Here is a 61,220-nt window from a genome sequence, read left to right as displayed (position 1 = left end):
ATGTATTTTTTTACTGCTACATGGAGAAAGGAGAAAGAGAGACCGAGAGAAAAGAGAGACATAGAAATAGAGAGGCAGAGAACGGACAAGGAGAGAGAGATCGAGAGATCAAAAACTACAGTTTGCAATCAAGAATGAAAAGATGTCTCTCACTTCCTATCAGATTTCTTCAACTAACTGTCCGCTAATTTCTTTCCCCAGAATAAGAAGAAGTAAGGAAGATGAAGCGTCAAGAACGAAGAGGAGTCTACCCGCCCATTACGACATGCTTCTGATGGGTACCTATTCTTTTTCTGTCAAAAATTTTCCCAAATTTAGAAGAAAGATTTGACCTTTTATCTATTTTCAAAGTTACGTTTTGGTTCTTGATTAAAACTTAGAAATTAACAAGAGTTCCCTTTGATTTTTGATTAACAATTCCTCCAACAAGTTCCTATTCTTTCTCTGACTTTTTTTTCCCCCACAAATTTAAAGTTAAATTAGTTTTGTTATATGTTTTCCACTTATACAATTGCAATGAGATTTTGTTTCTTGAAATTAGGGTTAAGGAAATCAGAATTATGATATTTGACTATTTTTATTAAATATCTTCGGTAATGGTTTGTTTGAATTCTTCTTTTCTGGATTTAAATCATTCAATTTCTTTCTCTGCAAATCTAGAGTCTCTAATTTAATCAAAGCAAAGGTATTAATTTCTTTTCCTTATATTCTCTTTGATTATGGTTTGCTGTCAATTTAGGAATTTGGATTCATAACCCTTTTCCTCTCTATTTGTTAAAATCAAGGAAAACACTCACAATATGAAAATCCTACCTGAGTTTTATTGGCCTCTTATCTGTACAGTTTTTTTAAGGGGAGTGAAATTGTGGGATTTTGAAATCTAATAGAAAAACTTTCTCTGTATATTTTTAAAAAGAAACTTTTAAGTCTTGATTTTGTTATTTTTGATGTTGGATTTTAATGGGTTTAAATTGTGAAATCTAAAAGAATAATAAGGAAATGCATCAAGTTCTAATTTTTTTTTGGTCTCAAATTTCAATTACATGTGTTAGTATACTTTTCTAATTGTGGATTACTTCTGGTATTTAAACAACATGAAATTTCAGTAAGTTGTGAAGACAAGTAGATCATCTGTCATGTAGCCAGAACCACTACAAGTAAAGGTTTTTGTTTATTCGTTTTCAAATTATGCCATAACTTGATTTTATGTTTAGTCATTTGGTTGGATAGGTTTGGATTTATGTATTTCAGTTAGATTTGGATTTGGCTACTGTGGGGCGTAAAAGGACCCAAGTGGGCATTTGGGCCCTTGGGCTCTAGCAAGGAGGGCCAATCTGTTCTTGGGCTAAGAACTTGTTAGTACTGCGGATCGGCCCATATGCTGAGGGTCCGAGGACACATCCGAGGGTGAGTTTCTCCTCGGACACATCCGAGGGTGAGTTTCTCCTCAGACAGACCCAAGAAAACTCGTAAATTCAGTACGAAGGCCAAGGCAGAATTCTGGAAAGACTGTTGGTTAAAAGGGGGAAACCCTGAACCTTCTAGATACACCGGTGTTTGAGAAACACCAAGAGCAAAGGCTGCCACCTCCACATTAAAGACTCTGCACCTACCTCCCTGGCCGCATTAATGGGGAAGTGACCCCTGAACAGTAAGACTGAAACTTTTGGTCACTATTCAAATGCAGTAAGGGAAGAAATATCTCGGGGGGAGGGGGTTTGAGCAAACACGTGGATAAAACATCAGAAAATGAAGTATTTAAGGGGGGGGGTGTCTGTAACTAGGAAAAGAGGATTGTAACCTTTGAAAAAAAAAAAAATAAATAATACAGAAGTAGTCCTCGGCTCACGTCCGAGGAGGTCTATTTGCAATTATCATTTGTTATTTACAAGTGTTTGCACATTTTAGCCTGTTATTAAGTTCTCAGTACTTCTAATCTAGATTTCAAGCCCACACTCTACAAATTTCATTGTTTAAGGCTTATTGGGCCTGAGCCCGTGATTGTCTTTGGGTCCAGGTGCACTTGTGCACTTACAGCTACAGTAATTGGGTTAGAATTTTTTTTTTCCCCGTAATGAGAATTTTTAAATTCGTGCCTTTGGTTTTTTGTTAAATTCCTGATTCAAAATCTTGGTTTCTCTATTTGTGTTTGCCTTTTGTTGGAGCCCCTGGATTGTGTGGAATTATAACGGTGTGGACATTAGTTATTTTTAATTGGCATAGAACTATTAATGTTCCTCAAGTTTTTTTTTTGATACCTCATCAATTCTTTCTTTGTTTTAGAGTTATGATTGAATTTTAACCTATGGTGTCTATTGTTTCTGTTTGTGTTATTTATATTTCAATCTATGTAGAGAGTAAAGAGTACGGAGGCAATGAGACATGAGAGAATCAGAAGTGTTACCAATAAAGGATGCAATTTCAACATGATTAGTAGACCCAATCTTCTTTGCAGGATAGCCTTTATTGTCTACAACAATCTGTCATTAACACAAGTTTTAGACTTTTAATTCTTTTCCACCTTTCTTATACGGCACACTTTGTACTTCTTTCTATTTGTTTATAGGACTTCTATTATTTCTATTAATTGTTTGCGAGTGGTTAACACATGCTTATCTGTTGTGGTTATAAGGATTCTACTTCCCGGAGCTAACCAATCACATTTTCCAAGCAAATTTTCTATTTGCTTCCATTCATCCACATCATCAAGAACTAAAAGAACTCTTTTATGGCGAAGGTTTTCCATTATCACAGTGATTTCTCTAGATATGTTGCCCACCTTTAAATTCCCATCCCTTAAGAGCTTAGAAAGAAGTACCTCCTGTAGTTGTATTATGCCATCATTTGTCCTAGACCTTTCTTTAACATTCTCTAGAAACGAGCTTCCTTCAAAGCCATCAGCAATTTTGTTATATATAGCTTTTGTGATTGTAGTCTTACCTATTCCCGCTAGACTATGGATCGCCACCATTCGAATATCATTTAACTCAATATTTAAAAGCTTTTCTATTTTTGTTGCACGAGAATCTACTCCAATTGGGTATTAAGCAACAAATAATCGTGTGCAGTTTAATGTTGTACTTGATATTCGTTTGATAAGTTCCTGGATAAATTTAGATTCAAGACAACTGCCAAACACATAGCATAAAAAGCATGTTAGGAAATGGATAAGCTGGAAAATGTAAGTATGAAGATAAGCAAAATTCTAGATATATAGTTTTTTGCAATATTTTTTTTTTTACCCTTTTGCTACATGAATAAGGGGTGAGGGGGAGAATGGGTTTGTGCGTTACAATTAACAAGCAAATATTATTATTATTACATGAATAAGGGGTGAGGGGGAGAATGGGTTTGTGCATTACAATTGTAATTGTAATTGTAATTGTTATTGTAATAGGAATTGTAATAGTGTAATTGTAATATTGTTAATGTAATTGTAATAGTAATAGTAATATTAATATTGTAATTGAAATTGCAATAGTCATAGTAATTGTAATTGTAATCGTAATATTGTTATTGTAATTGTAATTGTTGTTGTTATTGTTATTGTTATTGTAATTGTAATTGTTGTTGTTATTGTTATTGTTATTGTTATTGTTATTGTAATCATGAACCTTAACTAAGGATTTACAATAAGAAAGGTATAGTGTCTTTACATTTGGGGCACACAACTCAGGTAATTCTTAAATGGATTCACAGTGTCGAAGATTAAAGTATTTAAGACATTTGAACTTAAGTCTTTTGGGAAGAGCTTTAAGTTTTTGGCAACCAGAAAGATTCAAATATTTAAGCTTATCAAGAAATCCAACAGGCTCATGAATCTCAACTAAATTTGTACAATCAGAAAGGTCTAATATCTCTAAATTTGGAGCCCGTAACTCAGGTAGTTTCTGGATGGATTCACAATCTGTGAGATTGATTTCTTTCAAATTTTCAAAAGGCAAAAACTGTAGAAGGAAACAACATTTATCTTCAACAAGCTTTAAAATAAACTGCAAAAATAAATCATAATTAAGAAAACTAATAATCATACCTGCTTGAATAACTTATGTATTCTAATGTTACTATGTGGCATGTTGAAGTGGACTAGCTGTTGAGGACAAAAATTGGATGGCAAGGAAAAGGAACAATTAGGCCAATCCAGTAATACTAAACTGTTAGGGAGATATTCCAGACATCCATCAATATAACATTATCAACTATAAGAAACTTGATATTTTTCATCATTCTAAAAGCTTGAGCATGAAGTTCCAATGTTACAGGTTTAGGTGGGCACAACAATGTGCCTCGAATTTTATTCGTTCCTTGGTTGGACAAAGCATTAAGTGAACAACACCACGCAATTGAATTTTCCAAAAATATATAAAAAAAATTAAACAAAAAAAATGTTTATAAGCTTGTATTGCTTCAACATTAATAAAAATTAAATAAAGTAATTAATTTCTTCTAAATTGATCAAAAGAGGGAAAGAAGTGAAGAAAAAGACTTATACCATATTTGCACTTAGTATAGTACAAGCATCAACATAATCTTGTAGTCTAGTATGTTTTGCAAGTGCTTGTGGTGATTCTTGTTGAACAATTTCCTCTCCCATTTGTTGTAGCAAGTTATGCATTGATAAATAGCCCCACCAATCAATAGTTATCAAACACTTGTCAATAAGTTTTGGAATACCATAATTTGGAAATAAATGACATGCCTCCAATATATTTACAACATAATCTTTCTTTTTCACTCGGAAGAAAAATGCAATATCAAGGAAAATATTCTTTTCACTCTGGTCCAATCCTTCATAACTAATTTTGAGTATTTTTAGAACTTCCTTGTTGGGAATATTTTTATACTTCTCTAATGCACTTTCCCATTCACATAAACTTTTTCTACGCAAATCAGAACCTATTATTTTTAAAGCTAGTGGAAGGCCATCAGTATAATTGATAAACTGCTTTGAAAGTTGCAAGTAAGCTTCCTTGTTCATCATTTTGGAAGGCATACAAACTAAAAAGTTCACAAGCTTCATATTAGTCCATTTCATCAACCTTATAGATTAGAGTATCTTGTTCAAGAGTGGTTAACACATGCTTATCTGTTGTGGCTATAAGGATTCTACTTCCCGGAGCTAACCAATAACATTTTCCAAGCAAATTTTCTATTTGCTTCCATTCATCCACATCATCGAGAACTAAAAGAACTCTTTTATGGCGAAGTTTTTCCATTATCACAGTGATTCCTCTAGATATGTTGTCCACCTTTAAATTTCCATCCCCTAAGAGCTTAGAAAGAAGTACCTCCTGTAGTTGTATTATGCCATCATTTGTCCTAGACCTTTCTTTAACATTCTCTAGAAACGAGCTTCCTTCAAAGCCATCAGCAATTTTGTTATATATAGCTTTTGCGATTGTAGTCTTACCTATTACCGTAAGGCCATGGATCGCCACCATTCAAATATCATTTAACTCAATATTTAAAAGCTTTTCTATTTTTGTTGCACGAGAATCTACTCTAATTGGGTATTTAGCAACAAATAATCGTGTGCGGTTTAATGTTGTAATTTTTATTGTAATTGTAATATTGTAATTGTAATGGCTATTGGTATTGTTATTGTTATTGTTATTGTTATTGTAATTGTAATTGTTATTGTTATTGTTATTGTAATTTTAATTGTAATTGTAATTGTAATTGTAATTGTTATTGTAATTGTAATTTTAATTGTTATTGTAATTGTAATAGTAATTGTAATATTGTAATTGTAATTTTAATTGTAATTGTAATAGTAATTGTAATATTGTAATTGTAATTGTTATTGTTATTGTTATTTAGCGGTTTGGTTTTCCTGAGTCATCATATCGTGGTGTTCTTTATATTTCTGTTGCTTTGCATGATATGATTGTTTTTTTTTAACTTAGATCTGAATAATAAATCTAAGTATTCACTTGCTTAATTAATAAGGTTAAACAATCTAGTTTATAGGGATCTAAAACCTAACAAAAGTAAGTGGCAAGTACATAATTCATAAACTTGGGAACCAAACTATATTTAAATTTAATAGTTTGTCTTTTTGGAGGGGATATCAGTTTTATTCTTCTATCAAGTAGTTGCTTTGAAACTCCGCATAGGTGAGTAACCAAACTAATTGGAAACCCACATATGACTCCTGATTGAAACGATTAAGAGATTTTTCTTAAATCTTTTCTCAAAAAATACATGGAAGAAACTCTACATGGTAAGATTAAAATTTTCTTTGTAACCTACCTTGCGACTACCTTCATAGTTAAAGATACTATCAAAATAGAACAATTTCATATAGCGGTGATGACAAACCATTAAAATTATAAAAAATAAAAAAAACCCATGAAAGCATGAGACTAATCATGAGATACATACTCATTATCGTAATGGAATCCAGCCATTTTTTTTTTCTATGGAACTCGAGTACCATGGAAAACTCGAGTTCCCCAAACTTGAGTACTTAAAAAGTGGTAGATCCCTATAAATTTCTGAAACAATGGTAGATTGATATATATTTCGATAAATAGTGCTATTGTGCCATTTTGGCTAGGCAACAACAGCCAAATGCAAAACCAGCAAAACAACCAGCAACTGGACACAAAAAACTAGCCAGCATGCTAGAACAAAAGCCAAGAAACCTAGCTAGGAGATAAAACATTCAAAAGTAACCACATTTAAGATAGAGGGAGGAAGCTCCTCAAGTGCAAGTAAACCTAGCCTAGAGCTGGACTTTCCCCACTTTGCTAACAAATGAGCGGCTTTGTTACATTGTCTTGGTATCCACTCAAAGAAGAAATAAGTCTGGGGACTTTGAACAAAATTTTTCTTCAAACTAGTTTAGAAAGAACCTCTTCAAACTTCTTATATATATATATTGAGCGTGAATTTGAAAATCTGACCGTTGAATTGCATGTTTTTATTATATCTTTCATGCTTGCAAAATTGCAAGAAAATCAAAAATCAATTGCTATATTATCAATCAAATGTTAAAATTTCAAAATTTTGTAATCTAAAATAGTGTATAGAAAATAAGTTTATTGATTGACTAGTAAATAACATTCGAGGGGTAGAAAATGGCCGATGAAGGAGCAAAAAACTCACGAGGTAGCCAACTAAGGCTTGAGCGTACCGTAGCAAACAATGCCAATCATGCCAAGAGAGAAGCTTCAAGAACATACAAAACTTTCTCTTCTCCTAGTAACTATACATATGATGTTTGGGGAAATTTGACATTTAACTTTATTTTTGGAACAATTTAGTTAGGTGTCATGTTTGCAAAGCTATTTTGCAAACTAGTATCCTGAAGCTTTGAAACTCGAGTTCAATGAAGGAACTTGAGTCTCTACGCCTCGAGACTTGAGTACCAAGTGGTGGCAATCTGACTTGGAAGAAAAAGTTCACGTGGAACTCAAGCCTCTAAGACTTGAGTTCCTATCGTCCTACCGTTGGATATGGGTTTCTTCTTCTTCTTCTTTTTCTTCTTCTTCTTCTTCTTTCTTTACATCAGCTTGGAACTCGAGTCTCTAAGATTCGAGTTTCTTCACTGAACACGAGTCTCTAAGGTTCGAGATGCTAGTTTACTAAAATGTTTCAAAAACATGCCAACTAACTAAATCATGGTTGTCAAAATTGCGATCCGGATCGTAAAATCACACGATTTTACGATCCCATCTCACCAAAAAGTTTAAAATCGTAGCAGGATCGCAAAAATGTTAGGATCGTATAGGATCGTAGGATCGTATGGGATCCTACCGATCCTATCATTTGACATGAATTTTTTTTTTTTTTTTTTTTTTTTTTTTTTTTTTTTTAAAGTGGGATTCATTTGGGTAAACCTAAACCTACAAGCCCAACAGGTTTTAGAAGCCCAATAATGAATTGAAGTCCCAAACATATGTCAACATGAAATCTCAAAAAAACCTATAGTATAAGTTTAACGTTTTCAAAAACAAAACCTAAACTATTTAGAAACACAAAGCTCCAGCACGCACCTCTGTCCCGCACCTCCTCAGCCCTCTATCAAAAACCCAGCACCTCTCAACCCTGTTAATGGTGAGCCATCATTGCCTTTAAGCTTTCTTAACTTAAGTTTAACGTTTTAAAAAAAAAAAAAAAAAAACCTAGTAAAAAACCCAGCACCTCAGTCCTACGCCTCCTCACTCCTCTGTCAAAAACCTACACCTCTCGGCCCTCTCAATGATGTTGCCACGAGCCATCGCTGCCTTTAAGCTTTCTAGTAATTTGTTTTGGTAGTTAGTACTTAGTAGTTTATCATTTATTTGTACTTTGATAGCTTGATTCCATATTGTTGTGTTGTGGATATGATTTTGACAAAACTTTTAAGGTTTTTATTTTTCTATTTTGTTAACTAAATTAAGTAAAATTTGAAAAATTATGAAACAGGATCTTCATTGTTTAATTAGCTAGTTTACCTTAGATTGAGAATTCTCTTTTGGATTACATATTGTAAATTTGTAGTTAGCTAGTTTTTATATGTTAACTAACCTAACTTATTTTGGATTTGGAATTTAGAATTTGGAAAACATTTTCCATATGTATAGATAATATTTTGGTACTTAGTTGCCAATTAAACATGTACTGAACTTTTTGGATACATTATGTCAAAAGTTAAATATATTTTGCTTCGTTAGAATGACATAAGAACGATGTAGTGCGTGCAAATTACATTTTATGATGCAATTTTTTTTAATGGATGAATTCATATTTTAAGTGATTATATAACATACAAAGTCACTATCAATAGGTTTTTTGCTTAAAATTTGAAAATAAGTAGAATCTTACGATTCACGATCCGATCCTACAATCTCCGATCCTACCTACCTCCCACGATCCTACGTAGGATCCCGATTTTGACAACCTTGAACTAAATAGTTGCTAAAATCATGTTAAATGACAAATTTCCTCCTAATGTTTGAGGTAGGTTGTGCTAAATGTCAATAGTTAGAGTGCATCCACTATTTTATGCCAAATGCTATTTTAACACACCAAAATCTACACTATCTATTTTAACACACCACTTTACAATACATCAGATCTTCTATTTTAAGATTCAACACATTAAAATAATATATCTTATACATTAAAAATTATTTATTTTGTTGTCTCTCTCTGTCTCTCTTCTCCCTGCATTTGAACTAAGGATGGCAATGGGGAGGGGCGAGGTTGAAGGATGGGATCTTCACCATCGCCTCGCCCCGTATGATGGCGAAAACTTCGTTGCCCTGCCCCACCCCAAAAAATTATACTTCGTATTAATTTTCCCTACAATTATTACAATATTTTTTTAATAAAACCTATTTCATTAATATAAATATACTTGAAATTACAATTAAATGAATTTGATCAAGTCAAACTAATTTTTAGCGAGATCTGAATAATAATATCCAAGTGTTTTAACAAGAAAATATCACAACAAAAAGAAGAATCTTAATATCCATGCATTTAAGTAAAGCTAGTGATGATGCAAAGAAAATCAATACGCTGAATGTGTCGGGCTTCAAAGGGCTAATGGTTGATTGGAAGGCCTAAAAAAGAACACACGATCAAAAAAGAACACACGATCAAAGGTGACTGGGGTAGACCGGCCAAGAACCCTCCGATGCCAAAGTTAGTTTATTTATTATATTCTAAAATTCCCACTTTTCAAGATTTATCAAAAACTTACCTACCTTCATTCAATGTGGATGGGTCCTTATATAGTAAGTCTCGGGGCGGTTATTTGTCTTGTAACTTCCCCAGTATTTATGGAAGATTAACTCCTGTTAACTACTGTAGGAGTTAGGATATTTATAATTGCCACAAGTAGTAAGTAGGAAGTCAGAGAAATGAACAAAGATCTTACTAATGCTACAAGATAGTTCCATGTGGTCCAATTTATAAGATTTGGTGAAGAAATCCATAAATTTCTTAAGGGTCAGGGGGTCATCTAGGGACTTTTTGGACGGACGACCCTTGCCCCCATGGACGACCGTCTAAGAGGGGATGACCACCTAATGTTGGGATGATTATTTTGCTATGGATGACTTCTATGGACAAATTGGACTTAACTATTTTTGCTTATTATCAGCTAGTATTGATTTGTTTGTTTAAGTAATAGAGATTTAGGAGATTTAGGGTATGAAAAATTTACAATTATAGTTATTATCACGGCGGGGGTAAAATATCTAAACTTATCCCGTCTTGTCTCGTGGTGGGGGATTAAATCTCACCCCATCCCCACTCCACCACCTATGTGGGGTGGGAAAAGCACACTTGGGGAGAAGCATGGAGGAGTGAGTCAAAATTGTCATCTGCAGTCTGTACCCATAAACAAAACAAAAAAAATTTTAACAACCAAAATCCGCCCATAATCGCCGGCCTTCATGACCCAACTCAAATCCAACCAAATTTGCAAAAAATTATCCTAAAGATCAATCAAAATTACACCCCCAAAAAAAAAAAAAAACCAAAATTCACCAAAATCCACCATCTTTCAAAAAAACCACTACCTGAACATCGCCGCCTCCTTGACCACAACCACAGGCGGAGCCAAGGGGGTCCAGGGGGCCCCCCTAATATTTTTGACAAAAATATATACTACAATTCCAATCCTAAAAACTAAAGTAACTACCTCGCAGCTCGAACCTTTTCTCCCCTAGAAACCCCCAAGCACTTTGTACATGGGGAGGTACCAATTCAGCTACAACACTTTTGGCGTACTTAAATGAAATTTATTATAATTTGATAATAGTAATTTGTTAGTTATTTGTTTAATTGATATTAGTGGCTTGGATTTAAATGATCATTTTTTGACCGAAAGAGGTAGGAATTAAATTATCATTATAAACTTGTTAATTCTCCCAATTGAGGTTAAAAATTTAATATTTAAGATTTTATAATCAATCAATATATATATAAAAGCAGAGACCTCATGCAAAAGTGCATGAGGTTCTGCCATGTAGCGCTTTGTATGAGTACTTTTTCATTTAGCCTTTCACCTCTCATCTTCTTATCAATGATTAGTTTAAGCCATAAATGCATAAAATTAAAAGGCTTGGTTCTACTCTATTTCCCAACTTCTTGAACTCTTCCACTTTTAATTTCATTAATTTAAAAAATGAAAAGTTATCTTCATTCAAAGTTAGTTTTCATGTTCTTTTATATATTCTAGTTTCACAAAATATCAAAAGGCCAAAAGAAAAGTAGGAATGGAGATATAGAGAGACAAAGAGTGAGAAAATTAGTGTAAAAAAGAGTATGAAATTGGCTTTGGTTTCAGGTGCTAATGATCTATGCTTCTTAATAATACTATCAAATCTTGATACAATACTTTAACAACATATGAAGTTTCTAAAAGGTATGTGTTTTTTGTCTTTATTTATATTTTTGGAAAGTATTCAACCTGAAGAATGAAATAGTATAAGTTTATATTTCTCAGTTCAATTATTGTTTTATTTTTAATGTCTTAGCGTGTATATTTAGTTTTGCGAATTAGAAATTATAAACCTTAAATCTTAGATATTTAGCCTTCAAAAGTTCACATGTTTTCTTTTTAAAAAAATACTTCTAAAAAAAAGGAAATAATAAAAAATTTTATATTGGATACATCAAATGTAAGAACTAAATATACATGTACACCTTTTTTTTTTTGATAAACACACACACACACATATATATAGGAGAATGAGGATGAGATAAAGGAATACATTTATATGCTAACATTAAAACTGCATGCGGCAGTTAGTGTCTCGAAGCAAGTGATAAATTTCTTCTCAATATTACATCTTATCAATGTGAGATGACTCGATAACACTGAGTATCTTTTTTTATTTAATAAACACACACACACACACACATATATACACCTGATCAAACAAAAAAGGGCATCCAATGACAATTTTAGAGTCTAATTAATTATGGTTACTTATGGATATATTGTTTTATAATTTTTTTTATTCATTATTTTAGTGGCGTATAATACATAATCGAAATTAAATTTCTAAACATTATAACACATAGGAGTATTATAAAATAAGTAATAGCGAACACGCACATCGCGTGGTACATCCACTAGTTTGTAATAACTTATGGGGGAAAGATTTACAATTGATGCAAAAATGACATCTCATGTTAATTGCACCAATTTAGTTTAGCATCAATTATGAGAAATGATATGTCCACAACATTTTTACAACAAATCCTAAGTGGCAAGTTGTTACTGGTTGTTATTGTTGGGACAAAAAAGTAATCTTAGTGTTAGATTCAAATTTGAACCTATAACAACTAACTACCTATGATTTGTTGTAAAAATATTGTGGACGTAGCACCTCTCATCAATTATAAGTGATTTTAGTGCCATTAAATAGATTAAAGGCATCTTTTTTTTAAGTTAAAGTTAATTTGTAAAATTAAGATTTATTTTAGTCATTATTTTATACAAAAGAATTTTATTGTGTTCCCTTGGCCCCCTGCAAAATATTTCCCGGCTCCGCCACTGACCGCCACCCAAATCCACCGTGACCACCACCCAACCACAAGCTGATAGAAAAAACCCAGCAAACCACAAGCTACAACACAACCCACCACCCATAACCCAGCCCAAAACCACTGCCACCCACCACCGGCCAAAACCACCAAAAAAATATTAAAAGAAATAGAAAAGGAAAGTGGAGAAGAGAAAGAGATAGATGGAGCTTTGGCCATGGAGGAGTAGAGGAGAGAGGAGAGAGGAGCCAAGAGAGAGAGAGAGGCCGATTTCGGGGCTGGAGCTTTGGCCATGGTTGCTGAAAGCTCAGAGAGTTAGAGAGAGGAGATAATGAAAGGAGAGAGTGGCTCTGTGGAGACTCTGTGACCATCCTCAAGAGACACTCTCTCGAGGTTGGCTGCGCTAAATGTCAATAGCTATGCTGTTTCCACGAAATTTCCACCAACTTCAGTAGAGAAAATGACATAGCAAATTACTCTTAGCTTTGTTTACTTTTCTGACAATGCAGAATACCAATATTATTTATGGAGGTAAAATTAGATTCTAGGTTCAAAAGACTTTTCAAAACTAACTTATTTGGTTTCTAAAACTAAGTAAGTTTCTAAATATTGTTGAGAAAAACAACTAACTGGCCTAACAGTATTTAGAAACTAAGTTGAATTTAAGGACCGAATTAATTAGTTTTGAAAAAAATCTTAACTCTAGTTGGCATTAGCCCAAATCTCATGATATGTTAATGAAATTTACAATATTTATAGCTATTGACATCTTTATATTTGTGTGTTTGAGACTAATTTATAAGCTAATTTTTTGCTTTTTTAGCTCTGACGTAGAGTTTTCTCTTTTGAGAAGTGTTACTGGCCTAACATCTTTACACTCTGGGGGTGTTTTGATTTAACTTGACATAAACAAGTGTAAGCATTTAATGCTGTGGATGGAATCCTCTGCAGCTACTTGCATATTTGTAAGTTCGGTTGATTTGGTAACAGTTTCTCTCCTCTTTACTTTGGAGTACAGGTGCCCAATTTTTGTTTTTTTGTTTTTGTTTTTCATGTTTTATTTGATGTCATGAATTCTTTGTTTGCTCAGGCATTAGTACATTACTAGATATATCACAGAGGGGGGGATATACATTGACAGGCAGTTTGCACAAGTGACAGGCAAAGTTTTAAATGAATTTCAGGTGGGTGTGGGTTCCTTATTATAATAACTCAAACAACTCTCTCACTCTCTCAGGTCTCACCTTCTCATTCTCACTGCCACTGCACTAGACACAGACAGGTAATGTCTCTCTCTCTCTCTCTCAGAGCCTTGCCTATGTCACGGTAGGGACTCAACTGTGCTCTCTGGGATGTTGATGGTGGAAGAGGGGTGTTCTTTTGTAAAGATTTTCAATCTTTACTTCTTTAATTGTTTCTAAATTGAAGTGTTTTGGTGGAGAAAATTTAGCTTCCCAAGCCCATGGCATATGCTTCTATAGTTTGTAAAAGTTTTGTTTCTTTTGGTGTCAAAGGTGGAGCAATTTTTGTTGGCTTTTGGGGATGATTCGACCAATGGCTCCTATTAATTTACAGTTTTTACCTTGTTATTGTATTAGTCCACTTGTGTCTGTAAACTTGGAGCTCTGACTTTAAGTTTTATCACCTTAATCTTTAAGTTTCCTCTCAACTATTCTTCGATCTTGTTTGAATATAGAGTTGCCAATCAGCTTTATCTTAAATGGCACTTCCTCTTCCCACATTAATGGAATGGAGGGTGAGAAATAAAGTTTTGAATCTGGAGTTATCTATCAGATGAAATGACTTAATTAGAGAGGATAGTATAACACTCAAGACCATGCTGATGTTATGTGCACTAGTGCAGTTAGCTAGAAGTTTCATATGGAATTAGAAACTTTTGTTTTTGTGTTAGGCTAAAGGCAACAGGACCTTCATGATAGATTATTTCAATGAGTTAATGCACTTCAATCCCACTCTTTTTATTTCTTTGGACCATGAACATTTTCTTCGAAAACATTAATTGATGTCACAAACGTTTTCTTCAACCCTAGTAAGAGAACCTATCATGAGGAGATGATACAGAGGGATTTCTACAATTGATGTTATGAATTACATTCCTGGGTTTACAACTGGCTATTGACTGAAAACAGTACATAAGGGTTCTCTCTCATTTATTCTGATCTGAAATGATTCTCCACTTTTCTCTTATCTATATTAGTTTATTTCCCAGTAGTGGAAGAATCTAGCATTCCTGTTTGGTTTGTGCCTGTATCAGCTGTAAAGTCCATTCAGTTGCCAAATATGTGAGTGCTATGCCTTTTGGGTGTATGTATGTACATTCAAAATCCGTTCATCTTAGGTTGAAGGCTAAAGCTTGGGGATTTTTGAGAAAGTGGTCATTTCCAAGTTTCGAGTTCTGCTCTGCCACCTCATTTTGTGTGGCACATTGTCAGGACATATTTTAGCAAAACTTTTAGGATATGGATTAATTTATGCTGCCACTACTCTTTTTACTCAAACATAAAAAAACACATCGTCTTCTTTATTAGTAAGTTTCACACACTTCTAATGGGTCTTGAACCCACTACCTCACCATCCACATTACGATTACAAGGTAAGGAGATGGCATTTGAGACTGACCTTATTGGCCAAACTGATAAGAAGACATGCTACTCATGATCTTGCACTTTATTCACATTTTTTAAGCCTCCAACTGATATGGATGTATTCTGCCGGTAAGTCTGGCTTTACCTAATGAAGATGAACTTATTGCCTTGGGAATTGCTTCATCTTGTGCAAATGGGTTTCCTCTGATTGAGAGGGAAAATAAAAATTCGACACAATCATTATTGCAAAAACTAAAACCAGCAACTGGCTTTTGCTAGAAAAGGGTATCAGAATAGTTGTTTTGACCCTTGGTTCAGCTTCAGATGGAGTGTTCTTATGCACTAAAGGGGGATCCAGCTTCATGAGAATTGGATTGGAGAGAATCAAACCGTGTGGCCCTTGTGGGAAATTTTATAAGATTGTGACATCAAGCTCTCATCCACATTGGTTTGGTACTACAGATTTGGAAAGAGATTCTCATCTTTTTTTTGTGCATTTCCCCAGCATCAGTTGTGACTGTGAGGCTCACAGGGGCTCGTAATTGCTTGGTTGGTGGGAAGGTTGCTTCTATTTGTGCAGGTTTAAATTTTATGTAGAGTGTGGCATTTGGAATTGCAGCAGCCAGAGCTGCTGTCGAGGCAGAGATGTGCCTACTGCATTTAGTTTGGCCACAATTATAGGTATGTGTTCACATATTGCATTTAAAATAATCTCTCTTATGACGTTTGAATGTTTGTTTTGTATGAGGTCGACAATGAAATTGGATTCTACTTTGCAGGTTATTGGTATCCTCACTGAAACATATTTAGCCTTGTTGATAAACTGGGTATCAAGCCCTTCACGAACTGGACAACATCTGCACAGAATTCCTGGGAGGGATTATCACCAGCATTCTTTTATCTTCTTGTTTGATGGAGATTTGATATGCAAATTTTTCCCCAAAGTTCCAATTCTATTGATTTGTTAATCTCAGTTCATAGTTAAGATGTTTTCTCTATGAGCCTTTTTGGTAGTAGAATTGTGTAGAAATCTCATAATATATTATTGCTCATCAAGAATCACATCGAGTTCAAGGAAAATGGCTTTTAAATTGTTTTAACAAAACCAAAGCCATCCTTCGGGTTGAATTTCATTACTTGTTATTTTCTTTCCTTTTCAAGTGTTGTTAGACTTATTTTAAGCTATATGCAAACTATGCTATTGAGAAAGATGTCCAGGCAATGAAAACTGTGGTTGGAGAAGATGCACTTTCCTGTGAGGATTTGGTCTCTTAACTCTTCCCTTTCTCATAAAGATTGTTTTGTTTCATTAATGAGTAAAACTATGTCATTATAAGGAACAAAAGGAACTAATGAGACTTTTTTTTGGTCTTTATAAAACAGCTGTATTTGGAATTCTTGGATAAATTAGAGAGGAAATTTGTGATCCAAGGAGCTTACAACACCCGCAATATCACTCAGTCGCAAGATTTGGCATGGACACTCGTATTTTCCTGCGTGAGCTTCTCAACTTAACTGAATTGCACTATATCACCCCCATTACGGTACAGACATCACTGGGAGCTTCTTTGGGGAAACATCAACAAAGACAATGTATGTGAAACTGGTGATGCACTCCACCCCAATGACCCCATGACCCCAGACATTGGCCAAGGTGGTTGATTAGTTTTATAGCCGTGATGCAAACAACTGATAGATGGAGGAACCTTAGCTCATGTCTCCTTTACTCGTGCTTAATCAGCATTGCATGATAGTTGCAATTTGTTTATTTCATTTGCTTTTACTTCCTAAATTGTGCATCTCTCTCTATATATCGATAAAGATGATGGTCATTTTGAAGTCCCTCATGCGAAAGCTCTTTGGCTAGTCAAAGTGATGAGTATTCTTTAAGTGAAGGCTTTTAGATCTTGTAATTTTTTTTTTTGTTTTTGGGTTACCTTTATATTATTTTGTGTTGGATTTCCTTCCACCCTCCCAAAATTTGAGGAATTATTTGGCATTTAGGAATGATGAAGCCTTGTTAGATATGCTTGTTATATATATATATATATATATATATATATATATATATATATATATATATATCTTGCATAAGATTAGTGAGAACAACCCTTGTCAAAACTCACTAATCCCCATGTGAAAATTAGGAATCCCAAAATATCATTAATAATAACCTTAAACAGTGTTTGCTAACACAACATGATAATAATAGTGCATCATTCCACCAATACAAACAATATTGCATTATGCAACAACATTTCATCAAGGCAAATATGTACTAACTCCTGCAAAAGGATTCTACCATAACATTTCACTATTAGTAAATTTAGAAGATCAAAGGCACTTCTAGCAATATAAATACCACTGTAGTTGACAATGTTATATATACATAAGGGAAAATACTAATGCACATAAGTTGTTGCATATATATATACACACACACACACACACACATTAGCCTTATCACACACGCTTTGCGCGTGAGATGTGACTTTTTTTTTTATCTAGTGTCATTTTTTTTATTAAATTTTCTTGGATAAGTTTGTTTTGAAAATATATATTAGTAGGAGAATGTCTTATTTTGTAGGCATTTTAAGTGGAGTTGGAGATATATTTTTACTGAGTTGTCCTCAAGTTTTTTCCCAACCTAAGGTTTATGGTTATTTTTTAATCACATAAAAGTATAATCCAAAAAGGGAAATCCTCTTATAAATAGTAAAGATATTAAAGCAGGACAAGGACGCTCAAGGTTTTATGGAGTTGAATATTGCAGATTTGTTTCGACTGAAAAATATCCCATGGATTGCAAACTAGAAATCTTGGATGCCCTGTTGCTGTAAGTTTCTACCTCTCTTCAAAATTCTAAGAGGCTACATCTTATCAAAGAGTTAACCCATGGCCTTCTAAATGTAACACTCACAGGGATGCTAGATTTTATACATCAAAGCAGAAGAAACCGAACTTTGATTGAAGGGACCTTCCTACTGAGGTACGTTTTCTGTTTCATCTTGCTAGGCATAAATTTTATTGATGACATTGTCAAATATTCCTAACTAATACAATATATATATATATATATATATATATATATATATATATAGACACATGCATATAGGCTGTTACTAGTAGTAACAGTTTGAATGTTTTTTGTGTGTTTAATGTGAATGAAATGGTTGTGAGATGGTAATTTGGCTAATTATTGTGTTAAAAATTTTGATGGTTTGTTAACTGTAACAATACTGAGGTATGGAACCTTTGGGATAGAGGCATAGAGCTCATTGGTAAAAGAGCTTTTTGTTCAAATTTAGTAGGAATCACCTAGACAAGAATAAACAAGTGGGCAGAATTGGAAATCTGGATTTGATTTGGGCCAAAAGGGGAAAGGGGGGATTCGAACTAATGGCCTTTAAATTCAAGGTGTTGCAATAATGTTGCTTGATAATTATAAAATAATGGGATAGCATGAATTTGAAAATGCTCTAAGAATTATAACCATATGATGTGCTCTTTCTGTTTCATTTTAAGTGTTTTTATTTTGAACAAAGACAATGATATATATGAGCTGGGCATGTTTTGTTCACAGAATACACACACCATTTGATTTGGTTTCATTTTTTTCCTTAGTTGATTTTTTTTTATATAGAACACGCACATAGTCAAGTTTGCATAATATGCACATAAAGTATTATATGAAGCACATGTAAGTCAAATGGATACAAAATGCTCAAGACACAATAATAAACAAAATATAATAGGCAAATAAAAGACTAATCTTATAATAGCTAATGGACCCAAGAAAATGGACAATGGATTAATAGGCATTGTTTGCCTTTGGCTTAGATGCGCCCTTATCATTTTTGCACTATGTTTGATGTGGTTATTTAATTGGTATGATTAGTTGATTGATGTTGCTTTCTTTTTTGAAAATTTAATTTAGCAACATGTTTCTAGTGTAAACTATGGTAAATATAGTACATTTATAATTTATTTCTTATTAGATTAGAACTAACCATGTAGTAGTATCAATGCAGTCAACTATTGACACCTTATAGTGATTTGATTTTGAGACTCTTGTGGTAATCACAAACTTATTACCACCATTGACAAATTGAATTAAATTGGAACATTAATTTTCGATGCTATTAGTTCTTTGTTGATCATTGTATGATATGTTTGAGTTTTCCTTCTTTTTTTCCTTGCATTAGATTTTGCAGTACCTTTTTTTAATAATGTTTTTTGTCAACAGGAAATAGATTAGAGTTCTTGCTTATGCAAGGGTTGCTATTTTCAGAATGGCTATTGTATTCATGTGAGACAAAGGCTAAGGTTCTCCTGATTGGGATTGTGTAATTATATAGATCTAGGATAATTTTGTGACCCTTTTAGAGTAATATTTTAGGGACTTGAGGACTTGGAAAGAAAAGGAAAGGGCTACCCTTCCTTTTGTAATTTTTTTTTTTAATTTTCTTGTTCCTTGAACTATTGAAGTTTAATCAATGAAAAAAAAAGAAAAAAGAAGAAAAGAAAAGAGGAAAATGACTTGAACTTTCTGGTTTATATAGAATAATTTTTTATATTAATATCCAAGATGAAGCTTAAAATTGGGATTATGTTGAGTTGTCTATTTGTATTTTTTTTTTCATGGGAACAGGTTTTTAAACCATTAGGTGATACAAGCCTTCATTGAAATGTACTGGATATATACTCTCTTTATATAGACGTTTGTTAATATGTTTGCATGGTTTGAGCATTATGTATTGCATGTCAAGGCCCTAGTACATATATTTCTAAGTCCAAAATCTGTCTGTACTTCTGTATACATTTACTGTTTTATAGTGAGATGTTTCACAATTGAATGTATGAACTCCATTTCCCTCTGCAGCATAGACAGTGGCAAACTGAACATACTAGGTCCATCATCTCCTACACTTATTATTAGTTTCTCTTCCACCTCTCTCATACATACAGATCAACCATACATGCATAGTGGTCTATTTCATGCAACACATTAAACTCTTCTCTCATGGAATGGAAAATTTTCTTGCCCTGCTTTTACTAATCCAGAGTGACAACATGCTGGTTTGGTACTCATTCAGTACTTTTCAATTTTGTATTATTGACCCTCGAGGTTTAAGAATTGTTCAAGTTGACCATTATGCCAAAATTCCGTTAATCTTTGAATTGAAAATCAAGTTTTGAAGATCTTGACCTTGCTGCTGCTACCATGTATGGTGCGTCCACCACCAACAACATCTATGTCGATTTGCCGGCCTCCTTTATGCTCCCCATTCAGCTCTCCAAACTTTAATTTACCATGAAGTTTTGTTTATGGTGGTTTGTTATAGGGAAAAATGGAAAAAATATCCCATGGGGTTTAGGTCAGTTGCAAATTGACATATATGGTATTAATTTTGCGAATCCTAAAGTTTAAAATTTTTCCAAATGGACCTATTCATCTCAATTCCGTAAACTATAATTTACAAAAAATTGTCATGTGTCGTGCACGTATTATTTTTTAAATACATCTTTTTTTTTTAATAGTGAAATGGTCATGGCCTGGAATATCACGTGACAAATTTTGTTAGTTAAAGTTAATAAATTTAAGATGTAGGGGTCAATTGGAACAATTGTTAAAGCTCAAGGGTTAATAATACAAAATTGATAGTACTAACCCAAACCCCATGCCGTCTTTTTGCATTTTGGCATTATATATATATATATATATATATATATATATATATATATATATATATATTCAATTAACGTCCCAAAACATTAATCTCCTTGCACTCTCACCTCCATCCATTCATTTTCGTTATATTTATCACATGAATGTCAAAGCCATCTCATTAAGGATGAAATGTCTTTACCTCACTCCACCACTTGTCTTGCTTCCATCCCACAGATTTTTCTAACTTGAAGATGGAACATGACAAGAATGAGATACGAGCTATTTTAGGACCACAATTTTTACCACACCATTTTTCATAATTTTCTTATGTGGCAAATTATTATTAGTTATCTGTTATTTTTACATGCATCTATCACTTTTTCTCTATTAATAATAGTTTGCTACTTCAAAATTGTGGTACAAAAGTTATGTTCTTAAATTTTATCACCGAATATCAATGATATCCCACCATGTCCCATCCCATTGCCATCACTACTTACTTGTTTCATTTGTATTTGTTTTCCATTCTTGGTCAAACGTTATCTTATTCTTCGCCACACATGATTCACGGCAGAAGATTTCAAACAATCCAAAAGACTCTTAGATCCAAAAGGTTGCTTCACAATGCATCCAAAATCCTTTCATTCATCACAATGCCAATTCCAATCCTGCCCCACTCTTTATGAAAAAAAAAAGTGAGTAAAGTATCATGGAAGTAGATGAAGATATCGTGATTGTGGGTGCTGGAATTGCTGGTCTCACAACATCCTTAGGACTTCACAAGTACCTAATCCTCTCTCTCTCTCTCTCTCTCTCTCTCTCTCTCTCATTTTGTGTGTTTGTAAAGCATGTGTCTTTGCAGTTTGGACTTTGCACTATTAACATGATCATAAAAATGATGGGAATGTTTTAAAGGTTGGGAATCCGAAGCCTAGTATTGGAATCCTCAGATGAGTTGAGGACTGCAGGGTATGCCTTGACACTATGGACCAATGCATGGAAGGCCTTAGATGCTGTTGGCATTGGCGATTCCCTCCGTCTTCAACATGAACTCCTTGATGGGTAACTATAAATCATTCTCTCTACATCATAGTAGTTGACAAGTGGCTTCTGTAAATATTTAATTATACTAGTATATAGCCAGCCAATATATGTCCTATCCTGTTCAAGGACATATAAAAAAGCTTTTAACTTTAAAAGCTAGAAGCTCTTTCATTTGACCCAAACAAAAAAATTGTTTGTTAACCAGTTAAAAAACCTTACAATTCACCATATTTTTATTTGAGGGATACAATTTACCATTAATGCTTTATAAATCTAAAATTTTAAAGCACGTAGTTTGCCAAACACTCAAAACATTAAAGAACTTTTTAGTTATGAGAGCTATACTATTACAATTTCACAATTGAATTGATGTCACAAATTACAACACATTCATTGTCAAATTGGTTTGTAAATGTGGTAGTAGTTATATCATTTTTCAATAAAATAATTTTATGTGTTTCATGTGACATCAATTGTATTTGTTCACCTTAATTTGTAAGCATTTTGATCAATGAATTACATAATTAAATTTGATTTTATTTGACAAAATAACACATTTTATGCTGCATTGCATACACATGGCTAAATTCTAGCTTTGGCACTATGTAGGCAGGGATTGAATCAATGTAGTGAATGTCATACCATACTAGCAACCCCCTAAATCATAAAAGAATTTTTTTTCAGCTGATTCAGTCTGTTTTGGCTAGTAAACATCTGGTTCCATTTTTCATACTAGTTGAGTGGGCAAACAATTATCAAATTATTTGTTAGATTTATTTATTTGTCTCTAATCTTTCACTTTTCACCTTATCTTCATCTTCTCTTCTGGGACCGTTGCTGCTACTTGTTCTTTTCTTTTGTCATTTTATTTCTTTCTTCGTTTTGTCCGTTTCAGGTTTCAAACTTCCAACGAGTAACATTCCAAACTACATTTTGCTTCTTTTTGTTTTATCATTTTTCGTGTACATAATAAGATGAGTGTCAAATGAGTAGGACACTACTACTTACTAGGTGTTAGTGCTTGTGTACAATTTCACTGTTTTATTTACCTCTTCCTCACTTGGTGTTTAGAATTGACATGTATAATCTCAAAAGGTTGGCTCGGTGGTTTCTAAGATTTCATGATATTTATGAGATCTTGAGTTTGAAATCTCTTGCTAACACCTTGAGGCCACCCCTAATGGATTCTTCCCTGTAATAATTCGGTATGTGTGAAATGGGAAGACTGCACATATCTAAGAGAATTGTTAGATACTCGAAGAGGTTTAAATACCATTGATTATTCCAAAAAAAAAAAAAAAAACAAAAAAAGTATTGACGTGTATAATATTTAGTTCTACATGTGTTTTTTGAAAAACTCCATGGATACTTTTTTTTTTGAAAGATTTCCATGTATACTTATTATTAATTGGATCAATATATACACCACCGCACACCTTTGGTTCGATGGTCACTCCATAGGTATAAGTACTTATAGAGTGTGGGGGGCAAGGGTCGGAGTTCAAGTTTCCAGGAAAGAACTTCACACACATATACACTTAGATTAAGCTAGAGTAGAAATTCTATCTTGTATCAAAAAATTGGATCAATATATACATTTGGTTAAATTGATTGGTAAGGTGTGAACCTATAATTAGGCAAGAATATTGGGATGTGGATGTGGGTATTGGTTTACATTAATTTTTTAAAACTCTTAATAATTTATATTATAAACTTCTAATTAAATGCAAATGCTCATGAATATATATATATATATATATATATATATATATATATATATATATATATATATATATATATATATATATAGTGATAATCTCAAAATAAAACCAGTATTAATCGGTATCAATATATTTCATACCCCATACCAAATCAGGTCTCAAGCACGGTATTGACTCTCTTGAATCAAACTCCTAGTAATTGTGAGCAATATTATTTAGCTATTAAAAATGCACAACTTCGAAAAACAGAGAAATATTTTGACATTTGATTTTGTTTTATTAACAATTTGTTAATTCAATGATAATTCTAACTGCAGGGATTTGACTGTAGGAATGTGTCCGCCTCTACTCTTTCGGGACTTGAAACTTCAAACACATCATTTAAGGTCAAAGGAAATAGGTAAGTTAGATCACCAATAATAGTAATAGTTTTTCCATAATTTATTTGTGTCTGTCATTCTCATATTCCAACGCACAATATATATATATATATATATATATATATATATATATATATATATATATATATATATATATATATATATATTATTTACTGCTCAAACCAACATCATATAAGTACTCATCGGGTGCAAAAAAAAACCTCATTTAACATCTTTAAAAAGTCACTTTATCTATTTTAGCATACTATTTTACAATTCACCCTACATGGTTACATCCAATCTCTCTCTCTCTCTCTTTTTTTTTTTTTTCATTCAACCAATTGCAATAATATAAATTAGCCAAGAGAGAGAAGAGAGAAATGATTAAAAAATAAGAGAGAAATTATTTTTGAAAAGTTGCACTTGCAAAATTTTTGTAAATAGTACAAAAAATGCAAGCCTCTTTGGGGTGCTAAAATAACATTTTTGGTGATTTAGCATAGCCAATGTGAATGCTACATGTTTTCTTGTATTCATGTTTTGCAACTTGCAAAACCAAGAAGTTCCTAACTCGTTAAAAAGTATTGCGCGACTTTGTTCTTGTTAGAACACAAGCCCAATGGGACCTAAGCCCATTATACTTACATGTAGTATGTAATTATTCAATATTTTGGGAGCATGCTCAATGTATACATCATCTTCTCATAGGACAGTGTGTGTCGCTAATTAGAGTCATTGTAAGAGTGAGAGAGAACTCATTTAGCGTGCACCTAGAGCATTGAGTAATTACACACTTATACACCACTCATTATATGTATATGTATATTTAAAAAGTCACTTGTATAGCTTTACGCATAATTTGATAGATAGAGAATTCATTCTCAATCCAAACATGGTATAAGAGCCATAAGTCTGAACTCCTCGTGTCTTAAGTACAATGGGCTTAAGGTCCATTGGGTTTGTCTTTTAACACTTTATAGAAACCATTTTACTATTTCTTTTGCGCAAAATGAAATCATGGTATAGTTTTGATTAAAAATAATAATAATAATTTAGATGTTTGAACTAACTTGAATAATTGTTGTGTGATGTGCAGTGGAGACCATGAAGTCCGTCGTGTCAAAAGGAATCTGTTGTTGGAAGCCATTGCAAAGGAGCTTCCTAGTGCCAATATTAGGTACTCTTCCAAAGTGGTTTCCATAGAGGAGGCAGGCTTCTATAAGCTTGTGCATCTTGCTGATGGAACCACTTATAAAACCAAGGTAAATTCATTTGCATTTTCTTAATGAGAAAGGAGCCACATCTTGCTACATTTTTTTTGTACAGAAAACCCAATTATTTAGAAGGTTTAAAAAAAGAAGGTAGATGGGTTTATAGCCAAAAAATTTGTGAAACTCAATACTTAGCTCATGCATTTCTCACCTTCGTTATCTCTCTCACAATATGTAGACTCCAAAATTGTAAGATTCACATATTATGAGAAGGGGAATAGATCATTTGATACTTAGGATACCTTGTAAATTTATATTAAAAAAAGTAATTATAAGTGCACCATGGATTGTTGGATGGGTTTATACCAAAGAGTCATAATATATCTACTTTACTTTTAAAATAGAATTTATATACTTTTTAATGATTCCATTAGTTCTACCTAACATATAAGATGGAAGATGAGGTCAGAGATTCATGACTTACTAGATGCATTTATAGTATACTAATAAAATAAATTACTTTTGAATTGAGTAACAAGTAGATAACAACTATACCCAAATGTTTGTCATTCCAATTGCAAAGGCCTTATTGGAGTAAAAAAATGTTTTGATCAAAGGTGTTGATTGGGTGTGATGGAGTAAACTCAGTGGTGGCAAGGTGGTTGGGCTTCAAGAAACCAGCTTCCACAGGGAGAAGGTCTATAAGGGGCTCTGTGAATTTCAATTACAGTCATGGGTTTGAGCCCAAGTCCAGGCAATTTTTTGGGAATGGTGTTCGATTTGGTCTTGTTCCTTGCGATGATAACTCTATTTATTGGTTTTTCACTTGGACTCCATCTAGCCAAGGTGAGCTCTTCACCCAAATTTACATAGTTGTTTGTTTCTTCGTTTACTAAAATAAAATAAAGTTCGGAGGCACATAGCACCAATGCAAAAAACAAACAATGCCGAAAGTTACTTGGAACATGGTTTTTTTTGGGAAGCTGCCTTCTAAAATTTCTTTGCAAGCAGCCTGTATAAGTTGTGTTATTTGTTTCTGTCCAAGTATTTCATGATGCTACAACGCAATTTAAGAACACCACCCCAAAAAAAAAAAAAAAATACAATAAATTTTTCTATAATAATGATGTTAATGGCGAACTCATATAAAGATGTCACTCCAATAAAAGTAATTTTTCATCTTTAATAAGTTGCGAACAATATTATAAAAAAATTTGTGTAAATTTTTTAGCTATTATCTTTTTTTTTTTTTTTCTAAATAAAATAATAATTGTAATGCATAAGTTTGGTTAGTATATAGAATTGTAATGCATATTGTTTACTAGAATGAACATGTGGCCTTATCAAAATAGTTGTTCATTTTCTTTTCTTTGTAGAGAAAGAGAGAGAGGATAGCCCGGCTAAAATGAAGCATTTTGTGTTAAGCAAGCTTGGAAAAGTGCCTGATCGAATAAGGGCTGTCATAGAAAACACAGAACTGGATAATTTTATACCATACCCAATAAGGTACAGATATCCTTGGGAACTTCTTTGGAGAAACATAAGCAAAGACAATGTTTGTGTAACTGGTGATGCACTCCACCCCATGACCCCAGACATTGGCCAAGGTGGTTGTGCTGCTTTAGAAGATAGTGTTGTTTTAGCAAGGTGTCTTGCTAAGGCATTATTTGATGAAACAAGTAAGGAATCAAAAGACAAAGATGAAAGAGAATTGGATGAATATAAGAGGATTGAAATGGGGTTGAACAAGTATGCCAAAGAGAGGAAGTGGAGAAGCATTGAACTCATTAGTACAGCTTACATTATTGGTTTTATCCAGCAAAGTAATGGCAAAATAATTACCTTCTTAAGGGATAAAATTTTGGCTACATTCCTGTCTGGCTTACAGCTAAAGAAGGCTGATTTTGATTGTGGGAAGCTTAGGATTTCTTGAATTCAATCATACATACAAAAGCTTTGTAGTACTGTTGTTATTAAGATACATATGTAGCCAGATATTTCTTCTTTAGAGAAATTAATAAGTTATATTTGTTTTTTAAATCAAAATGATAAACATACCCTTCTTTTGTAGTAAAAGGTGTGAAGGCTGGTTGCCCATATGTTATAAGGCACTATAATGGAAGTATTAAATCAAATACATGCATTTTAAATGAATTCATTTCATGGTTCTAATTAAATATTATAAATTTAAATGTGTATCTAATGAATAGTATCATGTTATTTAAATTTTTAAATGAAGTGACACTATGTATACTATTTAGTATAAGAAATATAGACTAGAGAGGATCTTAGTCTATATTAGAGGTTTTTGTGAAAAGATTGAAATGACCATTTTCAATCACCAATAAGAAGATAGAGGTTTTCTATGGCATATATTTGTTGTTTGCAATTCCCAAAAATATGAACTGAGTAACAGAGTAGGCAACTTGGGGTATCAATTGTTTATTTCCAATATATTTCTAGTGGCTTTTCTTCTACTATAATTATTCAAGTAGTGGAGATAACCTCACCAATTAACTTTATAGTTCAAATGGTATTCATCGGTATTTCAAAAAAATACGTCGGATTTGAATCCAACCTTCCCAGGTAAAATGAAAAAAAATGCCATAAAGGGAGTTTTGATTTGTTTTTTTTGTTCATGTTTTCGTTTTGAGATTAAATTCTATAAGATGTGGTGCAAAGCTCATGTTTTACCCCTTCAATCTTAACATACCACATCATTTTATTACATATTTAAGAATAAATACAACCACACCTAATCAATTTTAATACCCATATATATAAATCCAACCAAATTGAGAGTTTATTAAGATGTTATTAGGAGTGGTATGATGTATTGAATTTTAAGTAAAATGCTGATGTGACAATCTCTTATTGGATGGTGTAAAACATGAGTTTTACACTCTATCCTTACCAAATTTGGACTCTTTCTATTTTTGTTTTGTTTTGTTTGTTTGTTTTTTTTAAGGGGACATAAGGGAACTAATTTATACACCACTTGTTACATGATTTGCGGGTAGATTAATAACAATAATGATTTATTAACATCCCAATTATTGTTAGTTCTTGGGGTCGAGACAAATTATCCCATTAAATAAAGATCAATGTACACCACTAGCTACATGATTTGCATTTGAGATAGATTAATTATAATGGAGTAATAATGAATTATTAACATACTATCATTATTAATTACTGGGGCCCAGAAAAATGGATCCTCAGAGGAATCAATCTTATCTCAAAAAAAAAAATCTTATCATACCAAAGAGTTCTTTGTGTTTCTTGGCTTAAGCGACATCTATTGAGCTCTCCACGTCGGTGGTTTGGGTTGAAAGTGAGGTGATGGGTTTGAATTTTGAACAAGTCTAATCTGTGGGCTAAGTCGATACAATATATCCTGTAAAATAAATAAAAAGATTTGTCCATTTCTATTATTGTATCAATAATGTAACAAACACAATTAATTCCACAATATTTGAAATGAGTGATTATGATTAGTGTAATATTTTTTTGTACTTTAGACTTTAATTATGTCATGCATGATACGTGAATGAAACTTTCATATTGCCTGTCATTGTCAACTTGTCCTTGTTGTTAGCACCATTGTCATAGTTATAATAAACTTAATGTTGCTCTCATTATTTATTTATAGATCCACTACTAGTACCTTTAGATCCATTCTACTTCTTTGTGTCCTACTATTTTCCCATCTTGGGGAAAAAGAAATCCCTTTACCAAATTCCCCTTCCCCTAAGAAAAAGAGCCAAAATAACATGGAAAAAGTAGAAGACATTGTGATTGTGGGAGCTAGAATTGCTGGCCTTACAACTTCCTTAGGACTTCATAAGTACTCTATCTCTTTCTTTTATATATATATATATATATATATATATATGCATGTACTGCATTTTTTTAATCTTTGGTTTGATGTTTTAAAAATGTTATTCAGCTTATATATGTACAGTTTTTTAAGTCCTTTTTTTTCCTAAGTAACACATTAGAGGGATTAAAATTCTTGTCTCCTAACAATGCAAATATTTTGAAGGTTGGGTATTCGAAGCTTGGTATTAGAATCCTCACATAGTCTAAGGATCACTGGATTTGCCTTTATAGCATGGAGAAATGCTTGGAGGGCATTAGATGCTGTTGGCCTTGGTGACTCCCTCCGACAACAACATAAACAGTTTTATTCGTAAGTAGACTTCTTTCTTCGTTAGTGCCTTTTTTTTTTTTTTTTGTGGTAATATATAAGTGAAGAATTCATTGAGAAGTAGCAAAAACAAGCTGAGTTCAAATACTGTGAAATTTTTTTACTATAAAAGTGCAATAATACAATCATATATATGGACTATCAAAAACCAGAAACTGTTGGGTGCTTTCCAATTTTGTAAGAGCTTTAGCATATGAGTTAGTTTAATGATCAATCTAAGGCACTAGCCACCAACACTTTCACATACTCATGGGTCCATATATCGTGACGACTCCATAAGATACCACAAATAAATAAAAAAATTATGATTTATTTTATATTTTATCAATTGCAACTAATTTGCAAACATAATATTTTTTTTTATTAATTATTATCAAGTAACCAAGGTTTTAAATTGAAAAAAATTATACTTTATGTTCCAATTGGTGGAATATAAAAAACACTACGAATGAGATGGAAAAAGATTTATATTCAGATACGACTTCACCCACTTCTTGTAGTTGAGTGAGTGATAGATAATTACATATTTCCATCGCCATTTGAAGGCTACGCAACAGGAGGGAAAAACATTTGAAGGCAAAACCTTTTCTGTAGCTAAGATAACCTAGAAAAATTGACATTAATTTCCCATATAAATTACAAAGCTTGGAAAATATATAAAATTTTAACTTGCGGAATTGTTTTACGTACCATTGTTTCATTGACAATACAATGATTAGTTGTTGGTCCAATGATTAATTGATGGTTCATATTAATGATTAGCTATGAGATGTTCTAGTATTAATCACTAAAGGATGCTGTCTCATTTTTTATATTAGAAAATGGAACTGACCTCCCAGCACAGCACAAATACAAATGAAACTGACCAGCAGATGATTGTATGCAGGAATGTGGCCACCTCTACAATTACAGGACATCAAACCACAGCCATGTCATTTAAAGCGAAAGGAAAACTGTAAGTCAAAGCTCTACTTATGGTTATAGTGCCCATATATCATGCAAGTTAAAACCTGTTGTCTCTCTCTCTCTCTCTCATTGATAGGGATGACAACATTTTCCTACCCTACCCAACTCGGGGTTTTCCTTACCCATCCTAAATGTGTGTATATATAAATTAAAATTATTTATATAAATTTTTTTATTGATAATATATAATTACAAATTTTCGAAATAATCATCTCTATTATTAATTTCACCGCCAACCCTTCTCTTCTCTCTCATCTCACTTTCCCACATTGCACTAACTTTCTCAACCTGAAAGAGGAGACTAGAGATAGGGCATTCATAATCCTACCTCATCTTGTCTCATTGCCAACCCTACCCATTGTAAGGTATAATAATAAAGGATTTTTGGTTGTCTAGTGCAATCCCTCTTAGAACACCACCTAAGTAATATTAAAATTGAGTGCCATCTCTATTCTTTTGATATTATAATTCATAATTGAGACGTTTTATAAGCAAGCTCGAATAATTATTGTATGATGTGCAGTGGAGACCATGAAGTTCGTTGTGTGAATAGAAAGTTGTTGTTGGAAGCCCTTGCAAATGAGCTCCCAAGTGGCACCATTAGGTTCTCTTCCAAGGTAGTTTCTATAGAGGAATCAGGCTTCTATAAGCTTGTGCATCTTGCTGATGGAACTATTTTCAAGACCAAGGTAAAATCACCTGAAGTATTATTATTAACTATTTTATTTTTATTCTACTGGGACCATAATTTGGTGCAATAAATTAATAAAGAATATTGAGAGTTGATGGATTCATAAGAGCATGATCATTGGCTCGTGCGTTAGGTTTATCCAAATGCAATTTAGATAATACTGTAGCAAAAAAAAAAAGCACTAAAAACAAACCTCCAAAGTCCAACCCATTATGCATCACTGTAGAAAACATTAGATGTTGCTACTATATTCTCTAAAATATAAAGGATACTGTAGCTCACATGCATTTCTTTTTAAGCATTTTCTATATTTGATTTTGTCAATATCCTCTGGTCTCTAGCGCAGGTAAGCTTTCCCTTTCTCATCTCTTCTCTCTAAAACTATAGATTATCTTATTATGCGGTGTAAACTAAAGAATGTGAGGTAGGATGTGTTAGTGGTAAAGTGAAATAAATAGAGTTTTTTTAATGATGTGTATTTTTTTTTTATATAAGCCAACGGGAATGCCATAAGACCCTGTCTAAATTACCTAATCTTACAATCCATTTAAATAGCACTGGTGCTGATAAAGTGACCAGTGACCCATATTTTATATTTGAATTTTTGTCTTGTAGGTGTAAGCCAAGAGAGCAATCTGCTTTTTTTTCATACTTAAATCTATGCGTTGGGGGGTGGTGGTGGGGGAGTTGTAGTGAAACTTTCATGGGCAAGTAGATGAATAATTTGGCCAAAAGATGGGGTACTAATTTCATATAATAATAATAATAATAATAATAATAATAATAATAATAATAATAATAAGGTGGCGAGTTGTAATTACATCAACATCATTTTCATATTGACATACCATTGACAATATTTTAATTATACACTAATCACAACATGTTACACTAACAGTTGTAAAATATTATTTGTCTCTAAATTTATTAATATCCTAAATAACAAAACAAGATAATATTAGTTTTTTTTTTAATCTATATATAAAAATGTTTTCACAAGGTATCCCCACCTAGAAAATTGTACTCAAACTTCAAAAGGTGATAAGGTAATAATGAACACTTAGAATGTGTTTGGATAGTGCGTCCATGTCCACGTCCAGCGTCTGGGCTCCCTTTTTTTTTTTTATTTTTTTTTCCTTTCCAGCCGCAGTTGTTGACCAAGTCTTCCGTGAACAGTGCATTCGTGCACTGTACACAGACCCACAAATTTCACTTTTCAGCCACTTTTTCATTAAAAATGGGTCCCGCGGTACTATTCACACATTTTAAAATTATTTTGCTACAGTGTTTTCAGTTTTCAGCAATAAGTTCTATCCAAACAGACCTTTATTATAATTTACACTTACTTCCACTCCTTTGCGATTGTCTAAGCACATTGGAAAGAACAGAGTTTGGTTTCAAATATGTTTAGAGTTATATTTTCCAACTCATTACGTGTTGATTTATAGGACTATTATGTATATTATTCAAACAAATCACATAACTCATTAAAAAATAGATATATGATCTTTTTAATTGCCACATAATAGGTTTACGTAAAATAACTTTAAACATGTTTAGAGTCAAACTTTCTTCGATAGTAAAAAGCTTAAATGTGTTTGATGTTTTTGAATGAAAGGCATTGATTGGAAGTGATGGAGTGAACTCAGTGGTGGCAAAGTGGTTGGGCTTCAAGGCACCGGCTTTCACAGGGAGAGCTGCTGTCAGGGGCTGGATAAATTTCAAGTCCAATCATGGGCTTGAGCCTAAGCTCTTGCAATTCATGGGGATAGGCTTCCGATCTGGTTTTCTTCCTAATGATGATACTGGGTTTTTTGGTTTCTCACATCCCATGAAGGTGAGCCCCAAATCCATGTTTGTTTGATTGCACTTTACTGAACTATATATTGAGTTTGTGGGTTCCAATTAGCTCAACTGGTAAAGTCTCTAATGGTTGAATAAGAGATCTGGGGCACTGTTTTTAGAACTGGACCGGACCGGGAGGTCGGACCGTGAAAATCGGGAACTGGAATGAAAATCGGTTTTTTAAGCATAAAGAACCGTATTTTTAGTTAATTCTGTAAACCCCTAAAACCGGGGTTGGGCCGCACGAACTGGTGTCAAGAATCGTGCGGTCCAACCCCTTATCAATTTTTTTATTATTTATTATTTTTTTTATAAAAACAACTTAACGCAATTTTATTCTACTTAATTAAATTATCCATCTCTTACAATGAATAAAAAAAAATTTATAATAAAAATCCTTCAAAGATATTCAACTTTACTTCAAAAATTAATCATAAATTTTAATGTTTTCATGGTTATTATTTTATTTTATTAACTTTCTTATTTTATTATTAAATATATGCTTGAAAATCATTAAATTTTCCTCACATATATAGATATTTTAGTCAATTTTGCTATTTTTATAAATTTAATATCTATATTTTGGCTTTAATTAATTATTAAATTAATTATGACATCATCACCGTTCGACCCCGGTTCAACCTCGGTTCGACCTCAAAAACCTTGAACCTCTCCCTTTTACGGTTCAATGAACAGTCTGGGTTTCAAAACCTTGATCTGGGGCTCAATCCTCACCTACACCAAAAATTGATTAGTGTCTTAGTTTGATGATAAAGAGCATTATCAGTAGTGGACGCCATAGGTTAAAACTCTCTAAAAAAAATTATATATAGGGTAAATTACAAATTACACCTCTAAAGTTTGTGAGTGTTTAAATTTTATATTCTGAAGTTTCAGAATTTAGATTTTTACCCCCTTGAAGTTTAGGGGTGTTTAGATTTTGCACTCTAAAATTTCATAGTTTGGATTTTACACCCTAAATTTTAGGGGTGTTTGGATTTTACTCCCTAAAATTTGGGGGTTTTTGGATTTTATTCCCTAAAATTTCAGAATTTGGAGATGTAAAATTCAAACACTACTAAACTTTATGGGATAAAATTCAAATTCTAAAATGTTAGGGTAAAAAATCTAGATACTCCAAACTTCAAAGGGTAAAATCCAAATTATATATTTGTTGAGAAGTATAATAGGAAAAGATAAAGACAAATTTTTTGTTTTCTATTTTTTCTACTGTTGAGGTAATAGGTTGTAAATAGTTAAAAATAAACTAATGTTAGTGTTGGACCTAAATGAGAATTAATAAAAATTTAACAACTCAATAATCATTAAATATTTTGTGAAAAATATTGTTTATATAACATGACTCTTAAAATTTGGTGCATGTTTATTGGAAAATGTTTTCTAGTAATTTGAGCAAACATCCAGGTTTCGTATTTTGTAATGTGTAATGTATGTTTTTGCGCACAGAGGATGGAGCTATGCATCCTTAGTGTAGGACCGTTTTGAAATCAAGTGTCATAAGGATTATTGCGTCGTGCAATAAGGGCTGAGGTTGAAAGTTTAAAAATTAACTTTAATCTCAATCCTTGGATCACAATTTTTATTTTTTAAAATTAAAATTTTTTTTTTAATGTGTTTAACTTTTCTCTCTCACATGTCAAAGGCAATTGCACAGTGGATCTCAATCCATATTGGATCCATTTCAAGACGATTGGATCCATGGGTACCATTTCCCATGTAAACTTTTTTTTTTTTTGGGGCTAAAACAGTTTCCCAAATTACAATTTGTCCACTAGGATCATAGTCCATTGTTGTAGCATGATCACAATTTTTGTTCTTATTATATCTTGTAGAGAAAGAAATAGAAGATGACCCAGCTAAAATGAAGCAATTTGTGTTAAGCAAGTTAGCAAATGCACCTGATGAAATAAAGGCCATTGTTGAAAACACTGAATTGGATTATATTATGTTATCCCCATTAAGGTATAGACATCCCTGGGACCTTATTTGGGGAAACATCAGCAAAGGCAATGTTTGTGTGCTTGGTGATGCATTCCACCCCATGACCCCAGACATTGGACAAGGTGCTTGTTCTGCCTTAGAAGATGGAATTGTTTTGGCAAGGTGCCTTGCTAGGGCTTTACTCACGAAAGAACAAAGTGGGGAATCAAAAGAGAAAGTTGATTGTGAAAGCGAGCAATATATGAAAATTGAGATGGGGTTGAAGAACTATGCCAAAGAGAGGAGATGGAGAAGCATTGTGCTCATAACTACAGCTTATGTGGTTGGTTTTTTCCAGCAGGGTGATGGGAAATTAATCACCTTCTTAAGAGACAAATTATTGGCTGCATTCTTGTCTGGGTTGCTTTTGAAGAGGGCTGATTTTGATTGTGGGAAGCTTAGCATTTCTTGAATGCAGTCATATGCATATGCTTTGTATTATTGTTGGTATTTTTCACTTTAATAATTTTCAGTTAGTATAAGCTGAGAAACCTTCGCAGTGTTCATGCTTGTTTGGCAGTCATTTAAAAAAAAATGTTTTATGTATTTAAGTATTAAGGGTGTTGTGGGATGTTGTGTGATAATTGAGTGATGAATGGAAGAATAAAAGAGAGAGCACATACAAAAATTTACGTTGCTTGATCTAATGGCCTACATCCAAATGAGAAAACTATTGATGGCTACATATTATATGAAGCATTTGTATTGCAATGAACCCAATGTAGGATTTATATACTAGAAAATATTTGACTAACTTTAGGCTAACTATAGACAAAACTAAGGTTAATATACATGTTATACAAGTACTTAAGCTTATTGTAATTGGTATGGGCCACTTAGGCCATAATATGTCTAACACCCTCCTTTAAACATAAGGTGAAAGTTTAAAATTTTGGGAGATTGATAAGTTCTCATAGTATTAGAGCAAGAGGTCACTAGTTCAATCCCTTATATCCACCTTACCTCCCATTTAAATTTCTACATATTGGGCCTCCACTCAAGGGCAGCTTAGGCGGCCTACATGTAAATGGGGAGTATTGGATTAAATGATTAAATTTATTATTTCCTAGTAGTTTAAGCTTTTGGTACTTGTTTTCACAAAATCATATTTAGAAAACTATTCTAAAAAATTATTATTCAAAACAGTTTTATTATAATTCTCTCTCTCTCTCTCTCTCTCTCTCTCTCTCTCTCTCTCTCTCTCTCTCTCTCTCTCTCTCTCTCTCTCTCTCTCTCTCTCTCTCTCTCTCCTTATTGTGGCTTAAGAGTAGATAGAACATACTTGGAAGGCTAATTGGCGGGCCCGTTTATGATAAGCTCACGAGTATGAAGTTCAATTTTTAGTATACATAATATGATATGTTTATATGTATACATGTACAAAAATGACTTATGTAAACTTGATATTGCATTGTCCATGTTTGTAAACATTTTACAAGACATCAAATTGTTATTATTATTTATAATTTTCAAATAAATAGTCAATTTCTTAGTTATTAACTCAAATAATAAGTTCATAAACAAAAAAATATTATTTTAATTAAACCAAATAATATTATTTCAACAATAATTTAGTTTTTAACTATTCGTATGAAATTGAGAAGGGCTAACAAATTTTAATTGTGGTGTTTATTGTACATGAAAAAAGAAAATTTTAATCAAATAGCTCGTAAACAAGCTCAAACTTGTTAAAAAATAAAATAAAAATGAGCTACTATTCAAAATAAATATAAATGAACAATTTTAAAATTTTAATACTTGACTCAGCTAAATTTACTCACAACCTTACTTTGTTTGGTTAAGAGAATGAAAAATGTTAAAAGAATAGAAAATATATATATTTGTATTTTCTATTATTGTATATGTAGCAGAGAAGATAGAAAAGTAAAAACATAAGAGTTTTATTATTATTATTATTATTATTATTATTAAGTGCTTATATTAAAAGTAAGAGAATGGAAACGTGAGAGTAATTTTGATTTTTCATTTGAGCGTTTGGTTTACTGTAATGTGTATTTGATGTTATGCATATTACGGTAATGTAATATTAAGGTAATGTGACAGTAAAGTGTTTGGTTTACTTAATCTTGTCTAACATTAAAGTAATGCAAAATTACAAAATACATTATATCACCTTTTAAAATGGAGTAATCTTACATTACTTATGAGAGTATACAATAATTAACAATTGACAAAACTACCCTTACTAATAAATTTTATTTACAAAAGTATCCTAATATAAATTTATTAAACCCTAGCCTCTCTCTCATCCCATTCAAAGTTGAAACCCTAGCCCCTCTCTCTTCAGATCAATCCATGGCCGTTCCTTTCTCTCTGCTCCCTCCATCACAGACCATCATGGACGATTTTACTCCTCTCTCTCTCTCTCTCTCTCTCTCTCTCACTAGCTTTGTGAATTTTAAATTCCTTTCTTTCTTTCCTATCGCATCGTTTTCTCCGATTTGGCGTTGCTAGGAATCAAGATAAAGAGATCGTCGAATCGGAGCTGAAATCTTAACATTTGTGGTGGTGCAGGTGTGGGCTCGTGGAGGAGGTGATGAACGAGTTGGTTGGGAGCTTTGTCACAGTCGTTCATGGTGGTTTGTGTGGTGGTGGTGGAGGTCGGAGGATTTGAGAAAAAATTGTTTAATTTGTCTTAAATTTGAGTTGTTTGGTTTGTGAGAAAATCTGGGAAAGCGTTTGGTTTGTGAGAAAATTTGAGAAAGTTAAAATGGAATGTTGTTTGTATGTTTTGTGGTTATTTTATTATGAAATGGAGGATTGTAATTATTGTTTGGTTGATGAGAAAGTTAAAATGGAATGTTGTTTGGATGTTTTGTGGTTATTTTATTATGAAATGGAGGATTGTAATTATTGTTTGGTTGATGAGAAAGTGAAAGAAAAATTTTTTTTTTCCTTCTAATCTGAGTCGTATGGGTTGTTAGGTTGGGTAGAAAGTGGAGGGAAAAAAAAAAAAAAAAATTCATTAGTAATTTTTGGTTACTTATAAAAATGTTTTTATTAAATTTGGTAAAGTTAATTCAAGTGACATTTATGGAAATTAATCAAATAAATCAACATTACATTTTCGAAATGTGATGGGAATTTAAGTAATGAACCAAACATTGTAATGTTGCATTCCTTTAATCACATTACATGAATCTAGCATTACACTTGACATAGCATCAAGCAAACCAAACACCCCTTAAATTTTCTCTTGAATTCTTTCTCTAATTTGTAGAGATAAAAAGATATGTAGGCTCAAAAAGATAAACTCTCTTGACCCATTTTTCTCTCCCCTTAGGGTGTGTTTGTTTAGAGGTGAAATAGAGAAGATTGACAACTTTGGAGAGAAAATAGGAAGGAAATTTTTTAGCAAAAATGTAAAACTGACTCTCTAACTTTCACTTTTTGTTAATGTAGGGTTCCGTTTCATTTTTGTTAATGGCTGCTGTTAGACCCAATTTTTTTTAAATTCCGAATTAAAAGAAAATCTGAAAAATCTGAAAGAAAAAAAAAAAAAAACACACATTAAGGGGAACGTCGAATCTGAAGCACTTGAAGTTTATGCTGGCAGTCGAATCTGAAGCACTTGAGGCCAACGAGGCGAGAGAAACTTAACGAGGGCCTGATAATCGGAAATAGAAGCAGAGCCATCGAGATTAATTCGCTTCGCAACGTCGATCTGAGCGGTCTTGGGATCCTCACGTGAATCGGGATCGGAAGCGCTAATCGCTAGGCCTAACTGTACTTGAAACTCCTCCTTCAACATATTGAAATCCACCTCAGCAGCAACAACAACAACACCACCATTGGTAACTGTCTGATCACCCGCCGATGAAGACGAAGACTCAACGGCGCCGACTCTCCCCATCCCTTCGCTGCCATGCGCGGAGGAAGACAACTTGGAAGCGCTCAGGCTTTGACTCGGAGTGGGACTCAAACTCGGAGAAGGATGAGTCGACTTAGATGAGGTGAGTCTGTGATGGTCATTGATTCCTCCACCACCGATGTGAAGCTTTCTCAGTAGATGCTTCATTTTTGACATCGATCATCAATAACAATCTCAATCTCTCTTTGTTTTGTTTTGTTTTTTTGTTTGTTTGTTTGTTTGTTTGTTTATTTTTTTTTTTTTTTTTTTTTTTTTTTTTTTTTTTTTTTTTTCTCAGTGGAGCCCTACATTGACAAAAATTAAAAGTTAGAGGACTGAATTGACAAAACTGAAAGTTAGAGGACTGAAATGAAAAAAAAAGAGTAAAAGTTAGAGGGTCAGTTTTGCATTTTTGCTAAAACTTTTTTAAGTGTGTTTGGTTGAGTGGGGAGGAAGGAAAATAAATGATGGGGCCCAGGTGTTTTCTCTTTGGGCCCATCAACAAGTTTTCTTCCAAAAATGGAGAGAAAACTGAGTGAGAATAAATTTTTTCTTAGTTGACATAAATACTCATGTGCACATTCTTCAAGTTGTCTTTTTTTTTTTTTTTTTTTCCTGGCAGTAACATTGCACCTTCTTTTTTTGAGATATTATTTTTATTTTTTAATAAAATTGGATGATTGCTCTTTTTGTGATTATTTGTCACTTTTTTGGTTTTAATTAAGTATCATTCTTCAATAAGGGTATATAAGTAAAGAGAAATGATATGTTCACAACATTTATACAACATTTTTACAACAAATCCTAAGTGGCAGGATCTTACTGGTTGTTATTGTTGGGGCAAAAAAGTACTCTCAGTGTTACAAACAAAAAGGAGAGAAAATAAAATATTTTATATCCTCCCACTTTTCCATCCTCTCACCATTTTCTATCCTCCCACTTTTGCACTCCTTCAACTAAATGGACCCTTAATTTCTCCCTTTCCAAATAAAAGAAAATAACACTCTCTCCTATTTTCCATCCCCTATATATTTTTCACCATGGTCTACCAAACACACTTAAGGTATATTTGGTAACTGTTTTTTCACTTTATTTTCTGTTTTCAAAAACAAATTTTCTATTTTTGAGACTAAAAAACTTGTTTGAGAATCCAAAATGGACAGAAAGCAAAAATTGTTCTCAAAACTCAATTTGTGAAGGAAACTGAAAATATGCAAAAAGCTGTTTTTAGTTTTTAATTTTCAAAAATCAATGAAAACACTCATTTAATTTAATGAATCTATCATTTAATGAGTTAGCATTAGAGTTCAAATCCTAGTAACAACATATTTTAGTATTTTTTTTTTCTTCAAAAAACTATCTTTTTAATTTCAAGTAATTAAACATGTTTTTGATTTAAAAAACACAAGAAAATTGTTTTTTTTTTTTTCCTTTATATTCTCAAAAACAAGTTTTTGAAAATAGAAAACAAAAACTGTTACCAAACATAATCTTAAATTCCATTATTTTATTTATCGTTCATGGGTGCTATTTTCAACTTAAATCAAATTCTCGGTTGGCTTCCAAATTCAAACAGGCAAGTTAACTTTCGTATGTGCTTTCATTAGCAACTTCTCCTTGTTGCAGCATCATTGTCATCAATCAATTTGATGTTTCTGCCATTATATATAGGTCCACTACTGCTATCTTTTGATCCATTCTATCTTGGGGAAAAAAATATCTCATTACCAAATCTCCTTCTCCTAAGAAAAAGAGCCAAAATATCATGGAAGAAGTGCAAGACATTGTGATTGTGGGAGTTGGAATTGTTGGCCTGACAACATCTTAAGGACTTCATAAGTACCCTTCCTCTCTTTTTATATATATGCATATACTACATTTTTTTTAATCTTTGGTTTGATTTTTTGAGTCCTATTTTTTCCTAAGTAAAATAGTAGAGGGATAAAACTCTTGTCTCCTAACAATGCCAATATTTTGTAGGTTGGGTATTCGAAGCTTAGTATTGGAATCCTCACATAGTCTAAGGATTAGTGGATTTGCCTTTACAGCATTGACAAATGCTTGGAGGGCATTAGATGCTATTGACCTTTGTGATTCCCTACGACAACAACATAAACAGTTTTATTCGTAAGTACTAAGTAGACTTCTCTCTTCATTAATGCCTTTTCTTTTGGTGGTAATAAGTGAAGAATTCATTAAGAAGAAGTAGAAATAGGCTGAGTACAAATACTGTGAAAGTTTTCCACTATAAAAGTGCAATAATACAATCACGTGGACTATCAAAAACCAGAAATTGTTGTGATGTCGTGGAAGCTTGAAGAAAGCACACACGATACTCTTTGATGAAATAGAAACTAAACTATTAGTTTCTAGTAGTAAACCTCGAATCCACAAGGGATTCCTTGAATCCACGGGGGGTTCTTTAAATCCACAAGGATCCTTGAATCCACAAGGAGAAAGAGTCTAGAATCCACTAGAAAATAGAAAGACAAAAGTCTAAATTTTATTGATTGAATAATTGTTAAAAAACATGTACAGACTTAGGGGTCAATTTAAGGGCTCTGTAAAACATGACAGACAAGAAAATGTATTCTAAAATGACTCCTGATTAATACCTAACCATAACAGGAACCAAATTTGACCTAAAAAACATTAAAAAACACCTAAAAACAAGGAAATAAACATCCTACACCTATAATAATGAAAATTACATAAAAATAACAAAAATAACAGACTACGTAAATTAATTTGAAGATTCTATCTTACATTAGACCCCTCCACTTCAAAAAACTCGTCCTCAAGTTCATCTTTGAAATCTGAAATCTCCCATGTCAAGAAAAGAAAAAAAATACTTTGAATACTTCATCTTCTTTGTCTTTAAATCAAATCTTTCCACCCCGATAAAATCAATAAACCTTATTTCGGTGTCTCCCACCAAAATAATAGGAGCTTGAATGTTGCAATCATCTAACTTGACTTCATTGAGATCGTTGACATCTTCCTCTATAATTTCTTCCTTAATGGTCTCTACTATCTCAACCTTAGGATCTTTCTCTATAATAGGGTCTTCATTAATCTCCTCCACAATCTTGATTTCATGTTCTTCTTCTATAACAAGGCTTTTATTAATTTCCTCAAAATCTCTATATTTTCTTCTTTGACTTCTACTTATTCTTCAAGAAAAATATTTTTTTCAACATGCAATTCTTCCCTTAATGGTGGAATATTTGGCACTTTAAAATAATTCAAGTATGAATTTCTTGGCCAATAATGATATCTTGTTTTGTATACAACAAAAGTTCATCACAATCCAAAGGATAAAAATTGATAGCAAGCATCTTTTTCATCCTTGACCATGAAAAAATTTTGTGTTGACCTTGTTGGGTTCTATTAGATTGTACTCATTCCCACCAACGTAAGGCATACTCACTAAGCTTATACAAAGGAAGTCCAACTTTTCTCTCTTAAGAAATATTCTCAAAGTCAAATAAATCCTCTAGATCAAGTAGCCAATCAAAAAATTCTTCTTTTAAAAGATAATCATTAAAACTTGCAATTCTCTTATACGATCTATATGAAATTTGTTTACCAATAGGTTGCATATACGTTACGTCTCCGCTGTAGTTATCCCTATTATTTCCATTCTTCAATGGCGTCATCCTAGCACAGATATTTGTGAGTGCTTTGTACGTCACGTAATACTCGCTAAGTTATTCGTCATTGTTGTGATGGTAGATACCGTTTCACCGGTTAGCAATCAGAACAGGATAAGTCAAGGCTCTGATACCAACTGATGTTGCGGAAGCCTGAAGAAAGTACATACGATACTCTTTTTGATAAAATGGAAACTAAACTGTTAGTTTCTTGTAGTAAACCTCGAATTCACGAGAGGTTCCTTTAACCCACAAGGGTCCTTGAATCCACAAGGAGAAAAGGTCTGGAATTCACCAGAAAGTAGAAAGACAAAAGCCTAAAAAACGTGTACAGACTTAGGGGTCTGTTTAAGGACTCTGTAAAACTTGACAGACAAGATTATATATTCTAAAATAACTCTTAATTAATACCTAACCATAACAGGAACCAAATTTGACTTAAAAAAATTAAAAACATCTAAAAACTAGGAAATAAACATCCTATACCTAAAATAACGCAAATTACATAAAAATACCAAAAATAACAAATTACATAAATTAATTTGAAGATTCTGTCCTACATCATGTTGGGTGCTTTCCAATTTTTTTAGAGCTTTAGCATATGAGTTACTTTAATGATCAATCAAAGACACTAGCCACCAACACTTATTCACATACTCATGGGTCCATATATCATGAGGACTCCATAAGATACCACGAATAAAAACATTTTACGTTTTATTTTATACTTTACCAATTGCAACTTTTCACACAACATTTTCTCTTTTTATTATTATCAAGTAACCAAAGTTTTAAATTGAAAAAATTAAACTTTATGTTACAATTGGTGGAGTATAAAAGTGAAACACTACGAATGAGATGGAAAAGGATTTATATTCAAATACAACTTCAATAACCACTTCTTATTGTTGAGTGAGTGATACATAATTACATATATCCATCGCCATTTGAAGGCTACGCAACAGGAGGGAAAAACATTTGAAGGCAAAACCTTTTCTGTAGGCAAGATAACCTAGAAAAATTGACATTAATTTCCCATATAAATTGCAAAGCTTGGAAAATATATAAACTTTTAACTTGGAATTGGTTTTTACCATTGTTTCATTGACAATACAATGACTAGTAGTTGGTCCAATGATTAATTGCTGGTTCATATTACTAATTAGCTATGAGAAGTTCTAGTAATCACTAAAGTATGTTGTCTCATTTTTTATATTAGAAAATGGAACTGACCTCCCAGCACAGCACAAATACAAGAAAACGCACACCATGTAACTGACCAGCAGATGATTGTATGCAGGAATGTGGCCACCTCTACAATTTCAGGACAACAAACCACAGCCATGTCATTTAAAGCAAAAGGAAAACTGTAAGTCAAAGCTCTACTTATGGTTATAGTGCCCATATATCATGCAAGTTATAACCTGTTGTTACTCTCTCTCTCTCTCTCATTGATAGGAATGGCAACGTATCCCTACCCTACCTAACTTGGGGTTTTCCCTACCCCATCCTAACTGTGTGTGTATATACATTTAAATTTTTTATATAAGTTTTTTTTTAATAGATAATACATAGTTACAAATTAATTTCCAAAATAACCATCTCTCTTATTAATTTCACTGCCACCCCTTCTCTTCTCTCTCATGTCACTTTCTCTCATCAGTGTTGGCTTATTTTATTAAGAATGACAAAAATCAAAATGCCTTTGTCTGCCCCACCTCAACTTACCCCCACTCCCACATTGCACTAGGTTTTTTGGTTGTCAAGTGCAATCCCTCTCAGAACATCACCTAAGTAACATTAAAATTGAGTAATGACCCTTTCTCAAACTCCAATTGGTTATAATGACAATGTTTTTGTTTTTTCATGTATATACCCAAGAGTTTGATCATTGTCATTGGTGGACTTATATGACCAAAATTTATATATGATACTGTAAGGTTGAATTTATTCAACCATGTGTTGGCTTTATTTCGTGCCAAATTTGCTTGTAATTTAGCATTTCGAAACATTGTATTTAGGTGGGAATTATGTAAGGGTTATGTGTGAGAGAGTATGAAGAATTGATCAAGAGTGTGCATCAAAGAGGCAACTCGTGACTGGAGCTCACGACTGACTCGTGATTGGCCATCTACCAGAATCAGGCACATGTGTGGAGCATGCAAGAAGTTGAAGGCTCAGGACAGCTGGATCACTACAGGACAAAAAGTACAGTCTGGCCATTTTTTTTTTCTGGCGACTGGAACTCGCGACTCATCCCAGTCGCGAGTGACTCGCCAGAACACCCTGTTTTGCAGAAAAATGACTTTTCACATTTCTTCTCATACCCTACTATAAATACCCTTATACCCACAAAATGTAGAGAGCTTCCAGACAAAATTTTGAGAGAGAAACCCTAGAGAAAAATAAGATTGACTCATCCACAATCTTACACATTTGATTATTTAAATTCCTTTACTCTCACCCTCTCCATTGTCATACCCTTGAAAGGATCTTTAGCCAAATTCTTACCTCACCACATTCATAGCTGTGAGAAGGTTTTTGGTGCTTGGGAAGCAGTTCAAGAGAGAACCAATTTATTTGGTTGATGCAATGGGCTAATTGCGGGATCCAGTAAGCTAAAGAAGACAAGGTTAAGCGTAACCCTGTTGGAGCAAGAAGCTTGGAGGGCTTAGGTGCATCAGGTAGTTAGACTTGGAGGGACTATTGCTATTCATGTATCTCAACTGATTTTCTAGTGGATCATTTTACCGTTTGGAGGGCGGTAGAGAGGTTTTTCACCGAGTACTTCAGTTTCCTCTTCGATAACAAGTGCCAGTGTTATCTTGCGTTTGCTTCTCTCTATTCCTTACTCTTTGCTTTTAATTACTGCTAAGTTATGATTAAAATATGGCTTAGATTAGTTTGTGTATTTGGGTATTGCTTATATTTGTCTTTCTGCACATAATTGTTTGAATATAAGCTTGTGAAATAAAATTTGAATTTGGGGTCTAAACATTCACAAGTGTTTTACACACTAAGTGAACTTTCAATTGATATCAGAGTGGGTACACTTTGATGGATTTTTATATCCTTAGTGTGATCCGAGACCCCTTGTAGCTACGAATGATTGGAGCAAGAAGCTTGGAGGGCTTAGGTGAATCAAGTAGTTAGACTTGGAGGGTCTATTGCTATTCATGTATCTCAACTGATTTTCTAGTGGATCATTTTACCGTTTGGAGGGCGGCAGAGAGGTTTTTCACTGAGTACTTCAGTTTCCTCTTCGATAACAAGTGCCAGTGTTATCTTGCGTTTGCTTCTCTCTATCCCTTACTCTTTGCTTCTAATTACTACTGAGTTATGATTAAAATATGGCTTAGATTAGTTTGTGTATTTGTGTATTGCTTATATTTGTCTTTCTGCACATAATTGTTTGAATATAAGCCTGTGAAATAAAATTTGAATTTGGGGTCTAAACATTCACAAGTGTTTTACACACTAAGTGAACTTTCAATTGATATCAGAGTGGGTACACTTTGATGGATTTCTATATCCTTTGTGTGATCAGAGACCCCTTGTCGCTACGAATGAAGCTATGGAAAAGGCCATGTTGAATTGTGGTGCAAATGTTTGTGATAATGACTCTGACTATTTTTAAAGATTATGCTAACAATGAACTCCTAGAGTTATTAAAAACAAAGAAACATGCTAGAATGTTTGTTCACATGCTTAAGTATCTTGAACACAAGAACTATGTCTTACACAATAGTCTATGTGAGTCAAACTCATTGATTGAGAACTATAAAAGAAGAAATAGAATATTGTGTGACAAGGTTGATCACCTTAAAGAGAGAATTCAATCTAGAAAGAGAATAGAAAATGAAGATGATTCTCTCTTTAAAGATTAAGAATGCTTATCTTATGCTTGCTTGTTTGTGCACACCTCTTTGAAAGTATTCATTTCTTGTTTATGGTATCTTGATGGTGGATGTTCTCGTCATATGACAGGAGATAAATCTCTCTCAAAGAGAATGTTGGTGACTATGTGACATTTGGGGATGGAAGCCATGCTCAAGTTCTTGGAAAAGGGGTTATTGGGGGATACCGGGGCTACCTTTATTGAAAGATATATATCAAAGGGCTTAAGGCGAATCTCTTGAGCATCATTCAAATATGTAATGAGGAATTTCTTGTTCAATTCTCAAAGAAAGGGTGTGTGATCATAAATGACGTAGAGATTCAAGTCTTGGAGGGATATAGGACCACCAATAGTTGTTATGGAGTGGTTCCTACACCAAATATCTCTTGTAGGAGTGCCCGAATCGATGTGTTGGAACTTTGGCATCAAAGACTCGGCCATGCAAACTTCAAACAAGTGGTGAAAGTGTCCAAACTTGAAGCCGTTGTGGGGCTTCCAAAATTTGGGAAGGTGGAGAAGACTATTTGTGGTGCTTGTCAAATGGGAAAACAAAAAAGGCGAGTCACCAAAAGGTGAATGTGATCTCTACATCATGGTTCTTAGAGCTTCTCCATGTTGATTTAATGGGGCACACAAGAATGGAAAGCTTAGGAGGAAAACAGTATATTATGGTCATCGTTGATGATTTCTCAAGATACACATGGGTGGAATTTTTTAGAGAGAAATCAGATGCATGTGAGAAGATGAAGACTCTTTGTAAAAAGCTTCAAAATGAGAAAGGTGTACCAATTGTCAAAAATGAGAAGTGACCATGGCAAGGAGTCTGAGAATGCAAAATTTGAGTCCTTTTGTGAGAAGAATGGGATCAAGAAAGAGTTTTCAGCTCCTAAAACTCCTCACCAAAATGGGGTGGTCAAAAGGAAGAACCGGGTGATTCAAGAAATAGCTAGAGTCATGCTACTCAACAAGTAAATTCCTCAAAAGTTTTGGAGGGAAGCCGTGAACACCTCATGTCATATTGGCAATACAATATTCTTCTGAGTGGGAACAACGAAGACCACATATGAAATTTGGAATGGGAAGAAGCCAAAAGTAAAATACTTCCAAGTCTTTGGGAGTAAGTGTTACATTCTAAATGATCGGGAGAACCTTAGAAAATTTGATGCAAAGAGTGATGAAGGTATCTTTCTTGGGTACTCAACCACTAGCAGGGCATATAGAGTCTTCAACAAGATAACAAAAACGGTGATGGAGTCCATGAATGTAGTTATTGATGATGCCATAACAAACGTAGCAAATGATGATAATGGAGAAGGAACAAGTTCCAAAGAAGATACCGCAGAGATTGAAGCCCAAAATGTTGAAGTGGAAGAACGTTCACCAAAATGTTGAAGTGAACTCTATAATGGAGACAAGATCGTTGTCTAGATCCTTAAGCCCTCTTACTCCTCCGGAAGTTCATCCTCCCATCTCTTGGAATGATGAAGTGTCCACCTTAAAGAGGCCACCATCTAGAGTAGTTAAAAATCATCCGAAAAGTAACATTATCGGTTCTTTAGAAGAAGGTCTTTGTCTTAGAAAAGGGAGCATGCTTGTTGTAAACCATGTTACTTATCATTGCTACCATGCTCAATTTGAGCCAAAAAGGGTAGAAGAAGCTCTTCAAGATGAGAATTGGGTGGATTCAATGCATGAAGAACTGAATTAATTTATGAGTAATGACGTATGAGAACTTGTCCCAAGGCCCAAAGACACTCATGTCATCGGCACCAAGTGGATTTTCAAAAACAAGACCAATGAGGATGGTGAGATCATAAGAAGTCTCGGTTAGTGGCTCAAGGTTACACTTAAGTGGAAGGAGTAGATTTTGTTGAATCCTTTGCCCCCGTGGCTAGACTTGAGTCTATTCGCATCCTTTTGTCTATTGCATGTATCATGGACTTCAAACTCTACCAAATGGATGTGAAATGTGCCTTTCTCAATGGTTTCCTTAATGAAGAAGTCTTTGTTGAACAACCCAAAGGCTTCCAAGATCCTTACTTCCCGGATCATGTTTTGAGATTGAAAAAGGCACTCTATGGATTGAAACAAGCACTGAGAGCATGGTATGATCGGCTTACAAGTTATCTCTTGGATAGAGGATTTCAAAGGAGATAGCCGACCGAACATTGTTTGTAAAGAAAGATGAGAACTATCTCCTTGTAGCTTAAGTGTATGTTGATGACACATTGTTTGGAGCCACCACAGACGCCCGTGCTATAGAGTTCTCTGAAGAAATGAAGAAGGAATTCAAAATGCGTATGGTGGGGGAACTTACATTTTTCTTGGGTCTTCAAATTAAACAAAGAAAGAATGGTATATTCATATCTCAAGAAAAATATGCAAGAAATCTTGCCAAGAAGTTTGGACTAGATTCCAAAAAGTATTCCTCCACTCCCATGAGTTTATCTACCAAGCTTAGTCTTGATTCTTCTGGGGTAGAAGTAAGTCCAACTTTGTATAGGAGCATCATTGGAAGTCTCCTATATCTCATTGCAAGCAGGCCGGATATTGCATTTAGCGTGGGAGTATGTGCTCATTATCAAGCAGCCCTTAAGAAGTCTTACTTGACAGTTGTGAAGAGAATCATATGCTATATTAATGGCACTCCCGAGTATAGTATATGGTACTCAAAGGACTCTAATGATTGTCTAGCCAGTTACTCGGATGCAAATTGGGCAGGAAGTGTTGATGACCGAAAGAGCACTTCGGGCAGATGTTTCTATCTCGGAAACAATCTTGTATCATGGATGAGTAAGAAGCAGAACTCAGTATCTCTATTTACAGCTGAAGCCAAGTATATAGCTGCTGGGAGTTGTTGTACTCAAGTTCTTTAGATGAAGAAACTTCTTCATGACTATGAGATTCCTCAAAAAACGATGAGTGTGTTTTGTGACAACACTAGTGCCATAAATCTTTCCAAGAATCTTGTTCAGCACTCAAAGTCCAAGCACATTGAGATTTGCTATCACTTCATCCATGATTTGGTGGAAGATAAAACTGTATGTCTTGAATTCATTCACACGGACAACCAAAAGGCGGACATCTTCATCAAACCTCTTGATGGTCCTCGGTTTGAATCACTCCATAAGACCATTGGTGTCGGTATCATTCCTTGAAACTCATGTGTGTTGTGTGTTTTACTTATCTATCCTGAATTGTTATATATGTGTAAAGCACACACTACTTTTTTGGTAGCACTTCATGTTTTTACTTTTTTTTTTTAAAGGCTTTGAATGTTTGTTTGTTTTTGATCCTTCTATAAAGATTTAGACCCCTTAACACAATATGTTTAACCTAATATTTAGCCAAGTTTATTAACAAATTTGTTAATTAAAACTAGGTTAAACTAAATGTGTAAAACTAATATAATGCGGAAAATAAAAAGAAGACAAAGATTTGATGACCCAGGAAAACCAAACCGGTAAAAAACCTAGGGAGGATTTAACCTAGCTATTCTCAAGGTAAAACAGATTCACTATGAAAGAATTGAAGTTTGTACAATAAGAATTAGACCACTAACATCCTATTGCTACCTCGAGTAGAAAACTTACTACCACGACCCCATGATAGCTCCAAGTTCACGGACTACTTCTTTCTTTGATCTGCAGCAACCACAAGTTCATCTACTTGTGACTTGAAGACTCCACTCAAAGGTTTAAGATCTTCTTTAAAGTTCTTTATGCAGCAACTGAAATAACCATCAAGTTCTTGATGTGAATCTTGATCTTGATACTTCAAAGTGTGTGTATGAAGGTAAACACCTCTAGATCTTACAAAAAATTTAGCACACAACTTATCAAAAACTCTAGAGAGCTTTTGGGTACAAAACTCTAGATCTACAAAAGAGGCACTCACCTCTCTCTCTCTCTCTCTGAAAAGCCTTATAAAAACGTGCTTAGGGTTTCCTTTATATACTAGAAGAAGTAGATCTGAAACCCTAATCCTTAATGGGCTTGAACTGCTCTTTGGGTAGACTTAAAATTCTGCAGATACGTGTTTCGATCGGTCGAGCCTGTTTTTCGATCGATTGAACCAAGCAGATTCTGAATTCTTCTTTCTACAACTTGTATGTTCTTGAATCTTGACTTGAATCACCTTGAGCATTGTCTAATAATACCTATAGACTCTAGAATCTATATCTAGACAAGTTTGTGTTCACGATTTGCCAATTCTCCTAAACTTTTAGAACCTAACACACTCTTTACTTGCTTTGTGTCAAAAATTCAAAAATACATAAAAAGTATAAAATCCAAAAAGTTTGATTGGCATTGTTGTGTTTTGTCAAATGCATTTTTAGCCTTGTACCTTCATACTAATGGTTTTGTGCATTAATGAGCTTAGCTTGTTCTTTATGCACTTGTATATTTGTGGGAAAAATCTTGACATCTATGTGATTGTTGTAAATAGATCTTCAAACTTGTCAAGAATGATTAGTCGATAGTTTTGTTGATCTTGAGACATGCGTAGACTTGTGCCTATATCTCTTCAACCAATGTCGAATCTCGAAAAGAGATAAATGAGCTTCAAAAGCCGTTGCACATACTAGTATTTGACTAGGAAAAAGGGAAAGCGACATGTACTTAAAATGTATGGTGCCAAAAGCCAAAGGGTTACTCATCAAATTGAAATATCAAAAATTTTAGGCATCGATCTCAAAATGAGATGTAAAGATAAAAAAGGATCATAAGAAAAAGAGCCAAATGAAAAGCTACTCAATGTAATCAAGTTTATGTGGGAGGTCATATATGTTCATGCCTACAATTGAGATAGGTCACTTTGCTTAGTGCTAATTATGTATGACTTGCTTGAATTGATCATTGAAGTTTCACGATAGACTAAGGACTATCTCACACTTGATACCCACCCACATCACACATGTCTATGTTCAATGAATGCCTTATTCATTTGTGTAATTGTACTTGATTAATTGTGATGTACATGCTCAAGCATATGTTGATAAAAAAAAAAAGAAGATTTTTGAGTATTTTAGTTGTTTTTGGAAAGTGTTTTTGTCAAAATTCTCACAAAAATCCAAAAATTTTCAACTCTGCCTTTTGGTGACTCACTTGCGAGTTGCGAGTTTTCAAGGCCTCCGTCGCGAGTTTACCCAGACTATTTTGCAACTCACTGGCGAGTTAGATTTCTAATCGCGAAAAACGCTTAGAAATTTTTTCAAAAACTAGGTTTTTAGAATTTTTGGTGACTCAATGTTGACTTATTCGCGAGTCACAAAGTCATCCAGAGGACTTCAAAATTTGGCGACTCACTAGCGAGTGGAGGTCCTAGTTGCGAAAAAGACTTGGATAAATTTTTCAAAATCTGGGTTCAAGGGATTTTGGTGACTCCCTCGCGATTCAGTTGAGTCACGAAAATCACGTATTTTGCATAAATAAGGTTAAAACTTAGACAGTTTTTCAAAATCTTTTCAGTTTCTCTCGCATCACGTGCATACCTCTTTGTCTTCTCTGCCTCTCCCTCTCTCAAAACCTCCATTGTTGCTTCAAAAACTTTCATTTTCATCTCAAATCTTCACTCCAAATCTCTAAAAATGTATGGATTTTCACTTGTTTTCACTTTATTTCCAGTTTATTGCCTTAGTTTTCATGGATTTGTTGTTTATGTTGAGATATTGATTTATGGTTGATGTATGTGGGCTTTTGATGTTTTTGTTGAAATTGGTTTATGGATTTTGTTGAGTTTGATAGTATTATGCTTGTTTTTCATGCTTTCCATGTTTTCATTACATGTTCATGCATTATACTATGTTGTGTTGTGATGTGCATACCATGTTGTTGACAAAATGTCTTTTAGATATTTTTGCCTGTATTTTTAGACTCCATTGAGTACAAAAAATTTAGGGATAATCATGTTTCCACGTTTGGAACAACTAATAATTATGTGTTTTTGCACTTTGCCCTTGCTTGTTTTCATGCCTTATATGCACACTTTTTCATTATGATGCGCGCGCACACACACACACACTCACACACTCTCTCTCTCTAACATGTTGTATGACTAATGCCATGATTATATCATGCTTTGATGTTTAGCATCTTAACATGTTCATTTTTTTTTTGAATTGCTCTTTAAATTTCAGTTTTTAGGGTTTAATTCGTAGTTTGTTTTGTTTGGTACTAACTTGTTGCTAATAAAGCTTGTTGCTGTTTGTGTACATCTTGCTCTTTGATTTTCATAATCTCTGCTTGAAGATGTCTCCGTTCAAAAAGTCGGCACTAAAAAGAGGAAGTAGCAAGGGGAAGGAACTGGTCATTGACCTCAGTAGTTTCTCTCCGAAGTCAAAGAAAACTCGTTCCTCAGCTGGAGTTTTTGATGACACCAGATTCAGATCATATGCCGCTTATAAATCATATTTGAGCTACTTCCAAAATGCCCTCATGGTAATAGAACGTTTTGTTGAGCAGGGCACTCTCCTTGATACAAACATTCCCAAATGGTTTGCTTCTAACGATTGGAGGTACCTTTTGTCAAATCTTGAAGATCCTTATGAAGAGCTTGTGAAAGAGTTCTTTGTGAATGCTATCTTTGATTGGGAAGAGCTGCGGTGTTGGGTAAGAGGAAGGGACTTCACTATCACGCCTTCATATCTTGCTATCATTCTGAACATCAACCGACCAATGTTTGCAAAACTATTGGTTTATGATGACATGGACCCGAACCTTGAAATTTTTCGTGAAGCTTTCGGAGAAAATTTTGAGGTATCCTCAAATGGGAAATGAATTGGTCTCTCATCTCTATCTCCTGAGTTGAGATTGCTCACAACAATAATGTTTCATAATCTTTATCCTCTCTCGAGCATCGGATATATGAATCTTGGTCGGGCTCTATTTTTTCATGACTTGATTATCGATGAAGAAATTGATGTATGCTCTCATATCTTTGAAATTGTCTTCCATTTTGTTGTCTCATCACAAAGATATTGAAGCTAGAAGGAGTATCCACAATGGAAGATGAGTTTCCTCATCCTAAGCAAAGACCAATCAACATTAGCACTCTCAATGCTATAACAAGCCGTGTCCGAAAGAATGTCAAGCAAGAGAGTAATGCTCCTCAAGGTGACACAAGCTCAAGTTCACACTCCTATGATGAGAAGTTGGACAACATCATGGCTTCCGTGCAAGAAATTAGCACAAAATTGTCCGGTCTCACATCTATCATGCATTCTCAATACACTCAATTTGAGACAAAGTTTACCTCTCTCCAAACTCAGTTGGATCAAATCCAAAGGAAGCTAGAAGAATATGATGACTAGCTATTCCATGACAAAAGGGGGAGATGGTGTTCATGAAAAGGGAAGAGCTATGATAGGGGGAGAGAGCTAAATCAAAGGGGGAGCAAGAACAATCAAACAAACCACAAGGATTTTTCTATTGCTATTTTAGTTTATGTTCATATTTCATCTTTTAAGCTTATGTTGTGTACTTAACTATGTTATGATACTCTTTTTGTACCTTTGCTTATGTACGTTAGTACTTTTAGTTAATGTTTTGCATTTACTTTAGTACTCTTGTGCCCTTGTTGGATCTTGTATCCTTGGTGTAATTCAAACGTAAATGCTTCATGCTTTAGTGTTCTTGCATCGGTTGGGTGTTGGACATGCAAATGATTCTTTGCATTGAGCTTATTTTCATGCATGTTCGGATGTTCTTTCACTGTGTGAATGTTCATTATAGTCACTAGTCATAGTGATTGTTCGTGTATGTTCAAACTATGCTTAATTGCCATATTCATACTTGCTTGATCGTATTGTGCTTGCTCCATATGCATTCTAAGTTTACTGCTTACAATAAACTTAATGGTTGCATTTTGTGATATTGTTTTTAGGAGACTTGCTCGTATGGTTCAAGAGCTTCACAGAATCTAGAACTAGGTGTGAGTGAGTTTTGGCAACTGTTCCCAACTCACATTTTAAGTCTAGAGTTTGTTTTAGAATTTTGTCACACAATATAAATACCACTGTAGTTGACAATGTTATATATATATAAGGGAAAATACTAATGCACATAAGTTGTTGCATATATATATACACACACACACACACACATTAGCCTTATTACACACGCTTTGTGCGTGAGATGTGACTTTTTTTTAAAAAAAAAAAAAAAAAATCTAGTGTCATATTTTTTTTTATTAAAATTTTTGGATAAGTTTGTTTTGAAAACATAGATTAGTAGGAGAATGTTCTATTTTGTAAGCATTTTAAGTGGAATTGGAGATATATTTTTACTGAGTTATCCTCAAGTTTTTTCCCAACTTAAGATTTATGTTTATTTTTGAATCACATAAAAGTCTAATCCAAAAAGGGGAATCTTCTTATAAATAGAAAAGACATTAAAGCAGGACAGGGACGCTCAAGTTTTTAGGGAGTTGAATATTGCAGTTGTATCGACTGAAAAATATCCCATGGATCGTGAACTAGAAATCTTGGATGCCCTGTTGCTGTAAGTTTCTACCTCTCTTCAAAATTCTATGAGGCTACATCTTATCAAAGAGTTAACCCATGGCCTTCTAAATGTAACACTCGCAGGGATGCTAGATTTTATACATCAAAGCAGAAGAAACCGAACTTTGATTGATGGGACCTTCCTACTGAGGTACATTTTCTGTTTCATCTTGTTAGGCATAAATTTTATTGATGACATTGTCAAATATTCCTAACTAATAATATATATATATATATATATATATATATATATATATATATATATATATATATATATATATATATATATATATAGACACACATACAGGCTGTTACTAGTAGTAACAGTTTGAATGTTTTTTGTGTTTTATGTGAATGAAATGGTTGTGAGATGGTAATCACAAACTTATTACCACCATTGACAAATTGAATTAAATTGGAACATTAATTTTCGACGCTATTAGTTCTTTGTTGATCATTGTACGATATGTTTGAGTTTTCCTTCCTTTTTTTCATTTTTACCTTGCATTAGATTTTGCAGTACCGTTTTTTAATAATGTTTTTTGTCAACAGGAAATAGACTAGAGTTCTTGCTTATGCAAGGGTTGCTATTTTCAGAATGGCTATCATATGCACGTGAGACAAAGGCTAAGGTTCTCCTGATCGGGATTGTGTAATTATATAGATCTAGGATAATTTTGTGACCCTTTTAGAGTAATATATTAGGGACTTGAGGACTCGGAAAGAAAAGGAAAGGGCTACCATTCCTTTGGTAATTTTTTATTTTTTATTTTCTTGTTCCTTGAACTATTGAAGTTTACTCAATGAAAAAAAAAAAAAAAAGGAAAAGAAAAGAGGAAAATGACTTGAACTTTCTGGTTTATATAGAATCATTTTTTATATTAATATCCAAGATGAAGCTTAAAATTGGGATTATGTTGAGTTGTCTATTTGTAATTTTTTTTTTCATGAGTAAAGGTTTTTAAACCATTAGGTGATACAAGCCTTCATTGAAATGTACTGGATATATACTCTCTTTATATAGACGTTTGTTAATATGTTTGCATGGTTTGAGCACTATGTATTGCATGTCAAGGCACTAGTACATACATTTCTAAGTCCAAAATCTGTCTGTACTTCTGTATACATCCACTGTTTTATAGTGAAATGTAGCACAATTGAATGTATGAACTCCATTTTCCTCTGCAGCATTGACAGTGGCAAACTGAACATACTAGGCCCCATCATCTCCTACACTTCTTTTTAGTTTCTCTTCCATCTCTCATACGTATAGATCAACCATACATGCATAGTGGTCTATTTCATGAAACACATTAAACTCTTCTCTCATGGAATGGAAAATTTTCTTGCCCTGCTTTTACTAATCCAGAGTGACAACATGCTGGTTTGGTACTCATTCAGTACTTTTTAATTTTGTATTATTGACCCTTAAGGTTTAAGAATTGTTCAAGTTGACCATTTTGCCAAAATTCCGTTAATCTTTGAATTGAAAATCAAGTTTTGAAGATCTTGACCTTGCCAATGAGCTGAGGGACAGATCTTGACTTTGCTACTGCTACCATGTATGGTGCATCCAACACCAATGACATCTACGTTGATTTGCCGGCCTCCTTTATGTTCCCCATTCAGCTCTCCAAATTATCCCATTAAATAAAGATCAATGTACACCACTAGCTACATGATTTGCATTTGAGATAGATTAATTATAATGGAGTAATAATGAATTATTAACATACTATCATTATTAATTAGTGGGGCCCAGAAAAATGGATCCTCATAGGAATCAATCTTATCTCAAAAAAAAAAAAAAAAATCTTATTATACCAAAGAGTTCTTTGTGTTTCTTGGCTTAAGCGACATCTATTGAGCTCTCCATGTCGGTGGTTTGGGTTGAAAGTGAGGTGATGGGTTTGAATTATGAGCAAGTCTAATCTGTGGGCTAAGTCGATACAATATACCCTGTAAAATAAATAAAAAGATTTGTCCATTTCTATTATTGTATCAATAATGTAACAAACACAATTAATTCCACAATATTTGAAATGAGTGTTTATGGTTAGTGTAATATTATTTTTGTACTTTAGACTTTATTTATGTCATGCATGACACATGAATGAAACTTTTATACTGCCTGTCATTGTCAACTTGTCCTTCTTGTTAGCATCATTGTCATAGTTATAATAAACTTAGAGGGCGTTTGGATTGAAATTATCCGGGCAGCGTTTCTGCGTTTTCAGATTTTTTTTTTTTTTTTTTTTTTTTTTTTAGCCGTAGTTGTTGACTAATTTCTCATGAACAGTGCATCCGTGCACTGTTCATGGACCCATAAATTTTACTTTTCAGCAATTTTTTCATTAAAAATGGGTCCTACGGCACTATTCACACATTTAAAAATTATTTTGCTACAGTGTTTTCAGTTTTCAATTTTCAGCAATAAATTCTATCCAAACGGACCCTTAATGTTGCTCTCATTATTTATTTATAGATCCACTACTAGTACCTTTAGATCCATTCTACTTCTTTGCGTTCTTCTACTAGTTTCCCATCTTGAGGAAAAAGAAATCCCTTTACCAAATTCCCCTTCCCCTAAGAAAAAGAGCCAAAATAACATGGAAAAAGTAGAAGACATTGTGATTGTGGGAGCTGGAATTGCTGGCCTTACAACTTCCTTAGGACTTCAGAAGTACTCTTCCTCTCTTTGTTTCTTTATATATATATATATATGCATGTACTACATTTTTTTTAATCTTTGGTTTGATTTTTAAAAAATGTTATTCAGCTTATGTACAGTTTTTTAAGTCCTTTTTTTTCCTAAGTAACACATTAGAGGGATTAAAATTCTTGTCTCCTAACAATGCAAATATTTTGAAGGTTGGGTATTCGAAGCTTGGTATTGGAATCCTCACATAGTCTAAGGATCACTGGATTTGCCTTTATAACATGGACAAATGCTTGGAGGGCATTAGATGCTATTGGCCTTGGTGACTCCCTCCGACAACAACATAAACAGTTTTATTCGTAAGTACTAAGTAGACTTCTTTCTTCGTTAGTGCTTTTTTTTGGTGTGGTAATATATAAGTGAAGAATTCATTGAGAAGTAGCAAAAACAGGCTGAGTTCAAATACTGTGAAATTTTTTACTATAAAAGTGCAATAATACAATCATATATATGGACTATCAAAAACCAGAAACTGTTGTGCTTTCCAATTTTGTAAGAGCTTTAGCATATGAGTTAGTTTAATGATCAATCTGAGGCACTAGCCACCAACACTTATTCACATACTCATGGGTCCATATATCGTGACGACTCCATAAGATACCACAAATAAAAAAAAAAATATGTTTTATTTTATATTTTACCAATTGCAACTTTGCAAACATAATTTTTATTTTATTATTATCATCAAGTAACCAAGGTTTTAAGTTGAAAAAAAAAAAATTATACTTTATGTTACAATTGGTGGAATATAAAAAACACTACGAATGAGATAGAAAAAGATTTATATTCAGATACGACTTCACCCACTTCTTGTAATTGAGTGAGTGATACATAATAACATATTTGATATTTCCATCCCCATTTGAAGGCTACGCAACAGGAGGGAAAAACATTTGAAGGCAACACCTTTTCTGTAGCCAAGATAACCTAGAAAAATTGACATTAATTTCCCATATAAATTACAAAGCTTGGAAAATATATATACATTTAACTTGCGGAATCGGTTTTACGTACCATTGTTTCATTGACAATACAATGATTAGTTGTTGGTCCAATGATTAATTGCTGGTTCATATTACAAATTAGTTATGAGAAGTTCTGGTATTAATCACTAAAGGATGTTGTCTCATATTTTATATTAGAAAATGGAACAGCACAAATACAAATGTAACTGACCAGCAGATGATTGTATGCAGGAATGTGGCCACCTCTACAATTACAGGACATCAAACCACAGCCATGTCATTTAAAGCGAAAGGAAAACTGTAAGTCAAAGCTCTACTTATGGTTATAGAGCCCATATATCATGCAAGTTATAACCTGTTGTCTCTCTCTCTCTCTCATTGATAGGGATGACAACATTTTCCTACCCTACCTAACTTGGGGTTTTCCTTACCATTCTAAATGTGTGTGTATATATAAATTAAAATTATTTATATAATTTTTTTTATTGATAATATATAATTACAATTTCGAAATACACCTCTGTATTATTAATTTCACCGCCAACCTTTCTCTTCTCTCTCATCTCACTTTCCCACATTGCACTAACTTTCTCACCCGGAAAGAGGAGACTAGAGATAGGGCATTTATGATCTTACCTTATCTTGTCCCATTGTCATCCCTACCCATTGTAAGGTATAATAATAAATTATTTTTGGTTGTGAAGTGCAATCCCTCTTAGAACACCACCTAAGTAATATTAAAATCGAGTAATGACCCTTATGATCTACCCTTTCTCAAACTCCAGCTAGTTATAATGACAATGTTTTTCTGTTATTTTTTCATGTATTTGCCCAAAAGTTTGATCATTGGTGGCTTAGGTGACCAAAATTTATATACGATACTGATTATTTTCTTTTGATATTATAATTCATAATTGTGACGTTTTATAAGTCAGCTCGAATAATTATTGCATGATGTGCAGTGGAGACCATGAAGTTCGTTGTGTGAATAGAAAGTTGTTGTTGGAAGCCCTTGCAAATGAGCTCCCAAGTGGCACCATTAGGTTCTCTTCCAAGGTAGTTTCTATAGAGGAATCAGGCTTCTATAAGCTTGTGCATCTTGCTGATGGAACTATTATCAAGACTAAGGTAAAATCACCTGAAGTATTATTATTAACTATTTTATTTTTATTCTACTGGGACCATAATTTGGTGCAATAAATTAATAAAGAATATTGAGAGTTGATGGATTCATAAGAGCATGATCATTGGCTCGTGCATCAGGTTTATCCAAATACAATTTAGATAATACTGTAGCAAAAAAAAAGCACTAAAAACAAACCTCCAAAGTCCAACCCATTATGCATCACTGTAGAAAACTTTACATGTTGCTACTATATTCTCTAAAATATAAAGGATACTGTAGTTCACATGCATTTCTTTTTAAGCATTTTCTATATTTGATTTTGTCAATATCCTCTGGTCTCTAGCGCAGGTAAGCTTTCCCTTTCTCATCTCTTCTCTCTAAAACTATAGATTATCTTATTATGTGGTGTAAAATAAAGAATGTGAGGTAGGATGTGTTAGTGGTAAAGTGAAATAAATAAAGTGAGTTTTTTTTTAATGATGCGTATTTTTTTTTATATAAGCCAACGGGAATGCCATAAGACCCTGTCTAAATTACCAAATTTTAGAGCATTCTCATTAGCAATTGTAAAAATTTTAGCATTTATAATTTCAAAATACTACTTTTACAATTTTAACACCTCAATTTACAATATACCAAACATCAAACATTCTATTTTTTTTTACAATTTCATTTAAATATTCTTTATTTAATATTCTTTATTCATTTTTTTTACAACTTCATTCAATTTTTATTCTTTCTTTAAAAGAAAGTGGGTTCCACCTGAATAAAAAAATAATATAAGTTTTACAATTTGTGAACAATGTGGTCTCAAATTTGAGATTGCATCAATGCCAAATATTAATTATGACATTTAAAACACTTAATGAAAGTAATTTTTTAGAATTTGATGTGTCAAATATCAAATATCAAATACTTGATGGAAATGCTCTTATAATCCATTTAAAGAGCACTGGTGCTGATAAAGTGACCAGTGACCCATATTTTATATTTGAATTTTTGTCTTGTTGGTATAAGCCAAGAGAGCAATCTGCTTTTTTCATACTTTGAACCCTATTGGAGTATCTGTAGCCAAATAGGTAGACCTAGGGAAGCTATTACTATGAAACCCCAAATAGATTTAAAGTCACAATTGTTGAATGGATCATTCATCTGCTAGCTTGGTCCAAAACATGCTTTTCATAACTCATTACGGTGGTGAGTTAAGTCCATGGAATACCCGGATGTTAGACTTTTGGTTTAGGCATGATGTAAGGTCTTAGATTCAATGTAAGGTCTTAAATTCAATAAGATGGCGAGTTGTAATTACATCAACATCATTTTCATATTGACATACCATCGACAATATTTTAATTATACACTAATCACAACATGTTACACTAACAGTTGTAAAATATTATTTGTCTCTAAATTTATTAATATCCTAAATAACAAAACAAGATAGTATTAGGCTTTTTAAAAAAATCTATATATAAAAATGTTTTCACAAGGTATCCCCATTAACCTAGAAAATTGTACTCAAACTTCAAAAGGTGATAAGGTAATAATGAACACTTATTATAATTTACACTCACTTTCACTCCTTTGCGATTGTCTAAACACATTGGAAAGAACATAGTTTGGTTTCAAACATGTTTAGAGTTATAT

General features: G+C 33.3%; 4 protein-coding genes, 1 long non-coding RNA gene and 1 pseudogene across 5 annotated transcripts in view; 5 read left to right on the top strand and 1 right to left on the bottom strand.

The window, feature by feature from the left end:
- Positions 1 to 2,560: 2,560 nt before the first annotated feature.
- Positions 2,561 to 5,441, bottom strand: LOC142644509 (disease resistance protein RUN1-like). Its single transcript, XM_075819098.1, has 4 exons — positions 5,111 to 5,441; positions 4,493 to 4,998; positions 3,698 to 3,992; positions 2,561 to 3,027 (listed from the first exon to the last, which is right to left on the bottom strand). Exons 1-4 carry the CDS (start codon positions 5,439 to 5,441, stop codon positions 2,561 to 2,563), a joined length of 1,599 nt encoding a protein of 532 aa, XP_075675213.1.
- Positions 5,442 to 12,466: 7,025 nt separating this feature from the next.
- Positions 12,467 to 19,672, top strand: LOC142643331 (uncharacterized). The gene is made up of 4 exons (XR_012845841.1): positions 12,467 to 15,779; positions 15,878 to 17,934; positions 18,021 to 18,087; positions 19,345 to 19,672. It is a non-coding gene; the product is annotated as an uncharacterized LOC142643331 (long non-coding RNA).
- A 1,674-nt stretch (positions 19,673 to 21,346) lies between these two features.
- On the top strand, positions 21,347 to 27,299 carry LOC142642203 (monooxygenase 2-like). Its single transcript, XM_075816547.1, has 6 exons — positions 21,347 to 21,552; positions 21,685 to 21,831; positions 23,866 to 23,934; positions 25,011 to 25,176; positions 25,743 to 25,971; positions 26,502 to 27,299. Exons 1-6 carry the CDS (start codon positions 21,479 to 21,481, stop codon positions 27,056 to 27,058), a joined length of 1,242 nt encoding a protein of 413 aa, XP_075672662.1. The 5' UTR covers positions 21,347 to 21,478; the 3' UTR covers positions 27,059 to 27,299.
- Positions 27,300 to 28,826: 1,527 nt separating this feature from the next.
- Positions 28,827 to 35,498, top strand: LOC142644612 (monooxygenase 2-like; annotated as a pseudogene).
- Positions 35,499 to 48,216: 12,718 nt separating this feature from the next.
- Positions 48,217 to 49,136, top strand: LOC142644508 (secreted RxLR effector protein 161-like). The gene is made up of 2 exons (XM_075819097.1): positions 48,217 to 48,365; positions 48,803 to 49,136. Exons 1-2 carry the CDS (start codon positions 48,217 to 48,219, stop codon positions 49,134 to 49,136), a joined length of 483 nt encoding a protein of 160 aa, XP_075675212.1.
- Positions 49,137 to 57,270: 8,134 nt separating this feature from the next.
- The window catches only part of LOC142643767 (monooxygenase 2-like), a 6,480-nt gene continuing 2,530 nt past the window's right edge, over positions 57,271 to 61,220 (top strand). Inside the window, exons 1-4 of the mRNA XM_075818483.1 lie at positions 57,271 to 57,446; positions 57,635 to 57,781; positions 58,679 to 58,747; positions 59,410 to 59,575. Of these exons, the coding sequence (XP_075674598.1) occupies positions 57,373 to 57,446; positions 57,635 to 57,781; positions 58,679 to 58,747; positions 59,410 to 59,575 (456 nt within the window). The 5' untranslated portion in view covers positions 57,271 to 57,372. The remainder of the gene's footprint in view (positions 57,447 to 57,634; positions 57,782 to 58,678; positions 58,748 to 59,409; positions 59,576 to 61,220) is intronic.

This window comes from Castanea sativa, chromosome 7 (assembly GCF_040712315.1).
Source record: "Castanea sativa cultivar Marrone di Chiusa Pesio chromosome 7, ASM4071231v1".
In the NCBI taxonomy this organism is placed as follows: Eukaryota; Viridiplantae; Streptophyta; class Magnoliopsida; order Fagales; family Fagaceae; genus Castanea; species Castanea sativa.
The sequence above is the reverse complement of the archived record's forward strand: the minus strand, read 5'-3'. Positions and strand labels throughout refer to the sequence as shown.

Excerpts from the sequence above, each read along its gene's own strand:
- LOC142644509 (XM_075819098.1), bottom strand. The coding sequence starts at position 5,441 with ATGGTGGCGATCCATGGCCTTACGGTAATAGGTAAGACTACAATCGCA. Across the intron at positions 4,999-5,110 it reads TTATTGGTTAGCTCCGGGAA|TTTGTATGCCTTCCAAAATG; the intron begins GTAGAATCCTTA and ends TGAACTTTTTAG. Across the intron at positions 3,993-4,492 it reads CTATACTAAGTGCAAATATG|TTTATTTTAAAGCTTGTTGA; the intron begins GTATAAGTCTTT and ends TTATTTTTGCAG.
- LOC142642203 (XM_075816547.1), top strand. The coding sequence starts at position 21,479 with ATGGAAGTAGATGAAGATATCGTGATTGTGGGTGCTGGAATTGCTGGT. Across the intron at positions 21,553-21,684 it reads ACATCCTTAGGACTTCACAA|GTTGGGAATCCGAAGCCTAG; the intron begins GTACCTAATCCT and ends AATGTTTTAAAG. Across the intron at positions 25,177-25,742 it reads GAACCACTTATAAAACCAAG|GTGTTGATTGGGTGTGATGG; the intron begins GTAAATTCATTT and ends TTTTGATCAAAG.
- LOC142644508 (XM_075819097.1), top strand. The coding sequence starts at position 48,217 with ATGGATGTGAAATGTGCCTTTCTCAATGGTTTCCTTAATGAAGAAGTC. Across the intron at positions 48,366-48,802 it reads AAACAAGCACTGAGAGCATG|GCCGGATATTGCATTTAGCG; the intron begins GTATGATCGGCT and ends CATTGCAAGCAG.